Genomic DNA, 58,121 nt, shown 5'->3' with positions numbered 1-58,121 from the left:
ACAAAACTCTTATAACTGGCCTTGCTTCTAGCTTTGTTGTGTCTTTGCATGTGCAGAACCTACCAAACACCCAGAACATAGAAATACTAAAAGACGGATGGGTGGAGGGAGAGAGGGAGGGAGGGATGGGGCCTCTTCCTATAACTGTGGCCTGAAACAGTCCAATTTGTTACTGACCAATCTAGACCTGTGTTTGACCTAGAGAACTAATGTCCTCTGTGAGCTCACCCCTTGAATGGCCTTGCCTTCTAGGAATACAGTAGAATTAGTGTGGCCTGGGTCCAGTGGCAACTGTTGCATTTAAGCATCCTACTCCGCCCCCCTCATCCTTGGTGCCCTGTTTAAGTGACTGAAGATTCACTTAAATGTCCCATGATGGTGATGATGGTAGCTATTATTTATTGAGCATTTACTATGTACCAGGCAGTGTTCTAAATGCTTTAAATGAATTATTTCAACTCTCAAAGCACTTTTATGGGGTACATACTATCATTATCCCCATTTTACAGATGAGGTTGTTGTTAGGTGCCGTTGAGTCGGTTCCGACTCATGGCGATCCTATGTGCAACAGAATGAAACACTGCCCAGTCCTGCGCCATCCTCACAATTATTGCTATGTTTAAGCCCATCGTTGCAGCCGCTGTGTCAGTCCATCTCGTCGAGGGTCTCCCTCTTTTTCACTAACCCTTTACTTTACCAAGCATGATGTCCTTCCTGATAATATGTCCAAAGTAAGTGAGATGACGTCTCTCCATCCTCAATTCTGAGAAGCACTCTGGCTGTATTTCTTCCAAGGCAGACTTTTTTGTTCTTCTGGCAGTCCAAGAACGTTCAATATTCTTTGCCAACACCATAATTCAAAGGCATCAATTCTTCTGTGGTCTTCCTTATTCATTGTCCAGCTTTCACATGCATATGAAAAAAAGGTGACTGAAAATACCATGGCTTGGGCTAGGTGCACCTTAGTCCTCAAAGTGACATCTTTGCTCTTTAACACTTTAAAGAGACAGACCATTTTGCAGCAGATTTGCTCAATGCAGGGTTAACCAAAATGAGGAGTAAAAAAGGTTAATTAACTTTTCTAAGATTGCACAGCTACTAAAAGTAGGATCTGCATGCAAACTCAGGCAATCTGACTCCAGAGCCTGTGTCTTTCGCACTACCTGTCACCCCAAGTTCGTGTTTTCTGGGGGCCCATCTCTCACTACTCAGTTCTTCATCTCTCCCAAAATGGGAGGAGAGGTAAAGGTTAAGAAGGGAACATTTCTGGTTGCTTTTTTATTTATTCAGTTTACCTCAATTCCCTTGGGATTAGCCAGCAATACACATTTAGCCAGGATGGGGCCCATCCTTTCTTATTTTTATCTGTATATGTTTACTTAACCACAAAGGTAACTAACTTTTTCACACCCAAATTTGAGTGATTAGCAAAGAACCATATAATGCAACCAGTGTCGCTTTGTGCAAGCCATTCTGTTTCTCAGTAGGCTGGAAACCACATTACTGCTTCCTCTTTGTAGTTAGAGCACAATATTTGTCACCCAGCTTCCAAGCAACTTCATTGACGCCGCCCGGAGAGGCCTCAACTGGTCCAAATGGCACGCATCCCACACATGGCATCTTTCTTTCTCTTTCTGAGTAAGTTTCGTAAATCTGCATGTTTCTTTTGTCCCTGGAGCTAGTCAACTGGTGGCTGTTGGGTGATGGAGCAGGACACTCTACAGGAGCAACTCTGCTATGTATCGCTGGTGTTGGCAATAATTTTTAATTTATTGGTTATGGTTCTAGGCTTACCTAGACATCCTTGAGTTCCAGGGAGATGCAATGCTTGGTTAAAGTCTTATGCACCTGATTGCATTGCTTTGTACATCTGTCTGTGTTGCCAGGTCTGCCACTTTTGCTTGGTCCTGCCTTTACCTCGTCTTCTGGGCTGACCAATCCCAAGGGAGAGTGAAAGGTTTTGCTCCCCAGACTGAGAGGAGACTTTAAGGTTTGCCTATGTTAGGACTTAATTGATGAGTATGCCTTGAGAATGTTGCTGGATAGAAGGAAAGATTATGGGAGAGGGCACTGGGTGGGTTTAATAGTTTTAGGTTAAGCTAAAAGAAGATTCTGGATTTGACCCATTAGCTGAAGTGGGAATTGACTACTGAGAGACTGAGAAGAGGCAGGAAGATTCATTTGGCTATGAAGGAGGTGGTTAATGGCTCAGTGGCTAACCAAGTCCACCCAGAGGTGGAAGAAAGGCCTAGTGACCTACTTCTGAAAAATCAGCCGTTGAAAATCCTGTGAACACAGTTCTCTGACGTATGTAGGGTCGTCATGAGTCAGAATTGACTCGACATCAACTCTTTTTTTTTTAGCTGGCCAGGGGCATTTACACATGTTAGAACAGGGTAAAAGAAGAAGAAATTAGGAAGTGGAAGAGAGGATCAAATAAATTGGGCAGGGAATGAAATAGTTTCCAGAGCAAGTAACAGATACTTTTTGTGTCATGGATTCCTTTAGCGTCTGGTGAAGGCTATGGACACTGTCTCAGTATAGACTTTTAAATGCATGAAATAAAACACACAGGATTATAGAGAAAATCAATGACATTGAAATACCCAAACCAAAACTGAACCCACTGCCGTCGAGTTCATTCTGACTCATAGCAACTCTATACGACAGAGTAGAACTGCCCCATAGGGTTTCCAAGGAGCACCTGGTGGATTCGAACTGCCGACATTTTGGTTAGCAGCCATAGCTCTTCACCACTATGCCACCAGGGTTTCTTATTAAAATTCAGTTACCAAATATTTTTAAATAAATTGTGATATAGTAATTTATGATGTGCTTCTTATACATTAGATAAAAAGATCTGGAAGTAATTTTATTAACTACCAAACTTCAAGATATCTGCAACTCTAATGTGATATGAAATAACTGTAATTCTTCTGGTGACAAAGTCACAGGTCTTGCTAATGATCGTGTGGTTTGCTGTCTACATTTATAACTGAAGGAAATGCTAACTTTTTGTTAGAGATTCATGAAAATAAAGATAATTTTTTAATACTCATTTATGGGCTCTTACTGCTATGTGTTGCCTCCAGGTTAAGAAGTTCTGCTTTAGAAAGACTGGACTTAAATGGCTGGGTCGATAGGGAAGCTAAACTAAGCTGTAATCCGTGTGACCAGGGCTGTGGCTAAAGAATTAAAAGGGACCAGTATAGCATTCGGTACACAGGGTTTGCTTAATAAGCATTGGCTGAGTTGAGCTGGGCTCAGGTCTCAAGGGACTTTGGAAAGTTTGAGGTAAGGATCAGATCCTGAAGGGGTCTGAGTGAGGAAGGGGTAGCCAGCAGGGAAGTTAATGGGACCAGTTGCTAGGTGATCGACGCTGTCCAGACTGCCTTGGCAGGATTGATGGATTGGCGGACTGGTAGAAATCCTTTGAGGCCTGGTGTGTTTCTGTTTGTCCTGTTCAGTTGTCTGAGTATGATTTTCACATGTATGTGCTTTCTGTATTTGAGCTGTACGTTTGCCTTGTGTATAGGAGCAAACTGAACTAACCCTGTGCAGTAAGTCAGAGAATTACAAATTCTCTCTCTCTCTTTCTTTGTTTTTTTGGAAGGCCTAGGCAGAAGAAAAGTTAGTAACCAAGGTGCAAAAAGGGGAAGCTGGAAGCTTTTCCTTAACCCGTTGAAAGAATTACTTAAACTGGGCTATCTGCTTATTTCTGCTAAATTCTGACTCATTCTGAGCACGAGTTTTGTACAGAACCGCAGTTATAATGTGGTGAATACATAAATCAGGAAGTAACTTGGAAAAGCTTTGGGAGGCTGCTATTTGTCATTACAAATACAGAGGAGAAATGAAGGAAATGAATTAAATGATGAATTGATCAATTTGTTTAGCAGACGTATGCTTTGTCCTACTGTAGTTTCATTTTTGTATTTTTTTAGAATAAATATTAAGACCGATTAATCCTGATAGAATCTGATGCTGATGAGCTCAGTATCGTGCATAAATGAGCTGTGGGACTTAGCAGTTAGCTTTGCCTGCTTGATATGTTAACCTCTCACGCTGACTAGCTGCCCCACAATCAAGGCTAACATAGGAGGGTCCTGGGGAGGGGGATTGTTTATCTTACTGAGATTGCATTCATGAAAAAACAAATAAAAGATTCCATTTAATTGTACATAGAAGTGAAGGCCCATCCTCCAAGTACACGAGGTGTTTGTATGTGTAGAAAAAGAAAAGCTGCTTATTAGGTATGTTTGCTCTTTCCCAAGTAGATTTCGCATAAGGTGGAATCATTCGAAATTGCTGTTTTGTGTATCAAAAATCGGTCAAATGTTGGCCATTTTTATATAGCTCAACCTAATATTTTCCAGTCCAATAATAATGAAATGGTAAGTTTGAACGATCCCAACAATATTTTTGAAGAAAGCCAATACCATCAAGGAGTTCTTACTGTTCGATAGATGTGGCTCCAATGTTAGCGTGTCAGCGCTGAGCTAAGTGTCACTCAGTCAACAAGAGTTTGAGTTGCCGGGCAAAGAGACCTAAGCTGCTATCCATTAAAAGAGAAAGCCATGGACAGCCCTTCCAGGTATTGTATTCTTTTAGAGAAGGAAAGATATGTACTCAAAATTATTAGTTGACCACAGAGAAGATATTTATACGATGTTTTTTTTTTTTTCTTCAGTGTAGGATCTCAGTACATGGCCATTTCAGTTGACCTCTGTCAATCATTCCTTTCCACCTCAAAAATACCTATGAACCCTCCACACCGTTTCTTTCACTCTTCTGAGAAAGCAGTGCCCTCCCAGCCATGCTCTCAGCCACATGCCTCTACTAGGACCTCGCTCCTTTAAGCATCCTTTCTCTGTCTTCATTCACCTATACCCCTCTACTGCTATTCTTCATTCTGTGCATACATACGCAAAGGTGCCCATATCTACGTTGGCTCTCACTGCTTCCCCACTCCCAGCTACTTGTTCCAGCTGCCATCCTATTATTCACTTTCCTTTCTCAGCGAAACTTCTTGAGGTAGTTTACACTTCCTATAGTCACTTCTTTTCCCTAGAAAGCTGCTGCTTCTGCTCTATTGAAATCTTTTACAAAGGTCTCCACTGATGTCCTTATCGTCATACTAAAAAGCCATTCCTCTGCTTTTTGAGCCCTCAACCTTCAGCAGCATTTGGCAGTGCTGACAAGCCCTTACTTCTTGGAACACTGGCCTCCCTTTGTTTCCAAGCCACTGTATCCTGGCTGCCCTCCCACCTCTCTTACTCACCCTTCTGTGAGTTTTCATCCTCATCCCATCTCCTAAATAGGGGATTCTCTAGTAATTTCTCCTTAGTACTTTTCCTTAGGAAACCCTGCTGGCATAGTGGTTAAGTGCTATGGCTGCCAGCCAAAAGGTCGGCAGTTTGAATCCACCAGACACTCCTTGGAAGCCCTATGGAGCAGTTCTACTCTGTCCTGTAGGGTCTCTATGAGTCAGAACCAACTCGACGGCACCTAACAACAACAGAGTTCTTGAGAGGAATAGATCACCAATATTTTCAAAGGGTTGAGCAGACTTTAAAGCACAAATATATATATTTAAATAATATTTCCAGTGGTTCACTGGACATCTCTTCCTGTTTATCCCATGGTAGTCAAATTTAATATTTCTGAAATTAAACGCATTATTTTCTCCCTCACTCCTGAACACACAACAGTGACTTCCTAATATCCTTATATCTGTTAAGAGTACCATGCTTCTCCCAGTCAACATCGCAAAAGCTGGGTATCATCTTTGATATCCTCCTACCTCTCATCCCTCCATCACTACTACCTCAAGCATCCAAGACACTGGAAAATGCTGTAGATTTTATGTCCAAGTGACTTTTAGAGTCCCTTCTTTCCATCCCTATTGCCTCTGTCACCTGTCTTCAGGGCTACTATAATTACCTCATTGTTTCCAACTTACATCATCCTACACACAACTGTAAGGTTAATTTGCTAAGACCCTTCGGACACTTCCAGTGGATTCCCCATTGCTTAATGAAAAGTTCAAACTTTTAAACATGATATTCAGATCCTTTATGCTCTGAACCCAAAATTCCTATACGGTCTTCATCTCCTTCTATTAATTGTCATGCAACCATCCCTTACAATCCAACTTACGACCACCTATTTCCTAAACAAGTCTTTTGAATCCCTACTCACAGAGCCTTGTCATGAAGCCCCCTTAACCCCAAAGGCCCTGGCTCCTCACTTTCTCTGTCATATTTCCAGTCCTCCAAAGTCCATCTCAAATGTCATCTCTTCCATAAACTTCTATCTACTTCCCTCCCAAACACATTTAAGTTTTCCTTCCTTCAATTTCCTCAGAACACTTTTATTATATCTGTCTCACACAGAAATGACTACCATACTACTTGATTATGAAGTCTAAAAGTCAAAGATGATCCCAAACTCATCTTTGTGCTTTAGACAATCTCTCAAGCACTGGAAATAATGTACATGTTTGAATAAGTATTTATAATCTATTCTCATTATCCGTGGCAGTGTGCTACAAAGTCCAGCAAATACTGCCTCATTCTCCTTCAGCTGGAAATTGGTTGATGCGCAGACCTTCGAATGTCCAGGAAAATTCCCAGAGTATTTTTAGCGAATAACCAACTTGCTAATCCATGAATAATGAAAATGGACTATATTTAATTGGCAAATAAAGCAGTAGAAAATGAAGTGCTAGCTTTCACAATAATCATTCCGGTGAAATTTTTCAAATGTGGTATCCATCTCTCTGAAAAATGTTGAAAAATATTGGAGAAGTGTTGCCTAGCCACGAAAAATAACATCGTTTGCAAAAACATGCCCTGATATAGACAGGTTAACGGTACCTCAGAAACGATATTTTTAAAAAACATTTCTATTGCAAAATATAGCACACACATAAGGAAATAAAACATAAATGTGCAGTTTAACAAATAAGTGAAAAGTAAAACCCATGTCATCACTACCAGGTCAAGAAATAGAACATTACCAGGACCCCAGAAGCTGACCCCACACCCTGTAGTGTGTCCCATCCCTTCCTCTCTCCCCAAACACTTACTTTCCTGACTTTTGTGTTAACCACTTCCTGACTCTTCTTTATGGCTTTACCCATTATGTATACATCACTGAACAATACAGCATGGTTTTGCCTGTTTTTAAAACTTTATGAAGAGTGGAATCATTCTGTGTGTAGTCAAAAGAATTCATCAAACATCATTAAACATTCAGGTCGTTGAGAATAGTTGTAATTCACTCATTTTCATTTCTGTGTAGTATTCCATTTTATGAATGCACCACAGTGTGTCCATTCTATTACTGATGGACATTTGGGCTGTCTCTAGTTTGGGGCTATAATAAACAGTGCTACTGAGAATATTCTTTCATGTGTAGCCTCATGCACAGTGCACACATTTCTCTAAGACATATTTCTCTAAGATACTTTTTGACCTGTCAGTATTGCTGAAAAGTGTTTTAAGCTGCCTTTTTAGTAGGTAATAATTTAAAATTTTCTAAGGTGTTCTGACTTCTATTCCTTGTACTTATTACAAAGAGAGCATGCTATAAATATATCACGTTAACTGGGATTTATGAATAAATTAGTATATTTTAAATTATTACTGGAAGTTTCTGTGGTAGGTTGAGTGGTTCAGTGTTTGAATTGAGCACCAAACCAAACCCATTGCCATTATGTCGATTTCGACTCATAGCGACCCTATAGGACAGAGTAGAACTGCCCCATAGATTTTCCAAGGAACAGCTGGTGGATTTGAACCGCTGACCTTTTGGTTAGCAGCGGAGCTTTTAACCACCGTGCCACCAGGGCTCCGAAGTGAGCACAACCATATGCAATTTTTAGTTGACCCCATCAGGTGACCATTTATATGTTCTGCACTTGTTTTGTTGGACTACTTCTATCCCTCAGCATTATTTTCATTCCAGAATTTCTATACACAGCCTTTTCATGGTCTATATTACATCGTTTTCCTTTTCCCTTCCTTTTTTTTTTTTTTTTTACTGTATGGTCCCTGGGTGGCTCAAATGGTTTGTTTGCACTGAACTACTAACTTAAAGGTTAATGGTTTGAACCCACCCAGCAGTGCCATGGGAGAAAATCCTGGTGGTCAGCTTCCATAAGGATTACAGTCAAGAAAACCCTATGGGTTTAGAACTATAGAGCAGTTCTACTCTGTAACAGTTGGGGTTGCCATGGAATTGACTCAACAGCAATGAATTTTTTGTTTTGTTTTTCACCCTAGTCTCCTTCGGAACTCTTGTGGTGAAGTGGTTAAGACCTCAGCTGCTAACCAAAAAGTTGGCAGTTCAAGTCCACCAACCGCTCCTTGGAAACCCTATGGAGCAGTTCTACTTTGTCCTATAGGCTCTCTATGAGTTGGAACCAACTCGACACACCTAACAGCAATGACAACAGTCTCCTTTACTCTTTGTCCTTGGGGATTAGAAAATTCAGCAGATGTTCTGCTTCTTCCATAGCTTCTTATGAACTCTTTTCTATTAACTCCATAATATCAGCAATCACTCCCTGTAGAACCCTTCTGGTGTCTTTCAACCCTGTCTTCCCCTTGCACTGAGCCCCAGGCCCCGAGTAAGAGTTCTAGCTCGCCCCATGGCACCTCTCTCACTTGTTCTTTGTTCTTTCTGTAACACAAAATAAACCAGCCTTTAATAGTAATCTTAAGTAACTATGATTTTTGATATCTGATTTTGAAGATTTGACAAATGAAATGTTTTCCTTTAATCATGTTTTTTTCCTGTAGACCTAATAAATTGAGATTTGTTCCAACAGGCAACCTTCCAACATGGTCCCAACTGAAAAATTTTGGTAAGAGGAAAACTAAAATAGATTCTAATCCCAGATTCTTTGGACTTTACAGCTTTACACTGAAGCCTTTTAGTAAAGCTGTAGTAGCTCTTTCAAAAATTGCAAAAAAAAACCCAACCAAATGTGTGCTGCCTCTTCAGATGCTAATTTTTAGCTGGTCTTGCATCAGGCTTGGCCAAGAGCTACAAACAGTTCCAATCAACCAGCAAGAAAATCATGGTACCATGGGCAGAGCCATCAACTGTCTCTCCAGCAAACATTTTGGAGGAAACAGCTAGGTAGTGGGTATCCTGGAATTTGAGGCTTGAGGAAGCACATGCTGAATCTTCCCATAATTTTAAAATCCTATAAAAGTTCAATTATCATATATTGAATTTACTTTAAAATAAGGATACTTATTTTAAGATAAGCAGGCAAATTTTATCTAAGTGGCCATGTTACCTTGATAAAGCTAAGTTTTTTCTTTTTTTTAAGAGACTACTATGCAAGTTGAAATTATAAAAGAATAATCAACTCATCAAGCCATTCCTCTGCTGCTCAGCCTGAAGACGGCTTCGAACATTTGAGTTGATTATAGCTAATAACCTGCTATCTAATTTACCAGAATTGTAATACAGGGAACTACATAATGTGGTATATTGGGAACTGGGGTACTGATCTATTTTTATTCCCCTTTCTTTCTCCTACATGCAAGCTAAGCTCAGCATTGGCCAGAGAGAAGTAACAGTTCAGAAAGGACCACTGTTTAGAGCTGAAGGTTACCCTGTCAGCATTGGCTGCAATGTAACTGGCCACCAGGGCCCTTCTGAGCAGCACTTCCAGTGGTCTATTTACCTGCCGACAGCCCCAGAACAGGAAATCCAGATTGTTAGCACCAAGGATGACAGCTTCTCCTATGCACGGTATGCACGGCGAGTGCGAAGCCGGGAAATCTATGTGGAGAGGGTCCAGGGCAACTCAGTCTTGTTATACATCTCAAAGCTCCAGATGGAGGATGCCGGCGAGTATGAGTGTCACACACCCAACACTGATGGAAAATACTTTGGGAGTTACAGTGCGAAGGCTAATCTAACTGGTAAGCCATTTGCCCTTTTCTGCTAACCAGCCCCTGAGAAGCCATAGTCTCCACCATCACAATGTCTTGCAATGTGACACAACTTTATATTGTTCCATTTGCTTTGGCAAAAGAGCCCATATATCCCCGTGGGCATTTTAGAGATTTGTCATAAATAACTATCTCATATCATCTAAAACTATCATGTCATTTTCGCCAGTCATCTTTGCCATGAAAATGTGTAGCTTTCCAACACCTTGTCCACAGCCATCCATAGTTTAATAATAACAACAGCATTAGACAAAGCTTTGAGAGTTCTCCCCACGTTATGGGTCTCTTCTTGAGGACTCAACATTGACTTGATAAGAGACCTGGTATTGATATCACAGGTGATAAGTCGTTAACTTGGAACTGTTTATTCTCAAACAACCATGCTCCAGCATATTTACCTCTGGGGAGAGGGCCATGGTCCTTGCAAGTGTCATTCTGTCCCTTTACTTGGAATAGCTATCACTTTTTGTAGCCTAGCAAACTCCTACATGTACTTCAGGACCCAACTCAGATATTACCTCTTCTGTGGGACCTGTCCTGACTGCCTTGGGCAGTATTCCCACCTTTGTTCCCTTTTAGTGCTCCATTAATATCACTATTATTATCACTCACCCAGTTATGTGGTGACTATTTATACCTCTCTCCTGAGGACCCTGAGTTCCCTGAGAAGAGAAAGCTTATCTCAGTTGCTAGCATGGTAGTTAACACTGAGTAGATGCTCGATAAAAGTCCATTGACTGATTTGAAGTGTTGCTTTAACATAAACATAGGCTCTGCGATTTCACTGGAGGAAGAAGGAGAGAATGGTAGGGTAGTAGGATGGTTTCCAAACCTTTGGTAAGGATTGCATTTTGGCTATGAATAACAGGTTATAGCAGATTATTTCAGAACTTTATTTTATAAAGGGGCAGGTTAAGGCCCAGGAATATTAAGTGACTTGCACAAGTTCACATAGTCCAATAGGGACAGATTTAGGATCAGAATCTAGGTCTTCTAGCTCCTAGTACTTTTCAGTTTTAAGTACTCTGTGTCTGATTAACTAAATTGGTTACAATATATGCTAATCAAGCATAGTCAGGGTCAATATTTCAGTGAGCCATTAGCTTTGCTGAGTTCCATAGACTATAGGTAGATGCCAGTGTTTCAATTGGATAGGGAAAGCATATGGCTAATGGGAAACCAACTTAAAGTATATGCTTTACAGATGGTAGTTCAAGGCACCATCTTCACCTAAGGGGGCTAGTCTTCATATTAATACTGTACAGATCAGATTATCATCTTCCCTTTGTTTCTAGTTATTCCAGATACTCTCTCGGCCACCATGAGTTCTCAGACTCTGAATAAGGAAGAAGGTGAGCCGTTAGAACTTACCTGTGAGGTATTCAAAGCCACAGCTCAACATACCCACCTCTCTGTCACCTGGTATGTGATGCAGGAGGGAGAAAGAAGCCAAGACACCAAGATTATTTCCCTCTCCAGAGATTTCATGCTGATCCCTGGGCCCTCATACACAGAGAGATTTGCAGCAGGTGATGTGCGGCTCGACAAGCTTGGGGCCACTACCTTCAGACTGTCCATAGGGAGACTCCAGCCCTCAGATCAAGGCCAGCTGTTCTGCGAGGCAATGGAATGGATTCAGGACCCAGATGAAACCTGGACTTTTATTACTAAAAAGCAGACAGATCAAACAACATTGAGGGTCCAGCCTGAAGGTAATTATCATCTCAGGAAATTCATTAATACACTGATACTGTGTATTTACAGGATATCATTTAATTTTTTCTAATCTCCAAAATACTTGTCCAGAAAGTTTGAGTAAGTTTTGTTTTTGCCATGTTGGAAGTATAACTAAGAAGAAGGACCTTCAGTTTGGGCTCTGTCCATGAGAGGTTTTATATGGAATGTTGTTGTTGTTATTTGCCCTTGAGTGGATCCAACTCATGGCCACTCCAGGCACAATGGAATGAAACATTGCCTGGTCCTGTGCATCTTCATGATTGTTGGTATGCTTGAATCCTTTGTTGGGGCCACTGTGTATTTTGAATGCCTTCCAACCTAGAGGGTTCATCTTCCAGCATTCTATCAACAATCTTCTGTTGAGCTCCATAGGGTTTTCGTTGACTGATTTTCAGAAGTAGGTTGTCAGGTCTTTCCTTCTAGTATATCTTAGTCTAGAAGCTCTGCTGAAACCTGTCCATCATGGGTGACCCTGCTGGTATTTGAAATATCGGTGGCATAGCTTCCAGCATCATAGCAACACAAAAACTACCTCAGTACGACAAACTGATAGATGGGTGGTGGTTATATGGGATAAGATCTACTAAACGGTTAGATTGATTCCACGAGCCAGTCATGGATATGAGTTTTGTTACCATTTGGGCCAGGCTCTGTGTGAGTGTTTTATCCATTTGTCTAATAGCCACCCTGTGAGGCAATTAGTCAACTCCCCTACTACTTGAACTGAGGAGCTTGAGCCTCAGACGTGCTAGATTCCCTGCCTAAGCTCACCCAGCTGGTGAGAGAAGGAGCTGACATTCAGAGCCCAAACTCTCTCTCTCCAAAGCCCACTCACCACAGAGACACTTGGGCCTCAAAAGAGCTCAAGTTTCTAGCATGAAGTCTTGTCTTTGTCCACACTGGTATTTCCTTCCACCTGACACCTTTTTCAACTTGGAATGGTATCATTATTCACAACTGATTGCCATTTTCATCAACACGAGCAGAAAGGCCTTGGCTGTGAATCCTGGTGCCTCTACCTAGGCGTTGGTTTAATAGGAAGGGATTGGTAAAAGCATACATTTGACGGATCATGGACATTTTCTTTGTTTTTTAAGAGTATTCCATTCCATTAAAAATTGTCCTGTTTTGGCCTCAAGTAGCCAAGTTATACTCAGTGAATCCTATTTAGGCATGTTAATGTTCTTTTAAAAAATTTCTTAAGTTATGTTTTATGAGTTCAGATTTTGGTATTCAGGTAGTCCCTGACTTAAGACGTGTTTGAGTTAGAACAGACCACACCCACAACTGTTCTCTTTGTTCTTTTTTGTTCATCTTATCATTAGCGATACATACTACAGGCAATGTTTCAGCACATAATTTGCTGATGTTATCATTCTCAGATGTTCACTCACAGATGTTCAACGTTAACCATTTACAGTAAATCATTTTTAGTTTTGAAATGAAAACTAAAAAAAAAATGAGGTATTCAACTTACATCAGAACCGATTTACAATGGCATCATGGGAACAGAAACTTATCGTAAGCAGGGAACTCCCTGTATATCATTTTGGTAAAAAAGCTCACCTGTAATTTCAAGATTTTGAAGAAAACAGCATATGAACTCATAATGAGAGAAAAATCGATCACTTAGATAGTAAAAACAACCTATTTATATACAGAGGAAAAAAAACCCACATTTTTGGTGATTTCTTTTGCTTCTTAACTAATTGATTTTTCGTCATATCACCAGCCCAACAGACTTTGGGTCTTTGACTACCATAACATTATGAAAATGTATATACCTTGGCTTCCCAGAGAGGGCTCAAATATCATTTACTTTGAGTAACATTACACTGTTATCCCAAGAAAAATTCAAAGGTATCAATCCACAGTAGAGGCACCATTATTATCCAACTATTCGGATGGAAATACTTAGTACCCGTTGATGGCCACCCTATGCCTGGTCTTTGACTTCATACTGTGAGGACATGTGCTTTTAACTTAGGAAAATTCTACTGAATATTCTCAGCCAAAAAAGTGTAAGAAATCTCAGTTTAAGCAATTCAACATAGCGCAAAGCATTTTACATATTTTTAAATTAAAAATTGTGTTATTACTATATACTTTACACGTACTTAACTATCTTTTACACATGTATTTTGCTTATTAGGGTTGCATTCAGGAAACAACATATGCTGTTCTTTCTGGGTAATTTAAGGAATAACCAGGGGCATTTTTGACTCTGCATGTGTTCTGGCTTACCTGCCCCATCCGAACTGAATTCCACTCCCACATGAAATGTGATCCCCTGTGGTATCCTTACAGGAGGTATCATTTCTTTCTGTTCCTGAAAGGACAGATGAAGTGGCCCCTCTAAATGTCTTCCTTGCTTTTTTTTTCCCCAGTGAGAAATTTTCAAGTCAACATGACAGCTGAAAGCACGTTTGCTGAAGGGAAACCTTTGGAACTGGTCTGCGTGGTGGTGGGCAGCAGCCGGGATCCCCAGCTTCAGGGCGTTTGGTTCTTCAATGATATTGAAATTGCCAGCATTAATGCTGGTGGAGTACTGGGCCTGGAGAAAGGCTACAAAGAAAGAGCAAGTCAAGGACAGCTGCAAGTTTCAAAGTTAAGCTCCAAGGCTTTTTCTCTCAAGATCTTCTCTGCGGGCCCAGAGGATGAAGGCGCCTACAGATGTGAGGTGGCAGAGATGGCGAGAGCTCGGATGGGCACCTGGCAGGTGCTGCAGAAGAAGCAGTCACCAGACAGCCATGTGCACCTAAGGAAGCCCACAGGTATTTGAAGTTGGGACCAGACACGCCTTGGGCTGCTTTCAGATCCCCTCCTCTGTCAGTACAGAATGCCTTCCTGGACACAGTGGAGGCCTTCCTGAATTGTTGATCACGTTTGAGGTGAAGTGCAATAAAAGGAAAACACCCAAACTCACTGTCTGGAGGCCTGAGTCCTATTCCTGAGCCATTAACTGGCTGTGACCACAGACACATTCGAAATCTCAGTTTCCTTATCTGCAAAATGGTGGGCACACAATTAGATGGTCCCTAAGTCTCTTCCTGCTGTCTTAAATTCTTTGATTTTATATATTTGTTGTTCTAGTTTTTATACATTGGGTTTTCCTTAAAGCAGAAAACAACTGTATTAATGAAACTGTCTTCTTGTGTGTGTGTGTGTGTGTGTGTGTGGGTAGGTTAAGAGAAAGAGCTATACTTTGCCCCACTTCCTGGGGAATCAACACCTACATTACTCCTTTGAGACTGGGCTGGCATCTCTCAAATGCCTTTTGTTAAACCCCTATTGTCTTAACCTAATATGGGGAATGATATTTATTCGTAATTCTGCACCAAAGTATGACTCAGAGTAAGAAATTAAGAGGTAAGTGATAATGGGTAGACTCTTTTCTCTGCGTTTTGCCCTGATGCCTGTCCAAAATGGTTCTGAGCTTCGATAGGCACGGAAGTGGGAAAGCCCCTTGGCTCTTCTTTAGTTGATTAAGGTTGGTTGACCTTAAATACATTTGAATAATAGTGCTTTTTGTGTGGGCAGAAAACAAACCCACAACTAATAATTAGGATTCTCTGGGCTGGGTGTTAAGTTCAAAGTCTATAGAGATTTTTTTGCCCAAAAGCAAAAAAAAAAAAAACTAAAAATAAAGAATTCCTTGTTGTGGCTGCTTACTGGAGGCATCTCTGAAGATCAGTTTCCCTTTCGTGTTGTTCTTCGTCACCCCATTTGCCAGGAACGAAGATATACATACAACTCTTGGCCTAGAGTGGCAGGCCAGGAAGTGTGTTGGCGTTAGATTTCACACTAAACATTTGGTTCAACTTTCTAGGATTCAGGAAAAACTGTGTGGGTGGGTTTATATATTTACACAGAGCTACATCTCTGCTTCATGCATTTCAATCTTTCCTGGAACATATCTGCAAACTTTCTTAAACACAGTATGTGGGAATTTGTGCCAAAGGGATCCAATGGTGTTTCTCATGGTGCACAGGTCATAAGCCTATCACTATCAACAATCAAAGCTCAAAATAGATCTTTGTGTAGGCTCAAGTCCAAACCACGTCTAATAAGTAAAAACAGGAAAAGTTGCTAGTAAATTTATAACAGATCCCATCTGGAATTCTGTTCTGAAAGTCAAACCATTACTTGAAGTACAAGCAGAGTTTTATCATTCCGTTATTCGATGAATATTTTAACAGAAGGTGGCACTCACTACCATTGTGAATGTGTAATTTACGCACACTTGGTAATTTTATTACTTCTTACCAAGAGGCAATAATGACCACAATGAACTGAAAAAACCTTATCTAAAAAAAAGAAAATAAGTTGAGACTAAACATAATGGTTATGTTAACATGGTGAGAATGAGTAGTAATTTTTCCTCTAACGTCTAAATTTCAGGTGTGTGAGTCTATTTTTAACTTTCTTTTTTAAAGTATAATCATGCCGTCACCATCTAAAAATCGGAAGCAGATTTTGCTAACTTTTTTAACCTGTTTGTGGGCATTGAACTCCATTCTGCCTTTGTAACTTATATATGTATGAAACAGTGGGGTCCTGGTGGCTCAGTGATTAAGCATTTGGCTGCTAACCAAAGCCTTGGCACTTCGAATCCACCAGCCACTCCTTGGAAACTCTAGGGCAGTTTTACTCTGTCCTGGTCTACAGTGTTGCTATGAGTGGGAATCAACTTGATGGCCATAGGTTTGGGTTTTTCTGCAGTAGGGAAGAACAACTGGCAAATTCATTTAGATTCCGCTTAGATTCCTAATGCCAGTTCTATTTTGTTTTTCTTTTTTGGTGTTGAACTGCCTCTGCTTTTGCTACTGCCTATCACGCAATACTAATGCCCATAGCTAACCTTTACTGACTCCTTTCCTGATGCAAACCTAGCCAAGCCCTTTCCACCTGTCATTTGTTCAGTCCTCTCAACAATATAATAAAAACCAGACCAGTTACCAGAGAGCTGACTCCCACTCGTGGCGACCCCACGCGTGTCAGAGCAGAATTGTGCTCCACAGGGTTTCCAGTGGCTGAGTTTTGGGACATAGATCTCCAGGGCTTTCTTCTGAGGCACCTCTGGTGAACTTGAACGTCTGGCCTTTCAGTTAGCAGCCGAGTACATTAATAACCTTTTCATGGCCGTGGGACATACAGTTGCCCACCAACATTTCCTGCCTCTCAGGTTCATTGGAAGGTACTTTCCCACTAACAGTGGCTGGTGCTGCAAGGCAGGGGCCTTTATGACTAAGTGAAAAAACGGGCTTGTGCCACAAATTACTTTATCTACAGGGTGTTGCATGAGGTGTGTGCATTTTTGGTAGGAAAAATAGAAATTTTGAAAAAAATTGGGGGACACATATCTCCCAATGGATTTGAGGGGGTAGACTCGTGGGGGGTGGCAGATAGAATTAGTGGGACAATGTATGTCCCTTGGGACACTAAGAATAGGCTTATGGGAAGGAGCAAGAAAAAAAAAATCCATACTAGCTACCCAAAATTCAACAATACTCAGTGATTCAGCATACTTCCATTAATGAAAACACATGGTATCAACAAAAAATTCAAAGCAGAAAAAATGGGGTATTGAAAGGGTTTAAACCATTTATACCACCCTGGAACTCCTAAACAATGCAGTGAGTTGGGTTCTGTTATGATCTCCATTTCTACAGGAACAAAAACTGAGGCTCAGAGAGGTCAAATATTATTGCCCAAGATGTTTCTGACTCCAGAGGCCTTGGACTTACACGTGGTGCCTGGAATATATGAGCTCCTGCTTTATCTTTGCATTGCTCAAGAAGCATCCTCGCACAATAAGTGTTTGTTGAATGAACGTTCACATTTGTGCTTGCCTTGAATTTCCCACCTGGGAGCCAGACTTACATTTACAGTTTTACACTGTAGTGCAGACAATAAGAAGGATCTCCCCTCAACCAACAAGCAAATATAGATATATATATGGAGCCCTGGTGGCAAAGTGGTTAAGAGCTCAGGCTGCTAACCGAAAGGTCAGCAGTTTGAATCCAACAGCCCTCCTTGGAAACCCTATGGGGCAGTTCTACTCTGTTCTATAGGGTCGCTATGAGTCAGAATCGACTCGATGACAACGGGTTTTGGAGCCCTGGTAGTGTAGTGGTTAAGAGCTTGGCTGTTAACCAAAAGGTCGGCAGTTCAGCTCCACCAGCCACTCCTTGGAAACCCTATGGGACAGTTCTACTCTGTCCCATGGTATCGCTATGAGTCAGAACCGACTCGATGGCACCTAACAACAACATATGTATATATGTATATATCTATCCAAGTAACTGTTTTTCATAATAGTATTGTGAACAGAGACCTAATAAACAAATTTCCTCCCCTGTTCTAAATACATACTAATTAGGATTGACTGGGGAAGGGCAAGGAGGAAGAGGAAGTTCATTATGAATTGTGAAAATCTGACTTCTAAAGAACTAAAAATTTAAGTAAATACAGCTTTGTTATTTCCAAGTTCGTACACCCACCCTAATGAATCTGACAAAATATTACCAAATGTTTTCCCAACTACATGTTCTTAGGGGTTGATTTTACAAATAGCTAAAAATAACTACAAACTACAAATTAAGTATAATTTGGCTCTTCTGATCTTGTTTTCTGCTGTCTTGTTTTCACTATTTAAGCGTTGAACGAATCGTTTTTTCTGGGGGTGGTGCATAGGTAAATGGCTTGATCTGGTTTGTCACCAACTAGTCAAGTCCTAATTAGTGAGATTTCACTGTATTTTAGAAAAAAATTTTTCATTTACTTGCAACTTTTTTCTTCTCACATCTGTAATCCGCAGCAAGGAGTGTGGGCGTATCTACCAAGAACCAGCAGCAGACAGTGTGGGAAGGAGAGGCGCTAACCCTCCTCTGCAAGGCAGATGGAGCTGAAAGTCCTCTGTCGGTGAGCTGGTGGCACTTCCCAGTGGACCAGACACAGCCAGAGCTCGTGGCTGGCCTGGGGCAGGATGGCACCATGCAGTTGGGTCCCTCCTATGGGGGACCCAGTAACCATGGCAACATAAGGCTGGAGAAGGTAGACTGGGCTACCTTCCAGCTGGACATCACCTCCACTGCCGTCACTGACAGTGGGATTTACGAGTGCAGAGTGTCTGAGAGGACCCGGAGTCAGGCCAGAGATCTGAGCTGGTCTCAGAAGATTTTGATCACTGTAAAATCTCTGGGTAAGTGTCGAAGAAATCCTTTTCTGAACTTGTACACCCGTCATCTCATTTTGCAGTGGGACTCTGATGTGGTTGTGTGTCATCCTGATTTCCCCAGTGGTATGTGTGCCCCAGGACACAAAGCATAGTCTCTGGCAACCATGTCTGCCAATTAATCTCCAAAGTTTATTCATCTTTAGAAAGCTCGTCTTTAGAATACAACTTGTACATTGTTGTTCAAGGCTGAAAACAAAATCCTTTGAACTGAAGTCCATTTATAGAAGGGATATGCCAGGTAGATTTGGTCGCTGAACCTTCCCCGTTCCGGCTTTTGACAGCTGCAGCGCTGGGATTGCAGAATCTCTTCTAGCATAGGCAAGAAAATCTGATCCTGAAGCCAGGGGTGGGGGTGAGGGAAGGAGGCCAGACCGTTGGGGCTGGGGAGTGCTCCGCCTACTCAGCAACAGCTGTCCAAGCAGCAGACTGCAGAAACACTGCCTATTTGTTGTCGCTGCTGAGAACAGTCTTGAGAGAGGGTCAGCTTTGGAAAACTGAGGTCAGAATTCGGGACAGGCTGTACTGTGAATCAACTTCTACCCCAAAATAAATGAAAATCCAAATGTACGAATGCATGGTTCACTGTGAAGAGGTTGTGAGTATGAAAACTCAAAAATACTGTACTTCATTTGGTAAATAGATTAGAAATTGTGTTTTGTATTTCTGCCTGCAGAATCAAGTTTACAAGTGACTCTGATGAGCCGTCAACCGCAAGTGAAATTAGCCGACACCTTTGACCTGTCCTGCATAGTGAGCGCTAATTACTCTGATCTCAAGGTACCACTCACCTTGACGTGGCAGTTTCAGCTGGCTGGGTCTCAAGACTTTCATCAGCTTATTCGAATCACCCATAATGGTGCCATTGAATGGGGGAACTTCCTATCCCAGTTTCAAAAGAAGACGAAGGTTTCACAGTCTCTGTTTCGTTCTCAACTACTCATCCATGATGCCACAGAGGAAGAGGCAGGCATGTACCAGTGTAAAGTAGAAGTTTATGACAGAAATTCCCTGCGCACGAACAGCCCTCCGAAGGCTACTGCTGTCTCTCATCCATTGAGAATAGCCATCACTTTACCAAGTAAGCTCCACTTGAAATCAATCCCTACTTTTTGTTGTGGTTGTTGCACCCTCTGGGTGGTGCAGACACTTAAAGCACTCGGCTGTTAGGCAAAAGGGTGGAGGTTCAAGTCCACCTACAGGCACCTTGGAAGAAAGACCTGGCGATCTACTTCCAAAAAAAAACCATTGAAAGCCCTATGGAGCACATAGTTTTACTCTGACAGACATGGGATTACCATGAGTCGAAATCAATTCAATGACAACTGGGTCTTTTTGGTTAACATCCTTCACTTTGGGGTAAGTTATAGAAATAAAACATAAAATACCTTCTCCCCATGTTTGTACTATGTAAGTAAGCACCATATGATGAGTGGTGGCCTGGCTCACAAACAACAAATCTATCTTGGAAGAAGTATAGCCAGAAAGCTCCTTAGAAGCGAGGATAGTGAGACTTTGACTTTGTCTCATGTATTTTGAACATGTTATCAGGAAGGACCAGTCCCTGGAGAAGGACATTATGCTTGGTAAAGTAGCAGGTCAGCAAAAACAGGAAGGCGCTCAATGAGATGGGTTGACACAGTGACTGCACCAATGGGCTCAAACATAGCAACAATTGTGAGGATGGTGCAGTACTGGGCACAGTTTTGTTCTGTTGTATATAAGGTTGCTATGAGTTGGAACCAACTCAACGGCACCTAACAACAACAACAACATCCTGGCTAACATTAAGTTAAAACACATGGGATGGCCATGTTGCTGAGTGCTGCCATGTCAATTTCAACTCATAGCTGCCCCACGGGGTTTTCTTCATTGTGATCTTTATGGAAGATGATCACCAGGACTTTCCCCAGCACGGCCTCTGGATGGGTTCAAACCACCAACCTTTTGGTTAGCAGCCGAGCGCTTGACTGCACCATAACTGTCTTAGTCATCTAGTGCTGCTATAACAGAAATACCACAAGTGGATGGCTTCAACAAAGAGAAATTTATTCTCTCACAGTCTAGTAGGCTGCAAGTCCAAATACAGGGGGCATTGGCTCCAGGGGAGAGCTTTCTCTTCTAGGCTCTTGAGAAAGATCCTTGTCATCAATCTTCCCCTTGCTGACGAGCTTCTCAGCACGGAGACCCCAGGTCCAAAGGACGCGTACTCCTGTTCTTCATTCTTGGTGATATGAGGTCCCCCTAGCTCTCTGCTTGCTTCTCTCTTTTATATCTCAAAGAGATTGGCTTAAGACACTATCTAATCTTGTATATCTCATCAATATAACTGCCACTAATCCATCTCATTTCACCACAGTGATAGGATTTACAACATATAGGAAAATCACATAAAATGGTGGAGAATTACACAATACTGGGACACACGGCCCAGCTAAGTTGACAGATATTTTTGGGGGACACAATTCAATCCATGAGAACAACCATACTGGTTTTTAAAATATTTGAATACTTCCACACTGGTTAGTAATAACTGTTGCTCTGTGTCCCTTTCCTGTCTTCCCGTAAGTCCCCACAACCCAGCAACTAAAGTGTAATAGGTGGCACAGCAGGTGGTCTCTGGGACCCAGTTACAGTGGTAAGACATCCATTCTGATTGGCCATGGCCCATGCCTTACCAGTTATTAAACATTTGGAATGGTTCCCTTAGTGGTATGGATAATGTAAATGTCATTAGAACGCATTGTCTACTTATTTTTAATGTGTTAAAATGTACAAGAGTCAGAGAATTCACGATTGTAGTCAAAATGTAATCTACCTCTCAGTTGGTAATAGATTAAAAGTAACACCACAACCTGACCAAACTTGTAATGTGTCTTTTTTTTCCCTCTCTCTTATAAGTTATTTTCTCTTAGGACAAGTAGAGTTTTCAAGGGATTTTGAAGTTATTTAGATCTACTAAGTACTTGAGAGTAGCATGGCTTTGTACAAGTTACTTAATTTCTCCAAGCCTTAGCTACCTCACGTCTAAATTGCTAATGTGCAGTTTAAAGGCAGCCACATGTAGAATGTGCCTAGTACAGTGCCTGACACTGAGCAGGTGCAAGAATATGGCACCATCATTATTCTCTCTGCTGCTGAACAATATTTTTGGGAACAGTAATGATCTCCTTGCTGATTAATGCCTTAACTTACTTCTCCTTTCTGTGGCATTATGCAATTGTTGACCCAATCCTTTCTTCCTGAAACTGCTTTTTCCCTTGGTCCCCATGACACAAGATTTTCTTTCTAACAATCTAATTGCTCCTTCTCATTCTCTTTTACAGAACTCTCCTTCTCCACTGATTCATTCTTCAAAGAAAACCGCTCCTTTGGATTTCATCCTCATCTTGTTCCCTTCTTGTTCTATCTCATATAATTTATATGCTAACAATTCCTAAATCCATTATCTCACAAAGACTTCTCTTCTGAAGTCCAGACTGATATATCCAACTGTTTCTGAGATATGTCTACAGTCAACATGTCAAAACACAGACTCATCATTATGATCTGTGCAAAACTACTCCTCCTCCATTATGCCCTCTATGTTCCCGTCATCCACCGGTGACCCAAGTTGGAAACCTGAGTCATCTACAACTCCTCCTTGTCTCTCAGCCTCCATGTCCACCTCATGCCCAAATTCCCACAGCATGGTATGCAAGGTCTTTTAAAATCTAGCACCTTTATGTCTTTCTACGGTATCATCTCTTCCACTTTCTGTCTTGAATTTGAGCTCTGGTCACACTGAGCTACTTGCAGTTCCTCAAACCCATGTTCTCTCTCACTTGCAAAGTCTTTGTTGTTTTTTCACCCAGGAATTTCTTAATCTCTTCTTTATCAGACTAATTCCTGTTAACCTTTAAGACTTAGCTCAGAGTTACCTCTTCCCAGAAGTCTCCCCTCACTTCCATATTTGGGTTATGTGCTCTGATAGCCACTTCTGCATACCTCTGTCCCGCATGGGTGACCCTGTGCTGTCATCTCTAACATTTGTCCCTCTACTTGTCTCTCCCTCTTTTCTGTGAGCCTGTTGAGGGGAGGTATCCACAGAGCCTGGGGTAGTCTGCTCCATAGCATAGTAGGCGCTTAGTAATTGTCTGCTGAACGAAGAGTAAAGGGACCTACTGACATCATCAATACGCAGTTACAAAAATAGACCACTAATGTAAGCAAGAAGTTAGAATAAGATTTAGAAGCAAGTTTTATCACTCATCTTTCTGACAAAGCAGATGTTCCCACCACTGAGTAGTTACAAAGAGACATACACTCTTAATAGGCCACATACAACTTCCTTTTGCTTACCCATGTTTAAAGGCAGATATGACTAGACTTCAGCAAACTGTGAATCCAGAAATACTCTGGATGGTGAATAGACAGACCAAGCATTGATAGGGCCGCTGTCTCCCAATTTGAATCAGGAAATACTATAGAATGTCTGTGCTTAAATACTAAGGGATTATCATGTAGCAAAGGGACTGGGCTTTTCTGTATGCCCCTCCTCACATGCGCAAAGAGTAGAACTAAAACCAATGGATGGAAGTTATGGAAAGATCAAATTCAACTTGATATGAGAAAGAATTCTCTAGTGGCAGAACTGTCCAAAGATGGGATGGGCTGCTTGGTCAGACAGTGAGTTCCTCAAAGGCTGAATGAGAAGTTAGTGGGGCTGCTGTAGAGGGAATTTGTATATATGATAGATTTGGGAGGTATTATTCTATTTGACCTCTAATGTTTCTTCTACCTTAAAATTTTATTTTCTAGCAAGTAACAAGCATAACTGTTTCCATTCTTTCCATTCAGCGAGCAAGCTAAGAGTGAATCTAAGCAGTCAAGTCCAGGAGCTCTTCATCAACTCCAACGCTGAGATAGAATGTAGCATCTTGTCCCTGTCCACAGGAAACCTTCACTTAGCTATTATTTGGTACTTTTGCCCCATTTCCTCTAATGAATCCTGGCTGAAGATCCTGGAAATGAACCAAACCAATGTCGTAAAATACGGGGATGAATTTCATACCCCAAAGAGAAAACAAAAATTTCACACCGAGAAAGTTTCCCAGGGCTTGTTTCAGCTGCACATTCTGAATGTGGATGATGGAGACCAGGGCAGATATCACTGCACTGTGGAGGAATGGCTCTTGTTGACGAACGGCACTTGGCACAAGCTTGGAGGAGAGAAGTCAGGACCAACGGAATTGAAACTCAAGCCCACAGGTAAATATTGTAAATGAATTCTCCCACATCTTTCTGCAGGATTGCCATCTTCTTGAACATCTGTTCAATGGAATGATTATGTGGTGGTAAAAATATGACCTAGAGTCATAGGAATAGTGTCCACCTAAGCAATGACTGCAGGACCTGATAGCCTACCAGATATGAGGAGGTCATTTAACGCGAATCAATCTGAGGTTTGGGGGAACTTGGATGGAAACAAGGTCCCTCTGATTGATTTGCTTATCAGCCTTGGCAGCCTAGTCTCTGTAGTTACCCAGGGTATCGTATCTCCAGATCTCTATAATAACAAGCTGAGTCATTCCAGTGGGGCTGTACTGTAATTTGGCAGAGAAAGAGTAATAATGAAGCATATTTCTCCCACTGTGAACAGAAACTGTACAACCCTATAGGGATGTGTAGAGAAATTGCTTTTCAACATTTGGCTGCCTAAACATAAGGCAAATAAGAGTAGTTAACTGTTGGAATGGCTTACTGAGGGAGTCTCCCTTTCCTCAAGAGATCTTTAAAAATGTAATAGAAGTTCCACCCATTTGCGCTGAATGTGGGCAGGGTTGATAAGTCCTCTTAGCTTAGTCGAGTCACCCCCAATGTTGATTAAAATTAAATAAATGTCACAGCGAAGTTTCAGGAACTGGCCAAGATCCAACAGTACAATGCAAATAAGTTGGTCTGGTTTAGTGCTTAAAATTCTATTTTCAAGGTAACATCAAAAACAAGATTATAATTGAACATTACTATCTATAGGGTCGCTATGAGTCGGAATCAACTCAAGGGCAATGGGTTTGCTTTTTAGGTTTATATATTAGGCACCAAGAATACAAACGTATATAAAGCACAGTCCCTGCCCTTAAAGAGCTCACAGTCTGTTGGGAGCAGCAGATGCAAAACAAGGAACTCAGGCTAAGGCTCTCTTTCTGCCCCTCTGGGCCCCTTCTCCATGTTCTTCAGGCCCCCTCTTCCTCTTCCTACTAAATGTGGGTGTTTCAAGGGGATAGATTCTGGGCCTATTTTTCTTCTTGTTTTCTGCTTTCCCCAGAACTTCTTAAACACTGCCCTGGTTTTTACTACCTCCTTCAAGATGCAACTCTAAGTTTTCATGGTTATCCCCAGTCTCCCGAGCACCAGGCCTTTATATCCAACTGTCTACTGTCCCATTTCCATTTGGATGCTCCAGCGACCCTCAAACTCAGCACGTCCCAAATTGCACGTATCATCTCTGCCATGCCACATGACTTATTCATACCTCCGTATTCTCCATCTGTGTGACTAGCTTTTAATGTGATCCCCTACTTGTCCAAGACAAAATCTTGGCAGTATATGCATAACCCTTTTAGGGGGGCAGCCACTTCTTAGCTCAAGCCAGTGCTTCCCATGTAGAAATGTGAGCTCAGTGCTGTAAGCTCGTTTAGTATATCAAGAGATACCTAGAATCTTTTTTGGTATTATCATCCAGTTTGAGAACATTTGCAACAAATTCTAATTCTTTTAAAATACCAAGTGAGTCAAGCCAAAGATATCTGTGGTTGCACAACCTGATGAAAGTAATTAATGTCGCTGGTTCGTACATGTAAAGTGTTGGCACGGCAATCATTTTGTTACATATATTTTTACCACAATTTTTTTAAAAAGTTATGAGTGGGCTGTGTTTGGCTCTGACTTAGGAATGAGTTAAGGAAGAGGTCCCAAAGAGGTACTGAGAAGAACTGGTTAGATTATAGGAAAGAAATTTTCTCTGAGGTCAAAAGAGGAGAGAATTTCAAGAAGAAAATGGATGTCAGTGATGAAAACCACAGAGAGGACAAATTAGACTGAAGGGTCCCTTGGGGTGGGAAATTGCTGGGGAACTTTGCCAGAGTATAGAGAGGGGCTTGAAAGCTGGATTGCCATAAAGCAGGGAGTAATTTGAGGTGAAGAAACCCAGGCAGTGTCATATAAACTAATATTTCACATGCTTCACTATGAAGGGAAGGAGAGAGTAAAGATGGTAACTAAAAAACCCAGGATTAGAGAACATTGTTCTTTTAAACATAGCTTAATAAATGGGTTTGTAATGGAGTTGAAAAGAACAATTAACACACACTGTAATTTCTTTATTTTGTTTATAACTACTCTGGCCTTCCTTCTAAGTCCTCACCTGCTGATTAGCAGGGAAACAACAACAACAAAAAAGTAAATATCGGAATCTGTTTAGAAATTTGTCTGATCCAGTAACTAAATAGTTCCCTTACGTGGTATTCAAACACTTGTATAAAAATATTTAGTCTCCCACATAGCATCCTCTGTCCCTGTGTCTATACCTAGATGACATCTGGGTATATGGGAGGAGGCTGATTTGCTAAGAATGAGGAACAGGGGTAGAATAAACAACTTCAGGGAAAGGCTGAAAGTTTGAGTAGTCCCTTGGAAAGTAGGAGATGGGGGTGGCCAGGGAGAAGTGAAAATAGCAGGGCAGAGGATCCATCTAAATCTGGGTTGGAGCTCTGGTGGCATAGTGGTTAAGAACTTGGCTACTAACCAAAAAGCTGGCAGTTCAAATTCACCAGCTGCTCCTTGGAAACCCTATGGGGCAGTTCTACTCTGTTCTATAGGGTCACTTATGAGTCAGAATCGACTCGATCACAAAGGGTTTGGTTTGGGTTTTTCAATGGCTGGGCACCACAGGTAAGAGGTAGGGTTAAAGAAGACAAGAGGCCAGATTGATTCACAGCAGAGAATTTTGGGGGCAAATATGAAAGAAAGCCAAGGGATCAAGGAAAAGTGTTAAAGATGAAGGACTTGATATCCAAAGAGCATAAGATAGGATCTCCCCAAAGAGAACTAGTAGATTTTTTAGAGGTATCCAGTCTGAAAGACTGGTCCTTCTCTAACTTACTGCCATCTTATTTCCTAGGAAGTAAGGTGCGAGTCTCCAAAGTGGGCTGGACAGAAAATGCTACTGAGCACAGGGAGGTAGCCATCCGCTGCAGCCTGGAGAGTTCAGGCAGCTCGGCCTCCCTCTTCTCAGTCATGTGGTACTGGTACGGAGAAAGTTCTGAGAGTAAAATGCTGGTGCATCTGCAGCATGATGGCTTGCTGGAGTATGGTGAAGAGGGGCTCAGTAAGCACCTGCACTGTTACCGGTCCTCCTCTACGGACTTTGTCCTAAAGCTCCACCGGGTGGAGATGAAAGATGCTGGAACGTACTGGTGCAAGGTGGCAGAATGGCAGCTACATGGAAACCCAAGCAAGTGGGTCAGTCAAGCGTCGGATGAGTCACAGCCCATGGTGCTCAAGGTGCTGCGTTCAGGTAACTAGGGGCTAACCTGCCACCTGGCTCACTGGTCAGGAGACCCTTCGGCTCCCCTCATATGCTTTCCCTCTTAGCTATCTTCTAATCCTTCTGCAGGTTGAAGACAATTTCAAGACTCTCTAAGGAAGGTGACTTTGCCATTGCTCTCAATAGTATCTCATTTGAATATTACATGAGGTTTTGGCATAGCTATTTCAATGTCAGGGTCATCTGGTTTGCTCCCGCCCTCTCCTTCCAAAGAAAAAAGCTGTCAACGTTGTATCCTTTCAATTAACCAAATAATGTGTGAAGCAGACATCCTTATTTCTTGGCTGACCCTCTATTCTCAGAATGCTGACCTGAGGTGGGAGTTTGAATGAGGGATAAAGAGACTGCTGGGGCTACTTTACATTTTGATCTGATTGAACCAAAATCAGCTACATCTAAATGCTCCCTGAGTCCAAAAACCTTTTTCAATGAATAAGCGTCAAGCTCCTTGTCTCTGTATGTGCTAAACAAATTCCCAGGACTTTTGATGGTGATGATCATTTAGTGTACCTCCTGATTGCACCTTGAAAGGCATCAAGGAAGGAAGTGTTTCCAGATAGGACTTGTTAATAGACTTCCATTAGGAAGACAGCTACTTGTAGATCATTGGCCACAGGGTGATCCTTCTCTATATGGAAAGGTCATACTATTCGGCTGAGTGCACAACTTCAGGGGGACGTGGTACAGGAGGCTGTGAAGGAGGAGAAGGCACCCTTCCAGCCTAGCACAGTGCCAGGCATGTAATAGGCACTTATTAAGTATTTGTTAATGAAAGCAAAAATTGTTCCAGCCAAACCAGCTAAATTTTCCCTGGTGATCAATGAGTTGGTAGATGTCATAGCCAGATCATTCTCTTGGCCACTTACTTCTGGTGGGATTTAAGGAGAAGGTGAGAGATGAACTCTAAACTCAGACTTACTGTGGGAAATGACCTTTGGAGGTTCTGAGGGTACAAAAATGTATATGACAGAGTCTGCTCTATAGAGCTTAGAGTCCGGAGGGGGAGGTCAAGTCCAGTGTGATGTGGTGTTGGAAATGATTGATAAAGGTAACATAAGACACTGGCTAGCTTTAGTGAGACTCCTTAGGAAGGAAGAAAAGAGTACTGTCAAGAACTTATGGCAACTTGTCAGCTGTAGGGACAGCTTCATCTCAGGCCCAGCAATGCTTCTAGAGTGGAAGTCAAAGTTATCTGATTTGATCCCTGAGGCTTCATTGTCCTTTTCCCATGTCCATTCTTCAGCCTCCCAAGTGTCCAGGCGGAATATGTTTTTCCTCTATCAACCTTTCTTCCATTCCAACAATCATAGGAAGTCTCACACCCCTGAGCACATTCCACACGTTTTCCCACAGGAACTCATAGGCTCTGAATTGGCAGCTTTTGCAGTAGAGTAAATGGATAATAACTGTAAAAAGTATATATTCTGTATCTAAAAAGCACATCTCTGAGGCAGATGGGATACTTTGCAGCATATATATACTGTTCATCCTTATAGGATCCTTGTAAAACAGGTCAAAGATTTTAAAAAGTTGAACTCCAGAAAGAAACATTCAAAATGGAGGGTCTTTGTATTCTTCAGAATTGGAGAAGCTCATAAGCCCTGTGTTATGACCTAAGGTTGACAAATGAAGGTTTTTATTGTAACTAAAGTCAAGAATTCCCAAGTAAAGGCCTGCAGTATAGCATCTGGGTTCCCCAAACTTACTGTTCCTTTCTGGTAGTTTGGGAGGCAGTATGGAATGAAGAAAAATCCTAGGGTTTAGAGTCACACAAGCCTAGGCTCAAATTGTACCACCAACCTTGGTGGTGTAGTGGTTAAGAGCTACAGCTGCTAACCAAAAGGTTGGCAGTTCGAATCCACCAGGTGCTCTTTGGGAACAATATGGGGCAGTTCTACTCTGCTCTATAGGGTTGCTATGAGTAGGAATTGACTTAATGGCAACAGATTTATTTTTGTTTTTAACTAGCTATGAAATCATACCCTGGTTACTTAATCATAATACAAGTGCATACAATGTATCTAGCAAAGCATAGTTCTTGACACATTTAAGTGTTCAACAAATGCTAACTCCTTTTCCCCTTATGCCTCCAACCATGCTACATACACAGATACACGTATTCATCTAGGTAGCAAAGTGTTTTAACTTATTCAACAAATGACTTTTTTTTTAGGTTCTGGGAATACGAAAATGCATATGGCAGAGTCTGTTCCCACAGAGCTCTGAGGCTGGAGGAGAAAGTCAACTCCAAAGCCATACATGCCATGAAAGAAGTATTCCCAGGATGCTATGGGAACAACAAGGCAGAGCTAGTGTGAAGGGCAAGGTGGGCAGGAGGTCTGAGAAGGTTCCCCAGAGGATGGGGCCTGTGAAAAGCAAGAAGTGTACTTTAGGAAAAGGAAAACCAAGCCGGACGACAGTAAGAAGTGAAACTTCGTGGTATATTCGGGGAACATCCAGTAGTTGGAAATGGCAGAAGCTGTGATCTGTGTGGTACAGTAGGAAGAGATGAGGTTAGTGAGGTGGGGAGGCTGTCTTGTGGCTTGTGTGCAAAGCTAAGGAAGGTGAACTTTAGCAGGAAAGTTATCAGGCTGCAAAAAACAAAGCAGGGAAGTGACATCCTCACATTTGCATTTTAGAAGGCTCCCACTGAGAGCAGTATTAAAGGTTTGTTGAAGGGAAGCCAGACCTGGGTGTGAAATTGATTGGGGGATCCAAATGAGACAAGATAAAATGTTGAATTAAGACAGCACCAGTGAGGGCTGAGAGAAGACTCAATTAAAAAAATCATACCATCGAATAGATCTTGATTCATAATGACCTACAGGACAGAGTAGAGCTGCTCCACAGGGTTTCCAAGGCTGTAATCCATGAAAGCAGACTGCCACATATTTCTCCAGTGGAGCAGCTGGTGGTTTCGAACTGCTGGGCTTTCGGTTAGCACCCAAACACTTAACCACTGCATCACCAGAGCTCCAGAGAGAAGAACAGGCACTAGATATTGGGAGGTGTAATCGATAGGATTTAGAGACTGTTTTTTTTTAGATGTATATGATGGAGAGTGAATGAACAAAGGAGAGAATCAAGGCTGGCTATCTAGTTTCAGGCTTAGGTGGGAAGTGAGATCATTTACCAAGCAAGGGAATGGAGAAGAAAGGCTTGGAGGGGAGATTAGTTAAATTTTGAATAAGTTGGGCTGGAAGTTGAGCTTGGGATGCCTGTCAGTTAACCAGAGGTATCTTTCCAGTAGACATCTGGATTTCCAAATGGTATATATCTGCCCCAGGGTTGTAGACTAGGAGTCATCAACATATAGCCAATAATTCAAAAGAGGTCATCCAGGAAATGTAGACCGAGAGGAACAGAGGCCCGAGGATGGACCCTGAGATACATTGCTATTTATCAGGAGAGTGGACAAGAAGAGCCTGGGCGGGAAACTGCAAAGAGTGGCCGAGAGGTAGTCAGAGAACCAGGGTTTGGTGGTATGGCAGAAACCAAAGACAGAGAGAGTATCAATAGTGAAGGGAGAATCAAAGACTCAAATATTGCAAAGCGGTCAAAGACGACAAGAACGAGAAAGTATTCGTTGGTTTGACAATTAGGGCAATTACAGGAATGCAATGAGAGAAGTCATATTGCAGTGGGTTGAGGAGTGAGAAAGTGATCATATCAAATATAGACTACTCTTTCAAGAGCTTCGATGTAAAGGGAAAGAGGAGAATAACTAGATGGCAGGAGGTATCAGGGAAGGTGCTTTGGTTTTGCCTTGTTCTATTTTGGTTTCAAGATGGTAGGGACTTTGAGCACATTCACATGGCAGAGGGGGAAAGAGCCATTGGAGAGGAAGAAGATGAAGTGCAGATGAGAACAGATATGACTGATAGACCAATATTTTGCCAGGAATGTGCTACCCCTTACTGGAATGCTCATCAATGCCATCTTTAACCGGTTAATACCTACAAATCCTTCACCTACCAACTTAACTGCTACTTCCTCAGTGACTGACCTTATTCCCTTAGTCATCACACCTACAATAACCTGTTTAACACTGATCACCACTGCTAGTCTAGACACTCTGAGAAGGCCAAGACTATGAGTGTCTTGTTCCCAGCGCTCGCATAGGGCCTGGCACACAGAAGATGCTCAAATATTTATTGAATTGCAGTGTAATTACATTCCCAGTGAGTAGCCGTTCTATATATTGACAAAAGCCAGATGAAATATACAACAATTCTCACTTCTCAAATGGTTTTCCACCATGTCTATTTGGCTATCTCAGGTTGAGTTAATATTAGGACCACATAACAGTACTGAGGAGCACATGGTTCGTGTGAAGGCAGAAAAGTTAAGAGGCATTTCCTTGGGGGGAGTGGGGATTGGACCTTGCATTTCCTTCTCCATCTTACTTCCTTACCAATGTCTAAGCCAGAGCAGTGGCTACAGCTGCCTGAGTCTTTTTACCTCACTCTCAGACCCCCAATAATTCTCTATGAGTAATTAATAGGCCAGCTTATAAGGCTATAGGGTCGCTATGGGTCGGAATTGACTCGATGGTTTTTTTTGTTTGTATAAGTCTTTCTGGTGACTGGATTAGTTATAGTAGTGTGGTATTCGTTACAATAGCCCAGTATTATCTGGGTAAGGATCTACTTAGAAAGTGGGTCATTAAAGGAGATGTGTGCCCCTACCACCCTGAAGTTTCTGGAGAGACCATGCTATTCATTGACGCCTCCTCAGTGCCTCAAACGAGGCATGGCATAAAAAAAAAAAAAAAAAAAAAAAGCACTCAACAAATATTTGATGAAAGAATGAGCAATGAGGTACACGTTTTTTGGGATGCACTTTTATCGGGCCGCCTGATCCTACTTCATCTTTTGGCAGGAGACAACTCTCCCACACGGCCATGTGTGGCATAGGTCGGTTGCCCAAATTTTGCATTTGGCAGGGGCTGGTGGGTAGCCTCCTTGTTATCCTGTACCTCTCTTCTGAAGTCTGCTGCTTATAAATATTTCCAAGGTAATATAATAATAAACGAGTGCTCCTCAAGATGTGTTTGGCTGTGAGTGGAAGCAAGTTATAAACCAAACCTCTTGATAAAGTGTTCTCATTACATTTTTGGCTCTATTTTGCAGGCCTTGTACTTTGAGCATTGGGCGCCTACTTGGATTGAATCAAAATGCCAAACTGTAATAGTTTTGAATGTCACTGATTCTAATCCAGATTTGGGTGAGAGGCAGATGGAGGGAAATGGCGATCTTGAGATCCAGAGCAAACACTGCCCTCCCAAGAGGGGTCATTTAGAAGCACTGGAGCTGACAGTTTGTGAGTTGTTGGCCAAATCAGCACTGTGAAGAGTGCATTTTGCCTTCCTTTGATAGCAGAGTGCTCTAGAGTGGAGCAGCCTCCCCCGCATTAAGATCATCAAGCTCTCTGGCAGTCCCTTCATGGGAAGGTTAGAGTCTCAGAGGCACAAAAGCTAAGCACTAGATTTCTTTCCACTGCCTATGTGCTGCTGTCATCTCCCCATCATCACACTACCATTCTACCAACTGTGAAATCTGGGTGCCATAGACTCTCACTTCATATTCCTCTGTCTCCCATGACTGGAAAATGATGCCAGAACCTCCTCATTTGACTAATTACTTAGCTGGCTCAAGGTCACCCAGTACTTGGTACAGAGCGATCAGAAATCTAGAGACTTGGTCTGTGAAGAAGATGGCCAAACCTGTGACCCCTGCATGAGGAATCAACAGCTTCTGACTCTGTTTTCTACCTGGTCTCTTGGGAGAAGGTTGCCTGTGATCTTCCTAGCTTTCTCAGCAACGTTCTAGCTAATATTTATTGCTTGCACACTCAACAAATGCACTGGGTACTACGCGAAATACTTTATTATGCATTATCTCATCATGACTCTAGAAATTATTATTCTCCCCATTTTGTCAATGAGAAAATTAAGCATTGCAGAGAATAAGTAACTTGTCCAATGCCAATAATAGTAAATTGAGGAGCCAGGATTTGAACCCAGCTCTCTGAGCTGTAGTAGGTGCTCATTCATTCCTTATTGCCTGAGTGACCCCAAGGCCATTGCTCTTGATTGTTGGTCTCTATGGATCCACTCTCTTTCAGCATTATAGTCTCCCTGGGTGGTGCAAATGGTTAACATGCTCGGCTGCTAACCAAAACGTTGAAGGTTTGAGTCCACACAGAGATGCCTCAAAAGAAAGGCCTGGTGATTGACTTCCAAAAAATGAGCCATTGAAAATCCTGTGGAGCACAGTTCTCCTCTGACACACATGGGGCCGCCGTGAGTCAGAGCTGACTCGACCGCAACTGGTTGGTTCTAAAGTACATGCCTTCAAATGTATTCAGATAAGACCTGGGAGAACTGTGGTACTCAGGCAAGGCCGTTTGGGGGAGGATTCAGGCAGTATGTGGAGAGGGGATGATAAAGAATTCAGCAATCTAGCCTTTTCATTGTTCACCTTTTCAAAAACAAAAACCAACTTTAGGATGAAGGATACAAATGAGACCAGAGAACACCCAGACAACAAACCCCTGCCGTTCTTTGTCAGCCCCTTTCAGAGGTGCCAGCCTAATGTTCGGTGATGATCTTTATTTTGTGTAACATGACAGAAGCCACCCCTGGGTTCCAGTGTGGAATTCACTCCTTCAATTCATTCATTCATCAGTCTCCATTGAGGTTCTAGCCCACCCAGAGGGACCTCGGATGAAAGGCCTGGTGATCTACTTTGGAAAAATGAGTCATTGAAAACCCTATGGAGCACAGTTCTGCCCTGACACACATGAGGTTGCCATGAGTCGGAATTGATGTTAACGGGTTTTTATGTTAGCATCTGAGTTTTCAGAATAACTTGATTGCAAATATCCTGCCATCAATAAATGCAGTTGGAAGATTACATGTAATCGTTGGTGTCCCTTTATGTGCACATCTTTCTGCATCAAGAGATTTTAACCACAGTCCTGTAGCTCAGGACACTATTTCCTGGAACCTATGGTGCATGGAGTCTTCCACCTTTGCACTCTTCTGGGTGTGTGTGGCCAGGAACCATGTTGGGGTTGCTTGTGTGAGCTCCATGTGTCTGTCTGCTGATCGTACTTCCCAGCGGACTGCAGCTACTGGAGGATCCTGGTCCTCAGCCGGCCTTTATATAGCATCTTCTGCCCATGTGGCTGCAGTCTGTCCAATTCAATTCAGATCAGCAAAAGTTATGAAGCACACGTGCTAGGCACTGTGGGAGACAGAGAAACAAACGGCCCTATCAAGCATAGGAAACCCTGGTGGCGTAGTGGTTAAGTACTATGGCTGTTAACCAAAAGGTCAGTAGTTCAAGTCTACCAGGAGCTCCTTGGGAACTCTATGGGGCAGTTCTACTCTGTCCTACAGGGTTGCTATGGGTTGGAATCGACTCGATGGCAACAATTTTTGGTTTTATCAGGCATAGGCAAGTAACTATAATGAAACAAAGGCAATGGCTAAACGGAAGGCAAAGGTCTAAATAAAGGGCTGTGTGAGAAGGAAGTGGAAGAGAAAAACTGGGCCTGAGGTGAGGGAGGAAGACCTTGGGGAGGAAGTGTGATCTGAGCTAGGTCCGAAAGGCCCCGGAGGATTAGGGTGCTGGCAGCAGTAAGAACAGCACAGAAAAGGCACAGAGTGGAGGGTGCCTGGGGAATAGATCGATTTGGAGAGGCAGGCTTGGGTAGAGACAGGAAGGTGCCCCACTTTAGGTACAACTGTATTATCAGGGCAGTGCAGTGTGTTTTTTGGCTTTTCTTTTCATTCTTCCTTTTTAGAAATAGCAGTGGGAATCACTCAGTTAAAAATTCAGGACCAGCACCGTGGTTCAGAACGGGGGTTGAATTATAGATATCTTTTCTGAGGAAAGAAGATTAAAGGAGAGGGTTTTTTTTTTTTGGTTTGGTTTTCCTTCCTGGCTATTAGTTTTAAGTAGGTCATTGGAACCTCCAGTGGTTGGAAATTGCTGGGCACGAGGGAGGGCATGTTAGAAAGCACCATTGCTGGTACCAGAAAGTTCTTTTCTCCCAGCACTATTTCCTTTGCTCCCTTCATATGATCGAAGGGGCTTGCTGCTATTTGACCCCACTTTATTTTTTTAGTCTTTTACGTATATTTGCTTGTAGCAGTAAATCCCAGAATGTTTATAGTTGATCGTTACAAATAAATTGGAAGCTAATCCTTGTCAGTCTCTTTTATTTTTCTCTTTTTCGTTGCAGAGGCCACATTTCCTTCCAGGATCTGCTCTTCGGTACCTTTACTCTACTTCCTGTTCATCTACCCCTTCGTCATGTTCATTCTTCTGCTCCTTTGCCTCCTCTGCTTATACTCCAAGGCCAGGAAGTTAGCAACACTGAGTTCAAATGCACGGAAAGAAAAGGCTCTCTGGGTGGACTTGAAAGGGGCTGGAGACAGGACCAGGAACAACAGAAATGAAGAGGAAGATGGAGAGGAAGACAACTGAATCCTGGAAGAAACCCAAGGCCTGATGGAAAAGAGTGTAGACTTTTGGACTGAGTGACCAGGCCATGAATGAATCTAGTTCTTTTCTTTACTGTGTCTGCAGCTTTAGGCAAGTTATCTAAGTGTTAGAGGGAACATTTATTGAGCACTTATGGGTGCCAAAAAAAAAAACCCAAACCCGTTGCTGTCAAGTGGATTCCAACTCAAAGCGACCCTATAGGACGGAATAGAACTGCCCCATAGAGTTTCCAAGGAGCGCCTGGTGAATTTGAACTGCCAACCTTTTGGTTAGCACCTGTAGCACTTAACCACTCTACCACCAGGGTTTCCTTCTGGGTGCCAGACCCTCTTAATTGTGTCTTTGTGTATGATCTCATCTACCCCCTTTTTTTTTTTAACCCTTGCATCCCCCACCCCCCATCATGAGCTAGATAGTAACAGTATCTCGTATTACTTTGCCACACCTCGTGGAGGTTCACGTTTCTCATCCGGAAGAGGTGAGGTACCTCTCTCACGTAGTGGTGTGAAGATTAAATGAGATCTTAGAGGTGAAGCCCTGGATGGGTTCCCTTCTTCTCTCCTTTCTTGTGCCCCTGTTTCCTCTGGAAACCCTGTGAGTGGTCCTGTCACACAGGCTCTAGGTAATCTTTTTCCTCTGGATAAGAGGCGTAGGAAAGGACCTGATGTCAGCAAGGCAAAAGGAATTGGGAATATGCTCCTATTTACATCAGTTCAGCTTCCCCAACACGAATGCACCTTCCTATGGGAAAATGGCAGAGCTGAGTAGTTGCCACAGAGATGGTACAGCTCACAAAGCCTAAAATATTTACGATGTGGCCCTTTGCAGAAAAGCTTTGTCATTCTCTGCTCTATTTTAATGGTTAACATTCTGTCTGTCTTAGCTTCCGGGCGGAGGGGGTTGGGGGACAGTGGGGAAGAAGGCAGAATTCCATTTTCTTCCCCCATCCCATCTACAAACGCTCACTCAAGATTGGGCTCTGCACAGTAGGTGCTTAATCAACATTGGTTCTTTGACAAAACAATAAAACATTTTGTAGCCTGAGTTTTTTGGTTCTATAAGACTTATTAAATCAGTGCTGAAGGAAACCTTTTTTTTTTTTTTTTCGTTTCATGCCATACTGTTCTAGCTGGCCCCCCAAGGTTGCATATCTTCCTTTTGTCCCCCCACCAAAAGGTCCATCCGCTTCCTGTTTCTTCTCAGTACTAATTGCCATCCAATCGATACTGACTCACGCTGATCCCGTGTGCGTCAGAGTAGAAGCGGTGCTTGATGGGGCTCTCGATGGCTGATTTTTCAGAAGTAACTCATCAGGACTTTCTTCCGAGGCATCTACGGGTTGACTCAAATCTCCAACTTTTCAGTTAGCAACTGAGCATGTTAACTGTTTGCACCATCCAGGGACTCCCTCCTGGTTCTTAGCCGATGCATTAGTTTCTTTGACCTGCCAACGCTGAGTAGCAGGAAAGGTAGTTACTGGGGAGAGGAGAAGTTAACAGTGCCAACACTTTCCTATTCCAGCAGGGGCTAGGGGTTCCAAGGGAACCAATGGGTCAAGTCTGGTTCTTCAGCGTCCCCTCTTCTCAGCCAGGAAGTCCAAGAAGTCATCCTCATCATGGCTTCAGGCTTTCAACAACTTGCCCCCCCAGGGGGATGATTGTCCCCATTGGGCTTAAGGCCCCCTCACTTTTGTTTCCAAAGCTGCTCAGGCCCTGTTGTAGCCAGAATTGTAAATCAATCGGTGCTACCTAACAGACTTGAGAAAACACATCTGTTTGTTGTCTATGTGACCAGCAGGATTGCTTTAACACTAGGTAATTTGCATTTCCAAAGAGAACAATTTATTTTTAATTATTTTATCAGGCACACACGTCCTCTCCAAACATAATTAGTTCCTTTGCAAGGGGATTATTGGTGGCTATAAGAACTCCCACTATAGACCTACTGGTTCCTTAAATTCATCTCCCTTTACAGCCTCATCTGAAACGCCAAATGTTTCTTAAACATGTCAACACATTTGTTTCTGCTCTCCCATGTAAAGGGGCAGACAACAAAGCTAAAATTAAGACTTCTTAAGAAAATATGATGGCCCTTCTTATCGCATTTTTTTTTTTTTTTTTTTTTTTAGAAAACTCTATTTTAATTGGGATTTTGAAGAGGAAGGGAAACAGAACTGGCATCCTTGCCAAAGAATCATAGATTCTGGTGCTGCCCTCTGCCTGGAGTACCCTTTCCCCGAAGCCCTCACACCTCTTGTAACCTGGATCCCACGTTTCTGCTCTTAGCTCAAACACCACTTCTTTATGTTTGAATCCAGGAGAGATTGCACAGAGGAGACACTCAAATATGGAGATGCTCCAGTCAGAGCAAAGCACGGAAATTATTTCCCAGTGAGCTTCTCCTGAGGGCCAAGCACTGTGATAGGTGCGAGGGCTCCAGTGGTGACTTGAGCAGACAGAACCCCAATCCCTTGGGATTATAACCTGGCTTGTTCTGGATGCTCTGCTTTCATTAATGGAATTTAGAGAACATTAGATTTTCTAAGCAGCCACATCACACTATTTGGCCCATAGTGAGTTTTCAGGCAACTAAAACCCCTAAAGTCTTATTTTTTCCTTTTTTGAACTTCCAGAATCAAATTTATTGTAATACAATTCAATGGACATTTTACATGAAACCACCCTTCTCTCCAATTACATACTTGTTCATTTCACATTTTGAACCTTAATGGAGAGTTGTACTTTCATTGATTTCAGCTTTTCCATTCTATCTCGCCACCTAGTTTACTTTCAGCCTCTTTTGTTATAAATCCACTTTGGCAACAGGATAAACCTCTATTTCAAGGTATCTAGGAAGCTTTTTTTTTTGAAAGCTAGAAGTCCAAATTCAAAGTGAAAATTTTTCTCTCTGTGTTGGCTCAGGGGGAAGATCCTTGTCATTAAGCTTCCCAGGTCAAGGAGCTTCTCAGCGCAAAGAATGGGTCCAAAGAATGCACTATCCTCCTGGCACTTGTTTCTTGGTGATATGAGGTCCCCATGTCTATCTGTTCATTTTCTCTTTTATAGCTCAAAAGAGATTGGTTTAAAACAACCTAATCTTGTAGACTGAGTCATGCCTCATTCATATAACTGCCGCTAATCCCAACTCATTAACATCATAGAGGTAGGATTTATAACACAAAATCACATCAGATGACAAAATGGCGGACAATCACACAACACTGGGAATCATGGCCTAGCCAAGTTGACAGATATTTTGGGGAGACACAATTTAATCCATGACACAGGGATTGGCAAACTATGGTCTATGGGTGAAATCCAACCTACCGCCTGTTTTTGTAGATAACAGTTTTATTGAAACATAGCGTGCCCACTGGCTTACATATTGTCTATGGCTGCTTTCTCAATAAAGGGGCAGAGTTGAGTAGTCACAGAGACTGTATGGCTCACAAAGCCTAAAACATTTACTATGTGACTCTTGACAGGAAAACTTTGCTACTCCCTGTTTTTTTTTTTCTCTGTTTAAGTGGTTAAAGTTCTCTCTGTCTTAGCTATCTATTAAAAAAAAAAAAAAAAATTATGTTCCTGGAAAACATGATCTGATCTGACCTATCATATCTGAATCTGTTGTATCTGATTTAATAAACAGCCTTAGGCTCTCAAGATTGGTGTCTTGTCAAACAATTCTGATGTTTGAATCCTCTCAACCACAGTTCTACCAGAGATGGGAAACTAATCCCCTTTGGGGTAGTCCATTCCATTGTATTGAGTATCTGCTCTGTACAAGATGAGTTGACACAGAGTTGAATAAGGCGTGGTCTTTCATTATTTTTAGTTTGTGAAGACATGTACAGAGATAACTGATTTGTAGCAAAAGATGAATGCAGTGGTAGAAAGTGAAGTGTCATAAAAACTCCCTATAATTGTACGGAATTTGTTCATCATCTCAGAGTATCATGGCATCACTGTGGAAAAGAGATTGTTATCCTTGTTTTACAGGTGGCAACCAAAGCTCAGAGAGTGAGGGATTTATCCAGGATCACCAGCCCATATGCAGAAGAGAAGCAGGTAGGTCCTCTGATAGCAAGTCCTGGGCTTTTTCCATAATAAACACTGTAATGGATTGAATTGTGTCCCCCAAAAATATGTGTTGGAAATCCTAAACTCTATGCCTGTGGCCATAATCCCATATGAATGGGCTGCCTTTGTTATGTTAATGAGGCAGAATTACTGTAAGGCGTATCTTGAGTTAATCTCTTTTGAGATATAAAAGAAATTAAACAAGTAAGCTAGGAAGCAGAGATGGGGGAAGCAAAATGCCAAGCCACATGAAGATCGCCCAGGATCATAAGCTCAAAGAGACAAGGACCTTCCTCTAATGATAAATAAAGCCTTCCACTAGAGCTGGTACCCTGAATTTGGACTTCTAGACTCCTAAACTGTGAGAAAATAAATTTCTGTTTGATTAAGCCACCCATTTGTGATATTTCTGCTATAGCAGCACTGGATAACTAAGAATTTTGTGCCAGAAGAGTATGATGCTGCTCTAACAGACACCCAAAATGTGGAAGTAGTTTTGGAATTGGGTTATAGGTAGAGGCTGAGTTTTAAGGTGTCTCATAGGAAAAGCCTAGATTACCTTGAAGAGACTGTTGGTAGAATTATAAACATCAAAGGCGATTCTAGTAAAGGATCAGAAGGAAGTGAAGAGAGCTATAGAGAAAGTCTCTGTCATCTTAGAGAATACATATGGTGCCAGCAACAGAATGTTGCTAGAAATGTGAATCTTAAATGTGCTTCTGATGAGACTTTAAAAGAAAATGATTAGACAATGGAGGAAGAGCAATGCTTTTTATGCAGTGGCAAAGAACTTGTCTGAATTATGTTCAGGTGTGGCCTCCTAGGTTTCAAAGAGTCAGATCTTCACCAACTCGGTTCTGGAGTGTGGGACTGCTATTAAGGTGTGCCAGGGGGGTGGGGCCGCTTCCCACAGCTGAGGAGGAGGGGCTGCCATCTTCAAAGGCCAAAAGAACCGGGATTGCGGGGGAGGGGGGCAATAGGGTGGGGTCGACACTTAGAAGGTCTAGGAGAATGGGGCCACCTAAAGCTGAGAGAGCAGAGTTACCATCCCAGAAGACCTGGAAGGCGGAGCTGAAGCCCGGGGCCACGGGCCTCTGACCAAAATCCAGAGGACATGGACAACTACCGGAGTCTGGAGGGTGAGGCCATTGCCCAGATCATCCCAAGGAACAGAGGATTATTTTCAAGACTTGGGAGCTAATGTAAATTTTTCTTCTGGGTTTTGTACTTGGTTGGAACCTGTTGTCCCTTCTTTCCCTCCAGTTTCTCCTATTTGTAATGGAAATGTCTACCTTATGCCTATTCCACCATTGTACTTTGGAAACAAGCAATTAACTTGTAGTCTAGATTTCACAGATGAAGAGGAATTTTGCCCCAGGGGGGAATATGCTTTGATTTAGATGACTCAGAAGATGAGATTTTGGTCTTGAAGCTGCTTTAAGACTTTTGGGATGATGTGATGGGATGAATGTGTTTTACACGTGTGAAGGACATGGATTTTCGGGAGCTGAAGGGTAGAATATTATGGATTTAATTGTGTATCCCAAAAATTTGTGTTGTAAATTTCAACTTCTATGCCTGTGGCTATAATTCCAATTGAATGGGTTGTCTTTGTTATGTTAATGAGGCAGGATTATTGTAGGGTGTATCTTGGGTCAATGTCTTTTGAGATATAAAAGAAATTAAACAAGCAAGCTAGGAAGCAGTGATAGGGGAAGTGAAATGCCAAGCCACATGAAGATCGCCCAGAAGCATAAGCTCAAAGAGACAAGATCCTCCCTCTAGAGCTGACAGAGAAAGAAAGCCTTCCCCTACAGCTAGCACCCTGAGTTTGGACTTCTAGCCTCCTAAACTGTGAGAAAATAGATTTCTGTTTGTTTAAGCCACCCATTTGTGGTATTTCTGTTATAGCAGCACTAGATAACTAAGACAAATACTGTGATCAATTCCATTGCCATGGGGGAAATCTGGCCATAATAATACCTATGTCACGTGCTTGTTATGATATCAAATCAGATATTTATGTGGGAATAACTGAAACCATTCAAGTGGCAGCTGGATGCCAGTGTAATCTAAGTTTTTCCATGCCTTCCTGGTCTGTACATATACATGAAATTAAATTGACAGTAATAATCCAAATTTGACAGACAATTTTGCCCTAGGCTGCTTACACAGGATCTTGGCCATTTATAAATTGTCTTTCAAATATTTCTGGTGATTCCCCAGGATTCTGGGAATTCACATGAGCTCACTAACAAGCCCACTCCCTCTGCTGTGGTTCCTGGCTCTTCTGTTTGGCTCTGCAGGCTCACAGAGCAGCTGGGATGCCAGAGCACATAAGATGCCAAGCAGGACGGTGCCCAGTGGTAAGCAAGGAAAAGTGCCTCACTCTCATTTTGTCTTTGCATTACACTCTGTTATAAGGCTATGAATCCAAGATCGCTTGTGCATTTGTGTCTCTAAAGACTCCCTTGTGAAAACAGTCCCATCCTCTTTTTCTTCTGCCCAATATCTGTTTTCTCCACTGGGTTCAGATACCAGCCAGCCTGGGACCAGGCTGGGAGACCAACACCATCCCATCCTCTCCATTCCTCTTATCTGCTCCAGGTACCTCTACGCTAACCTGTTAACCACAGACCCCCTTTGCCTCCTGAGGGTAGGTCATGTACCTTGTGTTTATGGAGAGGCCCTACCACTTCTCAGACATGGCCCTGTAGGCTCAGCTGGGAATTCTGTTACATTGGTTTTTAATTTTTACCCCTAGTGCAGTAATGTGCTATGGGCATTTGGAAACCAGAGACAATGTCACAAAGGAAATGTCATTTGAACTGGGATTTGAAAGTTGGAAAATATTTTGACAGGAAAGATGGAGAAAACAGCAGTCTAGACAGAGGACGCCCCATGAAAACCACAGTGCAGGGAACCAACTTTGGCTTGATTTAAGTGTCAGATCTATGGAGGGGAGCAATGGGAGTTAAGTCTGGAAAGGTAGTTAGAGCTAGTCTGCTTGAGGGGGGCAGGAGAACAGATCTTTTCACTTTGGTGGACAATGGTGAGTCATGGAACGTTATTTAATAAGGAAGGAACAGCTGTGGTTTGGGAGAATTGAAAAAGCAGCAGCGGAAATGATGGCTGGGGGTCGGGATGAGGGCTGTGGTGGTACTAAGGCAAGGCAGGGCAGCTGGCTGGCTGTGAAACTAACTTCCCTTCTTAATTTGGAGAGTGGAGATAATCCCAATTTTTTTTGAGGGCTTTGAGGATTGAGCAAGATTATCAGAAAGTTTTAAAGATTGTATCACACTCATTGTTGTTGTTAGTTGCTGTTGAGTCAATTCCAACTCATGACAACCCTAGGTGTGCAGAATAGAACTGCTCCATAGGGTTTTTAAGGCTGTGACCTTTTGGAAGCAGATTGCCAGGCCTTACTTCCAAGGTGCCGCTGAGTGAGTTTGAACTGCCAACCCTTCAGTCAGTAGTCCTGTGCTTAACCATTTGCACCACCAAGGGACCTATCCAACTCAAAGAGGTAGCTAATGTATACCTGTTAAACGCAATGATACGAGTTATAAATTTCCTCTTTTGTGTTCAGTCGGTATTTGTTAACCTACTTTTCTACCCATGAATGTAGAGATAAGAGTTACATCCTTTCACTGTCTTAACTGACTGTCAAAGATTGAATTGTGTCCCCCAAAAGCATCTGTCAACTTGGCTAGACCGTGATTCCCAGTATTGTGTGATTGTCCACCATTTGTCATCTGATGTGATTTTCCTACTTTTTGTAAATCCCCTCTATGATGTTAATGAGATGGGATTAGTGGCAGTTATGTTGATAAGGCAGAACTCAATCTACAAGATTAAGTTGTGTCTTAATCCAGTCTCTTTTTGAGGTATAAAAGAAAGAAGCAAGCAAAGAGACGTGGGGACCTCATACCACAAAGAAAGTAGTGCAGAAGAGTACGTCCTTTGGACCAGGGATTCCTGCACTGAGAAACTCCTAGACCAGGGGAAAATTGATGACAAAGACTCTCCCCCAGAGCCAATGGAGAAAGCCTTCCCCTGGAGCTGGCATCCTGAATTCAGACTTCTAGGCTCCTAAACTTTGAAAGAATAATTTTCTCTTCGTTAAAGCCATCTACTTGTGGTATTTCTATTTTAGCAGCACTTTTAGATAACTAAGACACTGGCTTTCTGTTTACCTTATCTTTTTGATATTGCTTGTAAATTTAATTTACTTTTTAGAAATTTGAAGTCCCACCATGCTGCCTCTGAATCCAAGGCTCCTCCTGGACCAGCTCTGACAGCCAAATAAAGATGCTTTGACTAAACCCCAAACCAAACCCACTGCCACTGAGTTGATTCCTGCTCAAAGCGACCCTATAGGACACAGTAGAACTGCCCCATACAGTTTCCAAGGCATAAATCTTTACAGAAGCAGACTGCCACGTCTCTCTTCTGCAGAACAGCTGGTGGGTTCGAACTGCTGACCTTTGGCTAGAAGCTGAGTGCTTTAACCACTATGCCACCAAGGCTCGTGTTTTGACTAGTATAGTTTTTACACTGAACTATTTGCTAAGATGAAAGACATTAGTTAAAGACAGTGATTAATACATTCTTAAGTTATAAATAGCAAGTATATGAAAATCCCAATTTATTACTGCTTTAAGGGAAAAATTAAGGGTGTTTTCATAGTGGTGGAGGGTTGAGAGTGTGTGTTTCAATTTTAAGTTGCCTTTTTCGATAATATGATCCTCAGATGGACTTATGCTGGTCCCTTTCCAGTAACCTGTGCTCCAAACCAACCAAACAAACAAAAAACTCACTGCTGTCAAGCTGATTCTGACTCATGTTGACCCTGTTGGATAGAGTAGAACCGCCCCATAAGGTTTCCAAGGTTGTAAATCTTTCCAGAAACAGACTGCCACGTTTCTCCTGCCAACCACATCAAACTACTTACCGGTTTCCAAATGTATCCCTGATTTTGTGCTTGATGTTTTGGAATATCTCCTCAGTTTTCTTCCTTCCTGTGATCCTGCCCATCCCCATTGAATCATCTTAAATATTTATTTATTGCCCAGGGTTCCACATAAAACACTTACTAGGAGAAAACAACACTGTTTACTCTTTAATTTGTGTGTTCTGGACTGGATCATGTTCATGTGGAGAGTTGGGATGCAAGCCAAAGTTTCAGAAAGCTCCCTACCCCCACCCCATGTGCTTTGGTAACTAACTACAGGATTATGAGCTCTCATAATCTTATCGTGTGTCCTGTCCTCCAAGAGCACACTCTGCTGGGAGATGCTTCTCTGTGGTCCATACACATGGGAGAGACAGTTACATGAAGCCTTCCCTATATCACTAGTGAAAGGTTAAAGCCTATTACCGTACCTCTTACTATGTACAAAATAGTAGCTCTTCAACGTGAGGGCTCTTCAGTGGCATATTCATAGTTCTTATAGTAATCACTGAGAGCCCCAAACCAAACCAAACCCACTACCGTTGAGTCAATTCTGACTCATAAAAAAATAGGGTCGCTATCTGACAGAGTAGAACTGACTGATAGGATTTCCAATGCTGCAAATCTTTACAGAAGCAAACTGTCACATGTCTCCCACATTAGCAGCTTGTGGGTTCAAACTGCTGACCTTCTGGTTAGCAGCCGAGTGCTTTTAACCACTGTACCACCAGGGCTTCTAGACACACAATTAGAAAAAAAACAAAAAACTGTTGCTGCCGAGTCGATTCTGACTTACAGCAGCCCTATAGGACAGAGTAGAACTGCCCCCACAGGGTTTCGAAGGAGCAGCCGGTGAATTCGAACTGCTGACCTTTTGGTTAGCAGTCAAGCTCTTAACCGCTACACCACCAGAGCTCCAGGCACACCATACCCACATAGTAATAGCAATTAATGTCCTTTGAAGACATGTAGATGCATATATGTAGTGAGTCTTCAAATCACAACAGTAAGAGTTCTTTTGGTACAATAATATATAGACTAAAACCTGTTGCCATCGAGTGGATTCTGACTCATAGCAACCCTGAAGGACAGAGTAGACTGCCCCATAGAGTTTCTAAAGGAGTGCCTGGTGGATTTGAACTGCAGGCCTTTTGGTTAGCAGCCACAGCTCTTAAGCACTACACCACCAAGGTTTCCAATATATAGACTAGGGATCATAAATTTAGATGTCTTCAGGGTCCAGGCAGGTAAAATAAGAGAAAATTAATCAGTCTAGGGAAAGTCCTTAGTGATGAAGACTAGAGCAACAGGAGAACGTGTATCTATGTAAAGGCACTCAAAGTCAACATTGATGACATTGCTCAAGGTAATTAAAACACATTGGTGTGGAATTCTGTCCTTTGTAATCCCTGCATCAGACCTTAAAGCCACCAACAGATATAAACTCTGCCATCAAAACGGCATCTCAAGGTTATTCCTACTGCAAGGTCATGAAACTATTCACTTAGTTTTCTTCTAGTAGCTTCATTGTTTTACCAGTTAAAAGTGGGTCTATGATACATTTCAAATTTTTGGGGGGATAAAATGTGTTGTAGCGGTCAACTTTCATTTTTCTCCATATGATTATTTAATTGCTTCAGCACCATTTGTTAAAAAGAGCATCATTTCCCTGCTGCAATGGCATCTCTAACATAAATTAGGCAAATTTATATACTTTAATGCCAAGTTTAAGAAATATTCACCTATCCTCAATAGAGTTAGGTGGTACTCTAAATCACACCCGTGTGGAATTTATGATAAGAATCCAAGACTGGTTTAACATTTGAAATTCAATCTATGTAATTCACTATATTAATAAAGAAGAAAAAGCGTTTAATACTATCTGATATTTATTCTAGTAATACTTCTCAGTAAACTAGTAATAGAGGGAAACTTTCTAAATTTGATAAAGGATATCATACTCAATAATAGGATATTGAATGCTTCCCCACTGAAGTTAGGAATAAAATGAAGATGTCAACTATCACTATGCCTATTGGACATTATATGGCAGTACTAGGCAATGCGATAAGACAAGAAAAAGAAATAACAATTAAAAAGATTAGAACCGAGTAAGTTAAACTGTCTTTATTTGCCAGTGACATGCTTGCCTTTACAGAAAAGCCAAAAGTATCTACAAACAAGATGAGTAAATACAAGATCTGTATACAAAAATTAGTTATATTTTTTATGTCAAAAAGAAACAGTTGGAACATGAAATTTGAAAATTATCATTTTAATACCACAAAAGTATCAAATGACCTATACTAAATTTAACAAAAGATGTGCAAGAACTCTACACTGAAAGCTACAAGACATTGCTGAGATAAATGAAAGAAGACCTAACAAAATGGAGAGATACTCTATTTTCAAGGCTCCATATTGTAAAATTGTCAATTTTCTCCAAATTGACCTATAGGCTTAATGCAGTGGCTACCAATAGGTAGCAATTTTGCCGTCTAGGGGACATTTTTGGTTGTCACAGCTTGGGGATAAGCGCTGCTGGCATCTAGTAGGTAGAGGCCAGGGGTGCTGCTAAACATCCTACAATGTATAGGGCAGCTCCCTTCCCCCACAACAAAGAATTGTCTGGCCCAAAATTTCAATAATGTTGAGGTTGAGAAATCCTGATTTAATGGAATCATAATATAAATTCCAGACAATTTTTAGAAATTGAGAAACTCATTCTAATATTAAACATAAATATAAAATATCTAGGACAGACAAGACAATATTTAAGAAGAAAAGGTGGGGGGAATTGTACTATCAGGTTCCAGGACATTCTATAAAGCTACATTAAGATAATATGGAGTAGGTGTGAGCATAAACAAAGAAGCCAGTAGAACAGGAAAGAGTCCAGACATACATCCACACATCTACATTCACCTAATTTATATTATAGAAGCCCTGCAGTGAGGAAAGGGTGCTCTTTTGAATAAATGGTGCTGGAGCAATTGGAAAATCACATTTCCAGAAATGAACTCTGACATCTACCTCACATTTTATATCGTAAAAGAAAAAAGTTGATAAATTAGACATCATTAAAATTAATTTCAGTTCATCAAAAGACATTAAGAAAATGATTACACAAACCATAGACTGAAAAAAAAGATATTTACATAACATACATAATATATCTGACAAAGAGTTATATCCAAAAAATATACAGAATTCCCATAAATAAATTTTTCAAACTCCCTCCTGGGGGAGGCACACAACCTGATTTTAAAATGAGCAAAATACTTAAACTGGGGTTTCACAAAAGAGGATAGTCAATAAGCTTGGCTATCTGTTTAGGTGCTTCAAGAAGCAAACACCAAGACGGGATTAGACATGCAAGGGATTGATTAGGAGAAATGCCTGTAAAGGCAAAAAAGGAGGGGGGATGGAGCAGGAGAAGGTGGGGAGAGTCCTTGACTGGGATGCAGGCCAGACATTTGGGAAAAGATTCGGGAAGAAAAAGGGTTGTGTAGGAAGAGCTTCAGGCTGCAGTAGAGTTGTGAGATAGTGTGAGCCAGATTGATGGGGAGTCCCTGGGCAAAGCTTGCCTATTGGAGGAGTTCCCCACTGGTAAAAAATGGCTTAGCTCTAGCTCTCTGCCATGCTTAGTCTTTGGCTGGGAGCACCCAGGAAATGTGTGAACTCAGCATGAACATCGTGATAGATCTGAAGGTCTGGTTGCTAGAGGTTGTCAATCAACTATGCTCCCTGCAGCAGGTTACCTTGAAGAGAGATTTGAAAGGTGCAGCTCCATGTCCATAGCATATGAACTGATGTTCAACATAGCACTCAACAGAAATACGCAAGTTCAGACAGCAGTGAGATATCTTTATACACATACCAGGACAGCTAATTTTTTTTTTTTTAATTGTACTTTAGATGAAGGTTTACAGAGCAAATTAGTTTCTCACAAAAAATTAATACACATTTTTTTTGTGACATTGGTAGCCAACCCCAGGACATGTCAACCTCTCTCCTTCTCGACCTTGGGTTCCCCATTACTAGCTTTCCTGTCCCCTCCTGCCTTCTCTTCTTTGCCCCTGGGCTGGTGTGCTCATTTAGTCTCATTTTGTTTTATGGGCCTGTCTAATCTTTGGCTGAAGTGTGAACCTCAGTGAAGTGCAGTCAGTGCTGAGTTAAAAGAGTATCCGGTGGCCACACTCTCGGGGTTTCTTCAGTCTCTTCAGACCAGTAAATCTGGCCTTTTTTTGTGAGTTACAATTTTGTCCTACATTTTTCTTCAGCTCTGTCTGAGACCCTCTATTGTGACCCCTGTCAGAGCAGTTGGTGGTGTTAGCTGGGCAACATCTAGTTGTGCTGGACTCAGTCTGGTGGAGGCTGTGGTAGTTGTGGTCCATTAGTCTTTTGGACTAATCTTTCCCTTGCGTCTTTGGTTTTCTTCATTCTCCTTTGCTCCAGATGGGGTTGGGCCACTGGAATATCTTAGATGGCTACTCACAAACTTTTCAGACTCCAGATGCTACTCACGAAAGTAGGATGTAGAACATTTTCTTTATAAACTATGTTATGCCAATTGAGCTAAATGTCCCCCGAGACCATGAGGGTGGCTAATATTAAAAAGGTTGACAATATCAAATGCTGGTAAGAATTTGGAGTAACTGGAACTCTGAGGAAGCCCTGGTGGCACAGTGTTTAAGAGCTTGGCTGCTAACCAAAAGTTTGGCAGTTTGAATCTACCAGCCATTCCCTGGAAACCCTATCGGGCAGTTCTGGTCTGTCCTATAGGGTAGATATGAGTTAGAATCAACTTGACAGCAGTGGGTTTGGTTTGGAACTCTGAAACATTGCTGATGGGAGTGTAAATTTGTTTAATTGTTTTGTAAAATAATTTGGTAATTTCTAATAAAGTTAAACGTACACGTACCCTATGGCCCAGTAATTCTACCCCAGGTATTAACCCAAGAGAAATGAATGCCTGTGTTCACCAAAAGACAAGTACAAGAATAATCATAGCATCTTTATTCATCATTGCTAAAAATTGTAAACAGTAGTCCCTCAAGAGGTGAATGGAAAAATAAATTGTAGTTTATACACACCATGGAATACTATATAGTAATACAACAAACCATTGACATACACTACAACCTCATTGTGTTAAGTGAAAGAAGTCAAACACAGAGGGGTATGTACTGTATGATTTTATTTATATGAAGTTCAGGAACCAGCAAAACTAATGCATGGTGACAGAAGTCAGAATAACGATTTCTTCTGGTAGGGAAAGTATTGATTGGGAAGGAGCATAAAAGAGCCTTCTGGGACAGTTGAAATGTTCTGTATCTTGACCTGAGTGGTAGTTTCGTGGGTGGTGGTGTTGTTATTAGTTGACGTTCAGTTGGCTCTAACTTATGGTGACCTTACGTGTACCAAATGAAATGTTGCCCAGTCCTGCGCCATCTTCACGAACATTGGTGTGCTCAATCCATTGTTGTGAGCCATTGTGTCCATCAGTCTCACTGAGGGTGTCCTTCATTTTCGTTAACTGTCTGTCTTAGGCTGGATTCTGTTGTTGTTGTTGTTAGGTACCGTCCAGTTGGTTCCAACTCATAGTGACCCTATGCACAACAGGATGAAACAGTGCCCGGTCCTGCACCATCCTCACAATTTTTGCTATGCTTGAGCCCAACTGTTGCAGCCACTGTGTCAATTCATCTCACTGAGGGTCTTACTCTTTTTCACTGACCCTGTACTTTACCAAGCTCGATGGCCTTCTCCAGGGACTGATCCCTCCTGATAACATGTCCAAAGTACATGAGATGAAGTCTCACCATCCTTACTTCTAAGGAGCATTCTGGTTGTACTTAATTCCAAGACAAATTTGTTCTTTCTTTGGTGGTTCACGGTATATTCAATATTCTTTGCCAACACCACAATTCAAAGGCATCAACTCTTCTTCAGTCTTCTTTATTCACTGTCTAGCCTTCGCATGCATATGAGGCAATTGAAAACACCATGGCTTGGGTCAGGCGCACCCTAGTCCTCAAGATGACATCTTTACTGTTTAACACTTTAAAGAGGTCTTTTGCAGCCCATCTGCCCAATGCAATGCGTCTTTTGATTTCTTGACTGCTGCTTCCATGGCTGTTCATTGTGGATCCAAATAAAATGAAATCCTTGACAACTTCAATCTTTTATCCATTTATCATGATGTTGCTTATTGGTCTAGTTGCTAGGATTTTTGTTTTATGTTGATGTGTAACCCATGCTGAAGGCTGTGGCCTTTGATCTTTATCAGTAGGTGCTTCAAGTCCTCTTCACTGTCAGCAAGCAATATTGTGTCATCTGCATAACACAGGTTGTTAATGAGTCTTCCTCCAAACCTGATGCCCCATTCTTCTTCACATAGTCCAGCTTCTCAGATTATTAACTCAGCATACAGATTCAATAGGTATGGTGAAAGGAAACAAAAGTGACGCACACCTTTCCTGATTTTAAACCATAAAGTATCCTCTTGTTCTTTTGGAATGATTGCCTCTTGGTCCATGTACAGATTCCTCATGAGCACAATTAAGTGTTCTGGAATTCCCATTCTTTACAATGTTATCCATAATTTGTTATGATACACAGAATCGAATATCTTTGCATAGTCAACAAAACACTGGGAAACATCTTTCTGGTATTCTCTACCTTCATCCAGGATCCACTGACATCACCAATGATATCCCTTGTTCCAAGTCATCTTCTGAATTTGTATTCAATTTCTGGCAGTTTCCTGTCAATGTACTGCTGCAATCGCTTTTGAATGGTCTGCAGCGAAATTTACTTGCATGTGATATTAATGCTCTTGTTCAATAATTTCCGCATTTGGTTGGATCATCTTTCTCTTTGGAATACGTATAAAAATGGATCTCTTCCGGGCAGTTGGCCAGGTAGCTGTCTTCTAAATTTCTGGGCATAGATGAGTGAGCTTTCAGCACCGCATCCGTTTGATAATTCATCTCAGCTGATATTCCATCAAGTCCCAGAGCCTTGATTTTTGCCAATGCCTTCACTGCAGCTTGGACTTCTTCCTTCAGTACCATTGGTTCCTAATCATATGTTACCTCCTGAAATCAACTCCAAGTCCAAAACCTCATCTTCCGCAAAATTCCTCTTCTGTGAAATCTAGAAAACAAGTTATCTACTTCCAAAGTACAATGGTAGAATAAGCATAAGGTAGACATTTCCATTACAAATGGAAGAAATTGGAGGGAAAGAAGAGATAACAGTCACCAAGCAAGTCAGCAGAACACATTACATTAGCTCTCAAGGCTTGAAAATAACCCTCTGTTCTCTGAGACCACTTACACAATAGCTCTACCCTCCAGACTCTGAGTGTTGGCCATACTCTTTGGATTCTGGATGGAGGACCCTCAGTCCTGGGCTTCAGCTCTGCCTTCCAGACCCACTGGAAGAGCAACTCTGCTGCCTCACATTTGGGCAATCCCATTCTTCTAGTCCACCTGAGTGGAAACTCCATCCCCTTGGTCCAAGCAGGCCCTGTTCTTCTGCCCCTTGGACATGGCAACCGCACCCCCTCAGCTTTGAGCATTGGATCTGACCCCACCCCACTGGCACTTGTGAAAGGCAGACCCACACTCCAGAACTGAGTTGGTGAAGATCTGAAGCTTTGAAACCTAGGAAGCTGCACCCCACCCTTTGAAATCCCAGAGGCCATGGCTCTATCCTCCTAGATCTCAGAAGTCATGACTCTACATTTTAAGACTGAGGCAGCTCTGCTTCCTGTGTTTCTTGTCTCTTCAGCTTCTGCTTCCTGGTTCCTTGGCCTCTTGGTCCTTCAGGCCTTGCTGCCTGCATCTGCCCTGGTTGGGCAAGTGTTCCAAAGCTCTGTAGCTCCACTGATAAGTGCCTAGAGGAATTTCACTCTATCAGTAAACTTTGGCCAGAAGGCACTCAGCTGTCCTGTTCCATGGGTTGGGAAGCCTAGCCCTACCAATAAGTGCGCAGAAGCACCCCACTCTGCCAAGAAGCCTCCTGTGCAAAGGGAGTCAGCTCTCAGTTCATGGGTAGGATTCAGTGCTATCTTATGCTGGTCTCCTGGTCCTGCTGCTGCCATTTCTTTGCTACTGCTTCTCACCGTCTTTGCCATCTCCAATGTTACAGCTCTCCTCACTTCCTTCTGAACCCTCACCGGAGTTGTCTTTGGTGTCCATAATTCCACCAACAGTATCTTCAAGTTAATCTAGGCTTTTACCATCAGGCACTTTAAAACTTTTCCAGCCTCTACCCATTACTCGATTCCAAAACTGCTTCTACATGGTAGGTATCTTTTAGAGCAGCACCCCACTCTCAAGATTAGGGTTTGTTAAAGAGAATTAGGGTGGGATAAAGCACCTTTACTCAGGTCACATCCCTGATCCGATGTAAGTGGAGTTTCCCTGGAGTGTGGCCTGCATCACCTTTTATCTTACAAGAGGTAAAAGGAGAGAGAAGCTAGTAGAGAGATAGGGACTTCATGCCACCAAGAAAGAAGCGTCAGGAGTGGAGCATGTTATTTGGACCCAAGAAACTCCAAGACCAGAGGAAGATCGATGGCAAGGACCTTCCCCCAGAACTGACAGAGAAAGAAAGCCTTCTCCAGGAGCTGGAGTCCTGAATTTGGACTCCTAGCCTCCTAGACTGTATGAGAATACATTTTTGTTTGTTAAAGCCATCCACTTGTGGTATTTCTGTTACAGCAGCACTAGATAACCAAGACAGTGCCGTCCCTCAAAGAGGAAACGAGAAAGAAGTTAAGATTGATTTTATTGAGCAGCCATCATATGTTATAAGAATTGGATCCTTATGACAATCTTATAAAGAAGCTGAGATTAATCATAAACCAGGAAAAAGCAGTTAACTATTGTGCCTAAATTCACTGACTTTTAAGTGGCAGAGCTAGCACTTAAGGCCAGGTCTGAAGAGCCCAAAGGCAATGTTCTTTCTGTCACAGCTTGCTCAGCTTGCTCCCTCCAGTTGTAAAGGTTCTATAATGTCATTATGAGCAAAGATCTGTACTCACAAAGTAATGAGAGGATCATTGGGACAGAAAATGATCATGGGTGCTTGTTTTGTCACACGATCTCTAAGTGCCAGTTTGTGCTGTAAAGAGGAGATAAAGTTAGAGCGGAGGAATAGGGGACCCCTTTGCAGTCTTTCTCCCAGTTTTTACAGATTTCCATTCAGCCCAACACATGTTGATTGAATGGCTTCTCTGTGCTGCCTTGTGATGCTGTTCAAATAGATACATGAGAGTATATTTTATTACAAGTTCTTAATTTTGTTACTAGGGAATCTTTGTACTGTTTAATGGTTTGTCCAACAGCAGCTATTTGCACCATTCTGCTGGCAGCAGGAAATTGTTTTGAGGATTCTTCCATTCTCAATACCCAAGATATGACCAGCCCAATAAAAGGGTGCTGATGTCAGAATGGCCTTTATGCCTGAAGGATAGGCCAAATACCTGCTAGCCCCCAAATCAGCTATTGGGGATTGTCATGGATTGAATTGTGTCCTCCCAAAATATGTGTATCAATTTGGCTAGGCCATAATTCCCAATATGGTATGATTGCCCACCAGTTTGTCATCTGGTATGATTTTCCTATGTGTTGTAAATCCTACCTCTATGATGTTCATGAGGTGGAATAGGTGGCAGTTATGTTAATGAGGCAGGCCTCAATCTACAAGATAGAATTTTGTCTTGAGCCAATCTTTTTTGAGATATAAAAGAAAGAAGTGAGCAGAAAGACAGGGATCTCATACCACCAACAAAGCAGTGCTGGGAGCACAGTGTGACCTTTGAACCCAGGGTCCCTGCACCGAGAAGCTCCTAGATCAGATGAAGGTTGAGGACAAGGACATTCCTCCAGAACTGACAGAGAAAGAAAGCCTTCTCCTGGAGCCGATGCCCTGAATTTGGACTTGTATCCTGGTGGCATAGTGGTTAAATGCTACAACTGCTAACCAAAGGGTCGGCAGTTCGAATCCGCCAGGCACTCCTTGGAAACTCAATGGGGCTGTTACTCAATGGGGCTGTTCAACCCTGTCCTATAGGGTCGCTATGAGTTGGAATCGACTCGACGGCACTGGATACTAGGTAGACTAAGAACAGACTTCTGTTTGTTAAAGACATCCACTTGTGGTATTTCAGGTCTAAATGCCTCCTTTGAAACTTCTTTCTTAATTGAGAAAAGATATTCGGCATAGTAAATAGATCACTCAAATGTAGTAAACCAGGAGACTTCCCATCTGGCAGCAGAAGGGTAAATGGCAACTGTCATATTTATTCATCCTTCCACACGAAAGAAATAATACACATTTCAGCCCTTGTAAAAAGTAAGCTTCAGAGTCATGAAATTAAAGCAGCTAACTATTTACTCTTAGGGTCTTCCACTTCTTTGACTTTTTGCTCCTTTTCAATACTCTGCCTAATGAATACACCTGGCAACATAGTAGTTGGGAATATGGACTCTGGATTTAGACTGCCTCAGTTCAAATCCTGACTTCCCCACCTACCAGCCCTGTAATCTTTGGCATTTAATTACTTTATAGGGTTGTTGTTTGGATTAAAAGAGATAGCACACATAAAGCAGCTGGAACTCAGAAATGTTAAGTATCATCATAATCATCGACAAGCTTGTCATTTTAATTCTCCTTTCTATTCCTGAAAACAAAACCAGATGTCTGCTCTCACTTCCTTATTCTCAACATGCTAGAGGTGAGAACAGAGCCTGGGAATGGAATGCAAGCATGGGCTTTGCCACAAAATGGGATCTTTGAGGGGTGTGATGTTCTCAGCCCAACAGGCTAATTTAGGGATAACTAATTTTTAAGTATAAAGTTTCAGGAAAGAGACAAGATAGCAAGGCCATGTGGACAGAGGAACATTTGGATAAAATTGCCTAAATACTTTACAGTTAAATGAGGAGCCAGGATAGTTTAATCCAAGAGTTCCAAGTGAAAATACATAAATACCTGGGAATAAATGTGAAATGGAGTCACCAGAGACTCCTATCTGGAGATACTCTATTACTCTATAAAAAAAATAGGTGCATTAATTAGCTAATTCAATTTACATGTAGATTTGAGAGTAAATGGAACATTTGGAAAACAAATGTTATGGCAGATAGCAAATAATTAGCTTGGAAATTGATAATATAATTAATGAATTGAATTGTGGTTTCCCCTGTATTGACTCAAGGTATGTTCTTCATGTCCATTAACATGGTTCAGGTGGTGTAAGTTATTTGAGTTTTATATGTTTGGTATTTGTATTGTGCACACACACACTTGGGTAGGGTGTACAACTTAAAAGTGAAAACGGTCAAGTGAACTGAGCAAAATTTCCCCACCTCCCACTTAGCCACGCTCCAGCTCTTCCATCAGAAATAAGCCAGTACTGAAGTGGCAGGGATGGTATCACCATGAAAAAAGTTTAAGGATGAAAAGAGATTGCTTAAACACGCATGCAGAGCTCTGGGTGAGAATACAAAAAACCTGGATGATTCCTTCTCCAGAGCCAATCATCAACAGTGTTTGTCTCCCCTGGACTGAGGAAGAAGAATTGAGGGTTGGAGAGAGAGGGCAGTGGGAAAAGCAAGAGTAAAAGAGAAATGGGAGAGAAGAAACACATGAGAGTGAGAAAGCAGGAGTAAGAGCCCACAAGCCACAGAAAGAACTCCACATCTCCCATCCCACCCCACTCTTCTCTTGGACTCAAGTGAGTCTCTCTGATCTCCTGTACAAGTGGTGTGGGTGGTGCCTGCTGGAACCCACTTACTGAGGAGGAAGAAACTGCATGCTTGCAGAAAGAAACCTTCAGGCAGCAGGAGAGGCAGCAAGCCCCACAGCACTGAGGCAAAGCCTCTCTGTTTCACTGGGGCAGCCGAACGGAGTAAGTTCTGTTGACTACATGTGCAAACAGGCCTGTCTTGCTTCTGCTCAGATTGAGGTGGAAGTTCAGTTCAGGAACGAGAGGTGAGAAAGTACTACAGAGGAAATGAAGAGCTGGAAGAGCCAGCTCCTTTGAAGACGATGTCCTGGGCTTCTGTACCATGCTACCCAGGGAGGCTGTCTTAGATCTTCATCAAAAGAGTCAACTTTTCCTCTCCTCATTGTTGGAGTGTATTGAATCCCTCACAACTTGGAACTCTCCTAGCTTCCATACAAATGGATATAAATCTAGAGAAAGAACCAAGAGGGAGAGGAAGGCAGTGACAGATTAGATAAGAAGTGACAGACATTGCAAGGTGAACCAATGAGACAGGAGGTGATGCAACTGAATGAATCATTAGCCCAGAGGGAGGCAAAAGCCTCTGTCCTGAAGAGCCACATTCCCCTGGGGCCCCTAGGCTGCTTCCTGTGCTGCTCACCAAGAACAAGCCACGTCAGATTAACCTCACTTCCTTTGCTGCTATGCTTTACAGGCTGGTAAATCAAGGGACAGCTGTAGATGTAGCATGCATGAACTGCAGCAAGGCATTTGAAAAAGAAGGAGCAAAGTCAATATATATGTGGCTCCATACCTGACAGAGATTATACCCAAAGCATCATGTTTACCTGGAGGACATATCTCCAGAATGTGCTAAAGTGCTTTGCCTTGTTCAGCATTTTCACTGGCAAATTCGATGAAGGCAAAGAGAGCAGACTTGTCAAGGGTTCACTTGACACAGAGGAGATATCACTAATAAGTCACTTGACAGGAACAAGATGCAAAAAGCTCCAGACAGACTAGAATGCTAGGTAAAACTAACAAGACAAACCATAGAATCCATAGTTAAGTTCAAGTAATTAGATGTCCAGGGTACAGGAGACTTGAGTTCATGCATGAAAAATGAAAGTAGTGGCTTTGGTTGATTTCACACTCAATATGAATTACTAGTATGACAAATTCATTAAAAAAGAGAGAGAAATTTTTGCAGCTTTATATTGCATATTCAGGTGGGATATATTAAAGGTCATACATTGGCTCTCATGGACTTGTTTTAATTTTATTCAGC

General features: G+C 42.0%; 1 protein-coding gene across 2 annotated transcripts; it reads left to right on the top strand.

The window, feature by feature from the left end:
* Nucleotides 1-1,213: 1,213 nt before the first annotated feature.
* On the top strand, nt 1,214-37,128 carry CD101 (CD101 molecule). Of its 2 annotated transcripts, none has more exons than XM_049879986.1 (9): nt 1,214-1,638; nt 9,567-9,947; nt 11,273-11,689; nt 14,102-14,488; nt 18,535-18,918; nt 19,628-20,032; nt 23,791-24,201; nt 27,113-27,508; nt 27,608-27,867. In XM_049879986.1, the coding sequence occupies exons 1-9, from the start codon at nt 1,596-1,598 to the stop codon at nt 27,610-27,612; spliced, it is 2,829 nt and encodes a 942-aa protein (XP_049735943.1). In that variant the 5' UTR covers nt 1,214-1,595; the 3' UTR covers nt 27,613-27,867. The 2 variants fall into 2 exon arrangements, with proteins under 2 accessions (XP_049735943.1, XP_049735942.1); XM_049879985.1 differs by lacking the exon at nt 27,608-27,867 and adding an exon at nt 35,792-37,128 and having other exon boundaries at nt 1,216-1,638.
* Nucleotides 37,129-58,121: the final 20,993 nt, after the last annotated feature.

Source organism: Elephas maximus, chromosome 3, assembly GCF_024166365.1.
Source record: "Elephas maximus indicus isolate mEleMax1 chromosome 3, mEleMax1 primary haplotype, whole genome shotgun sequence".
Classification (NCBI taxonomy): domain Eukaryota; kingdom Metazoa; phylum Chordata; class Mammalia; order Proboscidea; family Elephantidae; genus Elephas; species Elephas maximus.
This window is presented reverse-complemented; position numbering and strand designations above follow the sequence as displayed.

Coding starts and splice junctions, on each gene's coding strand:
- CD101 (XM_049879985.1), top strand. CDS start 1,596: ATGGCACGCATCCCACACATGGCATCTTTCTTTCTCTTTCTGA. Junction 14,489..18,534: donor GCACCTAAGGAAGCCCACAG/GTATTTGAAGTT, acceptor TGTAATCCGCAG/CAAGGAGTGTGGGCGTATCT. Junction 20,033..23,790: donor AATAGCCATCACTTTACCAA/GTAAGCTCCACT, acceptor CTTTCCATTCAG/CGAGCAAGCTAAGAGTGAAT.